This window comes from Zea mays, chromosome 1 (assembly GCF_902167145.1).
Source record: "Zea mays cultivar B73 chromosome 1, Zm-B73-REFERENCE-NAM-5.0, whole genome shotgun sequence".
NCBI lineage: Eukaryota > Viridiplantae > Streptophyta > Magnoliopsida > Poales > Poaceae > Zea > Zea mays.
In genome coordinates, this window is record NC_050096.1 from 35,484,192 (window position 1) to 35,556,280 (window position 72,089).

Sequence of the window (72,089 nt, forward strand, 5' to 3'; positions counted from 1 at the left end):
TGTTATCACGTCACTTTACACTACAAGTTTACCAAGCTTGGCTTCTAGAGCCTCACTCTTATAAAGCTAAATGAAAATCATCCTCAAATATCCATCTTATATGTCTCTACAATCTACGATCACGACAAAACCATGGAATCAAGATTCTTTAGTAATCGCCATATAATTAAACTAACAAAGGTTATTAAAAATACTTAATATATATATAGTTATACTTTATTATTTATTCTATCAATACAAGTTCTAACTCATCCTATGTTAACATGTAATAAAAAGAGAAAATTCCATCCAATACAAGGATAAAAAATACTATAATTTTCTTCTTTTATCTTCCTCCGTTCTCGAATATTTGTCGTCCGCTAATTTATTTTTATACTAAAATGCGATAAATAAAAAGAACGGAGGGAATATCTTTTAACAAAGTGTCGGGTATCGTAATCAGGGGTACCTAGATTACGCCCCTAAAACATGCTTAACCCTAAGACCACCATCAAGACACGTTCCCCGAAGACAAGGGAGTGCAAATTACGCTTTGCTCGAGGCCCCTCTCGGGGGATCACCATAGCTACGCTTCACCCGAGCCTGCCCTCGGACAAGGTATGTTATTGGGAGAATCCTTGTCCCGGCGGAGGTCCCCTCTCCCAAGAACCACTGTCTCCGCCTCGCCCGAGCCCGTCTCGGTAAGGAAGACAACCCTGAGGCAAGACTCATCCGAAGGTCGTGGAAGATAGGAGCATTCAATGCGCATACCTACCCGTATAGCATTGAATGCTCGGGTGACAGGACCACGATCCTTTCAAACTTCACCAACTACGATGACGCATGCGGGCACTGTTCCCGCACGTCGCCTACCAACTCCCGATGGGACGCACATACGACAAGAGTGTAGGCTGGCACTCGGACGCAAACTCTGCCTCGCCCGAAGCCACCCTCAGCCTCGGGGCAAACTCCGCCTCGCCCGAGCCCGACCTCGGCTACTTGCTCCTCGCAAATCCCGCAGAAGACCACTCCTTCAACTGTGGCGCGCACGTCTACGAATCCTGGAGCGGGCTCGGTGACGGCCTCGGGCGGACTTCTGCCTGCCCCGAGCCCAGCTTCGGCCTCGATATCAATAACGAAAAGGCGTCAGACGTCACTGTATATTGTAGAGCTGACGTATTACTCAAAGGCCATTTGCCTTACCGAGTACTGTGTCAACCACTACGGCATGGACAACCTCCTTGTCAGGGGCTCGGGTACGTGATCAAGCCCTTGGTCTTGACATCGGCTCTTAGCAGAAATCGGGCGGACATAAGTCAATAGTAAGTACAAGACACATTCTCCAGGCTATACCGTCTACTGGGGCTCGGCTTCGCCTCCTCACCGTACGTGGCTAGGTCCGATACTCCTAACATCCCTCTTTGAGGCTATAAATAGGACAGTCTACGACTTCAGGAAGGCAAGACGAACGCTTCACGGTTTTCACCCTCACCATGATATTGGCACTTGTCTCAATCAATCCTAGGGACTTGAGATTCTTTCCTCTCCCGATCAGCTTGTACTCCCTACTATAAACACTTAGGTGCAAGAAATATAAGTCTAATCCTCCCTCTATTGGAAGTAGGATATTCTCTCGACCGAATTAGGATAAAACGACTTGTGTCATTTTACATCACCTATCTGGATCAAAGCACACAACATTATTTTACTGGTTGGTAAGACCCTTGTGTCGAGACAGCGACACATAGAATAAACAAAAAAATTGATATATTAATAGAGTAGACAATGGAGCATATTTATAATTTTAATTTTTATAACTTTTGATAGTTTATTGATACGGGGTTGCACTAGAAGTTTGATTAGAGAACATTTTTTATCTTATGGTCGGCTGCATCTCTGTTATCTCGTCACTTTACGCTACAAGTTTACCAAGCTTGGCTTCTAGAGCCTCACTCTATATTTGAGAGGATCAAATTCTATACTGGATCACTAATGTCTTGTTTGGGGGCAAGGGAATTAGAGTAGATTGACAGAACTAAAATCTCTTGTTTTTGAAAATTAAATAGAAAATGATTTTAGCTCTCTCAATCCTCTCGAATACGCCCTAAGTGCAAAAATGTCACGGAGCTAGAAGTTCCTAAATGGCCGCCGAATTAGGAGACGCACATATAAAAATCATGTCAACTTTAATGAAAATCATGCGTCATTGCGTGAACACAGCATCGCGTGTTCAGCTACAAAAGGCCAGAGGGCCCAAGTGTCAGACTCATCCACCCGCCGATCTACTGCATCACTCATCCGCCACATCTGCGAAGCGAACACAGGCGCAAATCCTTAAGCTCACCAAGGAACGAACTCCCCGTCTTCCTCCCACAAAACACCCCACGAGGCCAGGAATTTGGCAAAATAGATAACTCTCTTGCCAAAACACACTGTATCTATCTGTACTCCTAAAAACGGGTCGCTCAAGTCTGCTCGCTAAAAGGGGCCACTGATACATTTGAGACACCTGACAAGTGGGCCCGTGAAAGCTTGTACCCATTATGCCCTTACGGTAACTCCACGCCTTCTGTTTCCCTTTCTCTTCTTCTCTCGACGCGACCGAGCACTTCCTTCTCTGTCTTCGCAGACCGGAGGCAAAGCCCTCCTCACAGGCCAACCCCGTGGTCTACGATGGTGGCGACCAGCGTGGGCGGGGCTCGACGGCCACCGTCTCCAGCACCAGCTCGCCGGAGCTCAGGCCGATGCCGCCTTTGCCACGACAGTTCCAGCAGACGCGGATGAACTTGCCGACGCCGTCGTGCTCAAAATCCGTTCTTGACGCCGGAACAGGAGGTAAGCGAGCATCTGAGGGTCCTCCTCCACCGCCTCCTCCTCCACCACCACCGCCTCCAATGCCGCCGGTGAAAGGCAAGGGCGGCGTCACAGCAGCAACAGCTCCTCCGGCGCCGCCGCCTCTGCCGCGAGCCGGTAACGGCAGCGGCTATAGATGAGCATGCAGCCCGCAGCCCGACAGCCCGGCACGAGGCCCGGTTTTTTGGCCCGGCCCAAGCACGGCACGGCCCGTCTGGTTTCGTGCCCGTGCCGGCCCGGCCCGGTAGACCAGGCCGTGCTTGGGCTGCCGGATGCGCCCGCCGGGCGGCACGGCCCGGCCCGCTAGGAAAAGCAGGCACGGAGCCGGCCCGGTTCCAGGCGAGGGGCATATCCGCCCGCCCCTCCCCACCGCTCGTTCAGTCCCCCAGTCCCACTCCCTAGTTCCCCACGCCACGCGATTTGCTCCGCAGCCTTCGCCCTCCGCTCGTCCGCTCGCCGCTCCCTCCCCATTCTCTGTCAACGCCGAGCCGTCGCCACTGCCGTTGCCGGATCTCCGTCGTCGACCGACGAGATCTCCTCTCTGCCTCTCTCCAGTCTTCGTCACTCGGTGACGCATCGGCTCTCCATTCCCCAATCTGTAACCCTAATCCCCTTTCCGGCTTTCCCTCACCTCTCCGGTGACGCATCGGCTCTGAAAGTCGCCTAGAGGGGGGGTGAATAGGCCGAAACTGAAATTTACAAATATAAACACAACTACAAGCCGGGGTTAGCGTTAGTAATAAAGAAACGAGTCCGCGAGAGAGGGCGCAAAACAAATCCCAAGCGAATAAGCAAGTGAGACACGGAGATTTGTTTTACCGAGGTTCGGTTCTTGCAAACCTACTCCCCGTTGAGGAGGCCACAAAGGCCGGGTCTCTTTCAACCCTTCCCTCTCTCAAACGATCCCGGGATCGAGTGAGCTTTCTTTTCTCAATCACTTGGAACACAAAGTTCCCACAAGGACCACCACAAGTTTGGTGTCTCTTGCCTCAATTACAAGTGAGTTTGATCGCAATGAAGGAATCAAGAAAGCACGATTAAAAAGCCAAGCGACAAGAGCGACAAATAACACACAGATCACTTTCTCTCTCAAGTCACTAATCACTAATGATCTCTTTTCTCAATTGTGAAACTTGGAGAGATGGAGGCTTTGAATATGTCTTGGAATGGATTGCTATCTCTTGTATTGAATGTTGAAGGTTGGAATGCTTGGATGAAGTGAATGGAGGTGGTTGGGGTTGTATTTATAGCCACCAACCACTTCCTAGCCGTTGGGCCATTCTGCTGAGCGCGGACGATCCGCCCTCCTGGTGCGGACGGTCCGCCCCTGTAGATCAACGGCTGAAAATGCAACGGTCAGCAGTAACGGCTATATCAACGGCTATATTGCATTTAATGTGTCGTCAGATGTCAGACTGAGCCAGTCGCGGACGGTCCGGTCGTGCACCCCGGACGGTCCGCGAGGCCCCCTATAATTCATTTTTCCGAACCCGTTACCTTCGGGTTTTTCGGTTTCTTACCGACCGGACGGTCCGCGCCTGAGGCCGGACGGTCCGCGCGAGGGCTCGGACGGTCTTAGCTTTTCCTCCGGACAGTCCGTAGTGGAAACTTGTATTTTTGCATTGGTTCTGTCCGAGAGACATCCTTGTGTCGCGGACGGTCCGCCGCAAGGGCCCGGACGGTCCGCGCTTGGCCTGTTTTTCCAAAAAGCTTCTCCTGTCCGGAATAATCTACGGTATTCCGGACAGTCGATTTAGTATAGTTTATAGATGAACCTTTGGCACCTGTGTAACATATAATCTAGAGCAAACTAGTTAGTCCAATTGTTTGTGTTGGGCGATTCAACCACCAAAATTAATTAGGGACTAGGTGTAAGCCTAATTCCCTTTCAATCTCCCCCTTTTTGGTGATTGATGCCAACACAAACCAAAGCAAATATGGAAGTGCATAATTGAACTAGTTTGCATAATGTACGTGCAAAGGTTGCTTGGAATTGAGCCAATATAAATACTTACAAGATATGCATGGATTGTTTCTTCATTTTTAATATTTTGGACCACGCTTGCACCACATGTTTTGTTTTTGCAGACTATTTTGTAAATTCTTTTCAAAGTTCTTTTTGCAAATAGTCAAAGGTAAATGAATAAGATTTTGCAAAGCATTTTCAAGATTTGAAATTTTCTCCCCCTGTTTTAAATGCTTTTCCTTTGACTAAACAAAACTCCCCTTAAATGAAATCCTCCTCTTAGTGTTCAAGAGGGTTTTGATGTATCATTTTGAAATACTACTTTCTCCCCCTTTTGAACATAATAGGAAAACCAATTGAAAAATATTCAACACTGAGTTTTGAAATTTGAATTAGGTGGTGGTGCGGTCCTTTTGCTTTGGGCTCATTTCTCCCCCTTTTTGGCATGAATCGCCAAAAACGGAATTATTAGAGTCCTCCTGGTGCTTTTCTTCCCCTTTGGTCATAAATAAATGAGTTGAGATTATACCAAAGAAGAAGTCTGGTCCTTTTGCCTTGGGCTATTACTTTCTCCCCCAAGGACAAAATCCTTTTCTTTGGTGCTCATGCTTGAAGTGACGGCGAAGTATGAGTTACGTAGTGGAAGCCTTTGTCTTCGCCGAAGACTACAATTCCCTTTCAATATGCCTATGACTTGGTTTGAAATAGACTTGAAAACACATTAGTCATAACACATGAAAGAGGCATGATCAAAGGTATATAAGTGAGCTATGTGTGCAATCTAGCAAAAGAAATTGCGCGAATCAAGAATATTGAGCTCATGCCTAAGTTTGTTAAAAGATTGTTCATCAAGAGGCTTGGTAAAGATATCGGCTAATTGATCTTTAGTATTAATGTATGAAATCTCGATATCTCCCTTTTGTTGGTGATCCCTAAGAAAATGATACCGAATGGCTATGTGCTTAGTGCGGCTATGCTCGACGGGATTGTCGGCCATCTTGATTGCACTCTCATTATCACATAGCAAAGGGACTTTGGTTAATTTGTAACCGTAGTCCCGCAGGGTTTGCCTCATCCAAAGCAATTGCGCGCAACAATGGCCTGCGGCAATGTACTCGGCTTCGGCGGTAGAAAGAGCGACCGAATTTTGCTTCTTAGAAGCCCAAGACACCAAGGATCTTCCCAAGAACTGGCAAGTCCCCGATGTGCTCTTCCTATTGATTTTGCACCCCGCCCAATCGGCATCCGAATAACCAATCAAATCAAATGTGGATCCCCGAGGGTACCAAAGCCCAAACTTAGGAGTATAAGCCAAATATCTCAAGATTCGTTTTACGGCCGTAAGGTGAGCTTCCTTAGGGTCGGCTTGGAATCTTGCACACATGCAAACGGAAAGCATAATATCCGGTCGAGATGCACATAAATAGAGTAAAGAACCTATCATCGACCGATATACCTTTTGATCCACGGACTTACCTCCCGTGTCGAGGTCGAGATGCCCATTAGTTCCCATGGGTGTCTTGATGGGCTTGGCATCCTTCATTCCAAACTTGCTTAGAATGTCTTGAGTATACTTTGTTTGGCTAATGAAGGTGCCCTCTTGGAGTTGCTTTACTTGAAATCCTAGGAAATACTTCAACTCCCCCATCATAGACATCTCGAATTTCTGTGTCATAATCCTAAAATGTGTTCTCCCTTTAGAAGTTTGTGAAGATTCTTCATCCCAACATGGGCTAGTCGGCGGTGCCAGAGCCAACCCATGTTAGTCTTAGCAATTAAGCAAGTGTCGAGTTCAGCTCTATCAAAATCTACCAAGTATAGCTGACCCTCTAACACTCCCTTAAATGCTATTGAATCATCACTTCTTCTAAAGACAGTGACACCAATATCAGTAAAAAGACAGTTGTAGCCCATTTGACATAACTGGGAAACTGAAAGCAAGTTGTAATCTAAAGAATCAACAAGAAAAACATTGGAAATAGAATGGTCCTGAGATATAGCAATTTTACCCAAACCTTTGACCAAACCTTGATTTCCATCCCCGAATGTGATCGCTCGTTGGGGATCTTGGTTTTTCTCATATGAGGAGAACATCCTCTTCTCCCCTGTCATGTGGTTCGTGCACCCGCTGTCGAGTATCCAACTTGAGCCCCCGGATGCATAAACCTACAAAACAAGTTTAGTTCTTGACTTTAGGTACCCAAATGGTTTTGGGTCCTTTGGCATTAGACACAAGAACTTTGGGTACCCAAACACAAGTCTTTGACCCCTTGTGCTTGCCCCCAACATATTTGGCAACTATTTTGCCGGATTTGTTAGTTAAAACATAAGATGCATCAAAAGTTTTGAATGAAATGTCATGATCATTTGATGCAATAGGAGTTTTCTTTCTAGGCAACTTAGCATGGGTTGGTTGCCTAGAGCTAGATGTCTTACCCTTATACATGAAAGCATGATTAGGGTCAGAGTGAGACTTCCAAGAATGAATTTTCCTAATTTTGCTCTCGGGATAACCGGCAGGGTATAAAATGTAACCCTCGTTATCCTGAGGCATGGGAGCCTTGCCCTTAACAAAGTTGGACAATTTTTTAGGAGGGGCACTAATTTTGACATTGTCTCCCCTTTGGAAGCCAATGCCATCCTTGATGCCAGGGCGTCTCCCATTATAGAGCATACTTCTAGCAAATTTAAATTTTTCATTTTCTAAGTTATGCTCGGCAATTTTAGCATCTAATTTTGCTATGTGATCATTTTGTTGTTTAATCAAGGACATGTGATCATGTATAGCATCAATGTTAACATCTCTACATCTAGTACAAATAGATACATGCTCAACAATAGATGTAGAGGGTTTGCAAGAATTAAGTTCAACAATCTTAGCATGTAGAATATCATTCTTATCTCTAAGATCGGAAATGGTAGCATTGCAAACATCTAGTTCTTTAGCCTTAGCAATTAAATTTTCATTATCTACTCTAAGGCTAGCAAGAGAAATGTTCAACTCTTCAATCCTAGCAAGCAAATCATCATTATTATCTCTAGGATTGGAAATTGAAACATTACAAACATGTGAATCAACCTTAGCATTTAAACTAGCATTTTTATTCCTAAGGTTGTCAATCATCTCACGACAAGTGCTTAGCTCACTAGATAATTTTTCACATTTTTGTACTTCTAGAGCATAAGCATTTTTAACCTTAACATGTTTCTTGTTTTCCTTAATAAGACAATCCTCTTGGGAATCCAAAAGGTCATCCTTTTCATGAATAGCACTAATTAATTCATTTAATTTTTCTTTTTGTTCCATGTTAAGATTGGCAAAAAGGGTACGCAAGTTATCCTCCTCATCACTAGCATTTTCATCACTAGAGGTTTCATATTTAGTGGAGGATTTTGATTTTACCTTCTTCCTTTTGCCGTCCTTTGCCATGAGGCATTTGTGGCCGACGTTGGGGAAGAGAAGTCCCTTGGTGACGGCGATGTTGGCGGCGTCCTCGTCGTCGGAGGAGTCGCTTGAGCTTTCGTCGGAATCCCACTCCCGACAAACATGGGCATCGCCGCCCTTCTTCTTGTAGTACCTCTTCTTCTCCTTTCTTCTCCCCTTCTTGTCGTCCCCTCGGTCACTGTCACTTGATATAGGACATTTAGCAATAAAATGACCGGGCTTACCACATTTGTAGCAAACCTTCTTAGAGCGGGACTTGTAGTCTTTCCCTCTCCTTTGCTTGAGGATTTGGCGGAAGCTTTTGATGACGAGCGCCATTTCCTCATTGTCGAGCTTGGAGGCGTCTATTGGTTGTCGAGTTGGTGTAGCCTCCTCCTTCTTTTCCTCCGTCGCCTTGAATGCGACGGGTTGAGCTTCGGATGTGGATGGATCATCAAGCTCGTTGATCTTCCTTGAGCCTTCGATCATGCACTCAAAACTTACAAAATTCCCGATAACTTCCTCGGGGGTCATTTTAGTATATCTAGGATTACCACGAATTAATTGAACTTGAGTAGGGTTAAGGAAAATAAGAGATCTTAGAATAACCTTAACCATTTCGTGATCGTCCCACTTTACGCTCCCGAGGTTGCGCACTTGGTTCACCAAGGTTTTGAGCCGGTTGTACATGTGTTGTGGCTCCTCCCCTTTGCGAAGCCGGAACCGACCGAGCTCCCCCTCGATCGTTTCCCGCTTGGTGATCTTTGTGAGCTCGTCTCCCTCGTGCGCGGTTTTGAGTACATCCCAAACTTCTTTGGCGCTCTTCAACCCTTGAACTTTGTTGTACTCCTCTCTACTTAAAGAGGCGAGGAGTATTGTTGTTGCTTGAGAGTTGAAGTGCTCGATTTGGGCTACCTCATCCTCATCATAATCCTTATCCCCTACCGACGGTACCTGTGCACCAAACTCAACAACATCCCATATACTTTTGTGGAGTGAGGTTAGATGAAAACGCATTAAATCACTCCACCTTGCATAATCTTCACCATCAAAAGTTGGTGGTTTGCCTAATGGGACGGAAAGTAAAGGTGCATGTTTAGAAATGCGAGGGTAGTGTAGTGGGATCTTACTAAACTTCTTACGCTCTTGGCGTTTAGAAGTTACGGAGGGCGCGTCGGAGCCGGAGGTCGATGTTGATGAAGTATCGGTCTCGTAGTAGACCACTTTCCTCATCCTCTTTTGCTTGTCCTTACTCCGATGCGGCTTGTGGGAAGAGGATTTTTCCTTCTTCTCTTTGTGGTGAGAAGAAGATTTCTTCTCCTTCCCTTTGTTGGAGGAGATCTTCTTCTTCTCCTTCCTCTTGGTGCGGGACTCTTCCGATGAAGTGCTCCCTTGGCTTGTAGTGGGCTTTTCGCCGGTCTCCATCTCCTTCTTGGCGTGATCTCCCGACATCACTTCGAGCGGTTAGGCTCTAATGAAGCACCGGGCTTTGATACCAATTGAAAGTCGCCTAGAGGGGGGGTGAATAGGCCGAAACTGAAATTTACAAATATAAACACAACTACAAGCCGGGGTTAGCGTTAGTAATAAAGAAACGAGTCCGTGAGAGAGGGCGCAAAACAAATCCCAAGCGAATAAGCAAGTGAGACACGGAGATTTGTTTTACCGAGGTTCGGTTCTTGCAAACCTACTCCCCGTTGAGGAGGCCACAAAGGCCGGGTCTCTTTCAACCCTTCCCTCTCTCAAACGATCCCGGGATCGAGTGAGCTTTCTTTTCTCAATCACTTGGAACACAAAGTTCCCACAAGGACCACCACAAGTTTGGTGTCTCTTGCCTCAATTACAAGTGAGTTTGATCGCAATGAAGGAATCAAGAAAGCACGATTAAAAAGCCAAGCGACAAGAGCGACAAATAACACACAGATCACTTTCTCTCTCAAGTCACTAATCACTAATGATCTCTTTTCTCAATTGTGAAACTTGGAGAGATGGAGGATTTGAATATGTCTTGGAATGGATTGCTATCTCTTGTATTGAATGTTGAAGGTTGGAATGCTTGGATGAAGTGAAAGGAGGTGGTTGGGGTTGTATTTATAGCCACCAACCACTTCCTAGCCGTTGGGCCATTCTGCTGAGCGCGGACGGTCCGCCCTCCTGGTGCGGACGGTCCGCCCCTGTAGATCAACGGCTGAAAATGCAATGGTCAGCAGTAACGGCTATATCAACGACTATATTGCATTTAATGCGTCGTCAGATGTCAGACTGAGCCAGTCGCGGACGGTCCGGTCGTGCACCCCGGACGGTCCGCGAGGCCCCCTATAATTCATTTTTCCGAACCCGTTACCTTCGGGTTTTTCGGTTTCTTACCGACCGGACGGTCCGCGCCTGAGGCCGGACGGTCCGCGCGAGGGCTCGGACGGTCTTAGCTTTTCCTCCGGACAGTCCGTAGTGGAAACTTGTATTTTTGCATTGGTTCTGTCCGAGAGACATCCTTGTGTCGCGGACGGTCCGCCGCAAGGGCCCGGACGGTCCGCGCTTGGCCTGTTTTTCCAAAAAGCTTCTCCTGTCCGGAATAATCTACGGTATTCCGGACAGTCGATTTAGTATAGTTTATAGATGAACCTTTGGCACCTGTGTAACATATAATCTAGAGCAAACTAGTTAGTCCAATTGTTTGTGTTGGGCGATTCAACCACCAAAATTAATTAGGGACTAGGTGTAAGCCTAATTCCCTTTCAGGCTCTCCACTGCCGGATCTCCGTCACCGGCGACATCTGCACGCTTGTTCTGTGCGGCTCACCCTCTCCGGCTCTCCCTCCCCAATCCCCTCGCTCGTCGTCGTCGTCGTCGGTCGTCGGCTTGTCGCGCGTCGTCGTCCCCTAGACCCTCGTCTCCGGCTCCGGGCTCCGGCTTGGCAGGTACGTGTACGTCCCTCTCCGGCTCTCCCTCCCCAATCCGACAAACCCTAACCCTAATCCCTTGCTTGGTAGGTCGCCGGCCGACTACGCCGTGGTCGTGCTGGTGCCGCCAGTGCCGTTGAGGTACGGTGCCGAGAGGGGGGCCGGGCATGGATGACGACGACGACAATGGCCGATACCCTAGAACCATCAACGACGAGCTCGTTGAGTTAGGGCAGCTTCCCGATGACGTCGACGACATGGGAGATGCTGCTGCTGCCTTATTCGGTATCGGTAGCAGTCATGGTGCCGACGACCTGGAGGGGACAGCTGCCGGGCCGGTTCCGGTTAGTGATGCTGCTGGCTCTAACGAACTTGATTCATTGACTTCTTCCAGCACTGGTAAGCGTCGATCTGCTGTTTGGGATGACTTCACTGAAGTCACTGAAAACCGTAATGGTAAGAAGGTGCACATTGCTGGTATTTGCAAATTTTGCAAGGCTCGGTTGAGTGCTAGTTCTAATGCTGGCACTGGACATTTGCTTAGGCACCAGAAATCATGTAAAAAGAAGTCTGATCATGCTGCTATGGTTCAAACTAGACTAGCTTTGAACCCTGACGGGTCTTTTAGAAACTGGGAATATGATCCTCAGGTGGCTAGGACTGAGCTTTGTCGTTTGATTGCTAGACTTGATCTTCCTTTAGGGATAGCTGACACAGATGCTTGGGATAATTACATTCAACATGCTCACAACCCTAGATATGTTAGGGTATCTAGGTTTACAACTGCTAGAGACTTGGCTAAGCTATACAATGAAAAGCTAAAGAACTTAAAAGATGATGTTTTTCCTGGTGTGTCTTCTATTTGCTTGACTTCTGATATATGGTCTGGTAATGCCAAGGAAGACTACATTACTGTTGTTGCTCATTTTATTAATGCTGATTGGGAGTTAAAGAAGTGTGTGATAGGCTTTAAATTGATCCAAGTGTCTCATAATGGTGTTAACATTGCTGAACGCATTGCTTGTGTGATTCAATACTTTGGCATGATTGATAAAGTGTTCTCTGTTACCTTAGATAATGCTTCTTCTAATTCAACTGCCATGCTCACATTGTCACCTATGCTTGCTGGTTATTTGGGTGCTGATGTTGATCCAACAGATACTAGTAACAAAACATATAGTGTGCTTCATCAGCGTTGTGCCTGTCACATTATTAACTTGATAGTGAAAAGTGGCTTGAAAAGGCTTAAGGATTATTTAGATGTGTTTAGGACTGCTATTAATTTCTTAAACTCTTCTAACCAGAGAATTGGTTCATTTAGTAATTACTGCAAGGCAAAAGGTTGTAGACCTAGAAAATTTGGTTTAGACATGGATGTTAGATGGAATTCAACTTATCTTATGCTAAAACATCTATTGCCATATAAGTCTGTGTTTTCTGTGTTCATTAATACACACTATGGCTATCCTCTACTGAATGAACAACATTGGTATGTAGCTGAAAAGGTTTTGGAGTTCCTTGAGTTGTTTTATGAATCAACTGTTGTCTTGTCTGGTGTTTATTATCCCACCAGTCCTTTGGTAATCCATCACATACTTGAATTTGCTAGCCATTTGCATGAACATGAACATGATACTAATCTAAGTGATGTTGTTGTTCCAATGAAAGCTAAGTTCATGAAGTACTGGAAGTCTATACCAATGTTATATTCCTTTGCATTTGTTCTAGACCCTAGAGCTAAAATGAGGGGTTTGTATAATGTTCTTGAACTGCTTTCTCAATCTAACAATTATAATTACAGTACTTATTTTGCTGATGTTAAGACTGAGTTGTATAAGCTATATGCCAAGTATGAAACTAAGTTTGGTGCTGCTAGGCCATCTAGAACCACACATCAATCAGGTATGACAGGTAAGAGAAAACAGGCTTGGGGTAAAATTTTTGGAGGAACAGGTGCTTCTAGATCCTCAACTGCATCAGGTTCTTCAGGTAGTAGTGGACCTGGTGTGGGTATTTGTGAGCTAACTGTTTACCTTGACAGTGACAATGTGGCTGCCTATGAGGATGATTTTGATATCTTAAATTGGTGGCATGAGCATAAACTAACCTATCCAATTCTTTCAATTATGGCTAGAGACATTATGTCTGTTCCTGCCTCAACTACTTATTCGGAGTCTACTTTTAGTTTGTCTGGCAGGATTCTTGAGGATCGACGATGGCGCTTGAACTCAGAGACAGTGGAGATGTTGGTGTGCATCAAAGATTGGGAGCTAGGCCAACATCGGGCACAACATGCTATGGTGGACAATGAATTAGAGGAGTCCTTCAAGGACCTCTGGCTGGATGAAGCTGCTGTTCCTGAATCCTGATACTTTGCCTTGATCTGTCGACTGTCATTCACTCCTTCTGTCATGATACTTTGGCTTGATCTGTATTCTGTCCTGATACTTTGGCTTGTAAATTATACTAACTGTGAACATTTGAATTATAAACTGAGCTGGCCGTACTCTTTTTTCCTTTCTAGGGTTTCTCACGAGGTGTGAGTTTTACCTAGAAAGGTTTTTAATGAGGCGGCATTGCACTAACAGCTCAAAATTTCTGTATATTTTGTTGAACTGTGTTGAATTCAGTTGCATCTTTGTTTTCTAGCTCAGAATTATAAACTGTGTTGAATTCTGTTTACCGGGCTTCGGGCTGGCCCGAACCACAATTGGGCCTGGGCTTTTCGGGCTGGCCCGGCACGAAAAACGGCCCGAAGGGCCGTGCCTGGGCCTCTGGCCAGGCACGTAGGACTGTGCAGGCCCGTGGGCCTGGTCGTGCCGTGCCTATTTGGGCCGTGCCATGCATGGGCCCGGGCCGTGCCGGGCCGGGCGGCCCGTTTGCTCATCTATAGCAGCGGCTGGTTGCCCCGGCGGCACTCTGAGCGCCCAACGACCACGGTGATCAGGGCCTCGGCGAACGCAGTTCACCCAGAAGAGTCTCCAGAGCGCGCTCCGTCAGAGAAACAAGCGGGCGCGGACGCGGACGCGGCTGCTCTGCCGAAGCTGAAGCCGTTGCACTGGGACAAGGTGCGCGCGAGCTCTGGGCGACCGACGGTGTGGGATCAGCTGAAGGCGAGCTCCTTCCGGTGAGGCCGTGTCCGTCTTTGCGTATTGCATTGCTTGCACTCGGCTAGAGCCACTTCACTGCCATGATAACTTAACGTGCTTCAACTGTTTGCACATGCGAATAGAGTGAACGAAGAGATGATCGAGACATTGTTCGTCTCAAATTCGACACGGAGGTCGTCGAAGAGTGGAACCAAGGGGCCGAATTCCAGTCTGTGCAGCCAGGAGAACAAGGTCCTCGACCCAAAGAAATCACAGGTCCAAAACTATTTGTGGATTTTTTTTTAATTACGGGACGGCATGTTGCGTATAATAACATACTCCTCGAGACTCAAAATGTTCTTTTGAGAAAGCACTTCCTTCGTGCTATTAATTTATTTTTACTTGCAACGGCCGTTCCTCTTCTTCCCAATTGCTTTTATGCATTAACAAACGGTCTTGTCGGTGGAGCACGTCGAGATGATCAATTCGCTTTATGCGTCTTTTGTGGTCAGTTCAGCAAGTGCGCTCGTTTCATCAGTTCAGCAAGTGCTGCTCGGAAAGTATAAAGTAAGATAAAAACTAGTACTATGTGAAAAGCAGAGATGGGTCAGCGACGAATTCTTTCAGAACCGGACCCTCAAAGCAGAGCAGGTTAAGGGTGGCAGAGATGCGGCATCAGCCTGAGCTCCGGCGAGCTGGTGCTGGAGACGGTGGCCGTCGAGCCCCGCCCACGCTGGTCGCCACCATCGTAGACCACGGGGTTGGCCTGTGCAAGCGAGGAGGGCTTTGTGTATACTGCAGATTCCTCCGATCCGCGAAGACAGAGAAGGAAGTGCTCGGTCGCGTCGAGACAAGAAGAGAAAGGGAAACAGACGGCGTAGAGTTACCGTAAGGGTATAATGGGGACAAATTTTCGCGGGCCCACTTGACAGGTGCTCCAAATGTATCTGTGACCCCTTTTGGCGAGCGACAGACTTGAGCGACCCGTTGATGCAGTGTATTTTGCAGAGCGGCAAACTAGAGTGACCTATTTTGCCAAATTCCTCCGCCCAGGCACGCACACACATCCTCTCCGCTCCGCCCACCAAAGCAAAAGCAAACCAGCCCGAGCCTCTTCCCCGGCGACGTCCCCACGCCCACTGCTCCGCCCAGATCGACGTCCCCTTAGCCGCTACGCTGCCCCACGCCACCTCACCCGCTCCCCCGTACCGTCGCCCTCTCGGAACCCTCGCCATTCCGCGCCGCGAGGTATCCGTTCCACTGTACCTCTAGTGTTAATTCTTTTCGGGGGTGCGGTGTTGTGGCGCACGCGCGCGCAAGAGGGTGTGTGTAAATAGTGTAGGGGCAGAGCATGGGGGCGGGTTCGAAGAGGCGGTCCACCGGGGCTCACAACCCTAGCCTCGAGTCCGACGGGGAGGATGCGCGGCAGGTCAAGGAGGAGCTTGCCGACGACCTCAACGGATACCCTGCGGAGGAGGAGGAAGACGAAGAGGTGGTCGTGGAGGACGATGAAGTGGTCATCCCCTCTGACGACGAGGAGGACGGTGGCAGCGGGGACATCGTCTTCGTCCCCAACACGCTGGAGGAGGCCCTCGTGCCGCGGGTGGGCGTGGTGTTCGACTCTGTGGACGAGGCTTTCGCGCTATACAAGGTCCACGCCTACCACACGGGGTTTCATGCCGTGCGCCGCACTTGCCACAACTGCGAGGGGCTCCGCTACCGCTCCACCTTCACCTGCATGTACAACGGCAAATCTGGGACGGGCGCTGCCCCCTCTGACGTCCCAGGTACCCGCTACCCACTCCGCAGCAAACGGGGGTTGGCTGCCAAGGAGAAGAAGTCTCGCCGTGGCACTGCCGAGAAGACTGGATGTAAGACGATGTTGATCATCCGGGACAAGCGTGTGGATGGAAGGTGGAAGGTGGAATCCGTCGGCTTGGAGCATAACCATCCTTGTACTCCAGATATGGTGAGATTCTTAAAGGCCTACAGGAAGATGCCTGAGTCAGCAAAGAAGAAGGCCAATATTACAGATGAGATGGATGAAATGGTGGAGAAGTCGCTGAGCGAGATTGCTGAGACAAGGAAGTTCCCGACACGACCCAAGAGGAGTGCTAGCGTTGGGGCTGCTGTTGGTAGCCAGAGGTTTAGTAGGTTGGAGAGTTTTGTGCCGCTTTTCGGGGAGGATGACCTCAATTCACTCAAGAAGTTCATTGAAAAGATGCAACACAGGAAACCAAACTTTATCCACAGCTGGGATCTTGATCGGGAAAATCTTGTGAAGAATTTCTTTTGGACTGATTCTAGAGCCCAGGCGCAATACCGCTATTTTGGCGACGTCATTACACTTGACATGATGTATTTACAACACTCATGCGCCAGCCTCCCATTAGCCACACTCCTTGGGGTGAATAACCATGGTCACCTTGTGCTTCTTGGTTGTAGTCTCCTGTCTGGTGACAGCAAGGAGAACTATGTTTGGTTGTTGAAGAGGTGGTTGAGCTGTATGAATGGCAAACCCCCAGAGGCAATCACGACCGGCTATTCAGATGTCATTTCAGAGGCTGTGGCTGAGGTGTTTCCAAATGCAAGGCATCGATTTTGCTTTTGGCACATCTTGAAGAAGCTACTTGAAAATGTGGTTCGCACACATGAGAAAGAGGCAATTTCCTCAAGCTTCAAGGAGGTTGTATATGATAGCGTCACTCTTACTGACTTCGAAAAAGAGTGGGGGGCCATGGTCGACCAGTACAATCTCAAAGACAATGAGTGGTTCTCTGCTTTGTACAGTTGTCGGAAGCAGTGGGCACCTGGGTATATCAATCATTCATTCTGGGCTGGCACCTCTGCTATCAGGAAGGCTGAAAAAACTGATCCATATTTTGATAGTGTTGTGAGTAAAACCACCCTTCCAGTTTTCCTTGAGCAATACGAGGCTACTCTGAAAGAGAAGCTGGAAAGAGAAACATATGCCGATTTGCGGCCATACTATTCTAGACTCACTTTGTTGTCGGGATTGCCCTTTGAGGAGCAACTTGTGGAGCTCTACACAGTAACCATGTTTCAAACGTTCCAAGATGAGATTAAGCAATTGATGCATGTTACTTGTAAAGAGGTAGACAGAAGTGGGAACTCAATTACTTACATTGTCAGTGAGTTAATACAGGGAAAGAAGGTCGACTATACAGTTGTTTACAACAATTCTGACAAGGATGTTTGGTGCATTTGTCGCTCCTTTCCCTCGAGGGGTATTCTTTGTCTGGCTGTTCTGAAGCAAGAGAATGTACTGATACTGCCATCAAATTACATCCTGAACCGCTGGAGGAAGGATTTTAGGTACTTAATTCATCCGCAAACACCAATCGCATGGAATCAGATAGGGATCTGGGCATTTATGATGACTTGTATATTTGTGGCCACGAATATTTTGAAGATGTCATTGACATCGGAGCAAGAGAACCTGAGCTGAAGGAGTTTGTGTTGTCAGCCTTGAAGGAAGCAAAGGACAGACTAATTAGGCCTGATCACAGCAAGCAAGGTGATCAACAGGTTGATGTAAATATGACTGTGACTGGTCAGGTGCCTGCAGATACAAGAGTTGATAAGAACATGGCGTCACACACCTCAGCTCTGATTCAGGGGGATAGAAGGGTTGATGCGGACATAGCGCCAAATGTGCCAGCATTAGTCCATGGTGATGCCATGACATCAAATGCCAATGCCCTGATTCATAGGGACAGAAGAGTTGAGATGAAAATGCCAACGACCCACCTTATTCATGGAGAGGGAAGACTTGACATGAACATGTCATCTCCTCACTTGATGCAGAGGGAAAGAGTGGACATGAACTTGGCATCACCACACTTTATACATGGTGATAGAATTGATATGAACTTGGCATCTCCACATTTGATACATGGGGACAGAAGCGATGATATGAATATGACATCCCCTCACCTGATACAGGGCGATGGCAGAGTGGATATGAATATGGTATCGACTTCTCAGAATGGGATGCACACTTTTGATTTGGTGAATATCACTACCGGAATTCGCGCCTTTGCCGAGTGCCGGTGGCTTTGCCGAGTGCTTTTTATCGGGCACTCGGCAAAGAAGGCTTTGCCGAGTGCCGCACTCGGCAACGTCCTGCGCTCGGTAAAGAGCTAGTTTACCGAGTGTAGGACACTCGGCACAGCCGAGCACTCGGCAAACATGGCTCTCGGCAAAGGGCCGTTAGCGGCCGTCTACAACTGACGGCCGTCAGTCTTTGCCGAGTGTCAAATATCTGGCACTCGGCAAACATAGTTTTTGCCGAGTGTCCTCTGTAGACACTCGGCAAAGCATATTTTTATTTTTTTATTTTGGTCACCAAAATTTTTGTGGTATATTTCTACACTATGTAGACCTACATGTACCATTTTGGGACAATTATAACAGTTTTTTCTATAGCTAGTACATTTAGTTTGTTTATTTGAATTTCTTCGGAAAATTCAGATTTGAACTGCAGGTCACTCGAAACTTGGAAAACCGTGAATGCAAAAATGATATCCATGCTACATAGCACAAGTTACGACCGATTTCAGGAGCGGACCGAAAACTTCGAGCACCATGCTCACTCAACATGACCGTAAACTTGCCATCCAGGTGTTTAAAAATTGTATAAAACAGAAACAAAGTCAGAAAATCATGAACCCTGTCCACGTGTCATGATATCATATGTAGAGGCTGTGATAAAAATTTGAAAAAGTTTCGAGAAAGCTGTAACGCACTATGTGTACAAACCTAAGAGATTCACATTGAAACTCTATGATTTCATGTGTGGTTCTCTTAGGTTTATACACATAGTGTCTCACAACTTTCTCCAAACATTCTAAATTTTTTATCAGACTCTACATATGATATCATGACATGTGGACAAGTTTCATGATTTTCTAAGTTTGTTTGTGTTTTATAAATTTTTTAAACAGCTGTATGGCAAGTTCACGGTCATGTTGAGTGAGCATGGTGCTCGAAGTTTCCGGTCCGCTCCTGAAATCGGTCGTAACTTGTGCTATGTAGCATGGATATTATTTTTGCATGCACGGTTTTCCAAGTTTCAAGTGACCTGCAGTTCAAATCTGAAATTTCCGAAAAAATTCAAATAAACAAATTAAATGTACTAGCTATAGAAAACACTGTTATAATTGTCCCAAAATAGTACATGTAGGTCTATATAGTGTAGGAACATACCACAAAAATTTTGGTTGGCAAAATAAAAAAAAATAAAAATGTACTTTGCCGAGTGTCCAAAGAAGACACTCGGCAAAGACTTCTTTGCCGAGTGCCCCTAGGGTGGCACTCGGCAAAGATGTGTAAGTTAATCTTTGCCGAGTGTCGGATGATAGACACTCGGCAAAGGATCCTTTGCCGAGTGCCACCGATCTGGCGCTCGGCAAAGTTTATTTTAAAAATTTAAAAAACTTTGCCGAGTGCCAGATCACGGGCACTCGGCAAAGAAGGCGAATATACTCGCCCGCGGCTTTCTTCCTCCTCATTTCTCTGCTCTCGCTGTCTCCTCTCTATCGCGCCCACCGCCGCCTCCCTGCGCGCCCGCCGCCGCTCCGCGCCATCGCCGGCTCGCCGCCCGCCATGCCGTCGCCGGCCGCGTCCGCCCACGCCCGCGCCCGCCGCGGCCGCCCTCGCCGCGGCCTCCCTCGCCGGCGCCCGCGCCCTCGCCGGCGCCCGCCCGTCCGCCCGCGCCCTAGTGAGTGTATGTAACATTTTTATTAGTACTTGTGTTGTGCTTGTTGCTTGTGTAACTTTGTAGAAGTAGTTCTCTAGCCATCTAGATCCTCACAACTATTTAGCACTTGCCCTAAGTTTAGGCCTGCTGCTTAGTGAGATTTCCATACCCTTGCCACCTAGTGCTTCCATGTACCATTGCTTGTACACTAGGGCTTGTAGTCCTATAAGATCCTATGAAATGTGGTGAGGTCATTGAGCGTGTACAAAATGAAATGTGTGACCAACAACGTATTGGTCAAATACATGATAATAAAGATAATGGAAAGAGATCCGAAAGAAGACTACCATGAAGACTCACTTGCGCATAGGGAAGGAATGTGGGCTATCAATAGAGCTACTTGGTCGAGAGCTTGTCCCTCGCATGGGCATCCTTGCTAGGGGCTCCAATGAAGATTAGGAAAAACCATGAGCTTCTCGATACCTCGATTAAAATCGTCGTCCTCGATGTGGGTCTACATCATTTCTATCTCATTGATGCTTTTGTAGGTTACATGCTTACATTTGTAATTTAACTTGTTATGCTAGTGTGTATATATATATATATGATTGGAAACTACGCTGCATAACTCTTTTATGGTAGAGGTCTAAAGTTTTCCTTTGTAAAACTTTAGTGCACATTTACACATATTAGAGGCCAAGTAGGTTTAGAAAGTTTTCCTTTTGTTGACAGAGGTCTAAAGTTTAGTGCACATCTAAAGTTTTCCTTTGTAAAACTTTTATGGTAGAGGTCTAAAGTTTTCCTTTGTAAAACTTTAGTGCACATGTGCACATTTACACATAACTCTTTTTGTTGACAGGCATGTATTTTTTGCAGAGGTCTTCCTAGCCGCTGCGGGTCTGCCTGCACCGCGTCGCGTCGCCACTGCACCGACCCGCCACAGCCCCACTAGCCTGACTCCACCGCCACCCTAGGTATAACCTCTATTTCCGCATCATGGTCGTAGATCACGTAACCCAGTTAGGCGTCTCCCGTTCGAAAGAGATACGGTGTAGATATGCAGATCTTTGCATATCTACAAATGTATCAGTTTCGAATTGTCCACATTTTTTGGACAGCCTGCGGTTGCGTAGATGGTGTTAGTTTCCATGCTCTACTCCGGTCCGAGAAAGAGTTTCGGCGTCACCTCCCTGTTGTTCTCCGGACAGTACACTCTCTCTGCCAGGACGTGTATCCGGAGAACAGCGGGGAGGTGCTGCCGAAATTCTATCTCGGATCGGAGTAGAGCATGGAAACTAACTCCATCTACGCAACCGCGGGTGGGATTAGGACCTATCCTCACCTATTAGAAGGTAGGAACGTAGTGTACATGCATTACATGTCTATATTAAACTATACTCGGTTATATATGTTAGAGGATGGAGGACCGTGAGTGGATGTACACGGGCCGCGTTCGACGTAATGATGTCACCCCAGAATGGATTAGGAAGACCGATGCTTTCGTGGAACGGGCATATGGCGAAGCTGCTAAAGGAGCTAGCCTAGTCCCTTGTCCGTGTAGCAAATGTGACAACCGGAAAAGAAAACCAAAGAAGGTCATGGTAGAACATATTTGGAAGAATGGATTTACGCCGGACTATACTCGGTGGATCTTCCATGGTGAAGCGCATCGCACGAGAGAGGAGGTGGTGAGACAACGCGTCGAGGATTACGATGCTGATGCCGGGGTAGGAGACATGTTGAACGACTATCACGAGGCACAGTTCGCCGAAGGACGTACGGAGGACGAGCCAGAGGCGACCGCAAAGACATTCTACGACATGTTTGACGCGGCACAGAAACCCCTTCACGGCAAGACAAAGGTTTCTCAACTGGATGCCATTGGGCGTATAATGGCGTTCAAGTCGCAGTATAGCATGAGTCGAGACGCATTCGATGGTTTGTTGACAGTTATTGGCAGCCTGCTTCCGGAGGATCACGTTCTGCCAAAGAGCATGTACGAGGCACAGAAACTCCATTATACGCGAGCAAGGAGCACGAGCGCGAGCCCAGCCATACGACCTCGGCAGGACACCTCACAGCATCGTATCCAGCAACTCCAGGTTATTCCTTATCTATTCATCGTTCATTGATTTTTATATATCTTCTCTTTGCATTATCGTAACATTAGGGCGAAATATTACAGACTCAGCTAGATGATGAGAGGAGGCAACGTGAGGAGCTAGAGAAGAGGATGGCGGAGATGTTCGCGTACATGCAGAGCCTTGGCGCCGCACAGGGTCATGCTCCACCACCTCCGTTGTTCCCTGCAGCTGACCCTACAGAGTTCACTACTCCTGTGAGTATCAAAATTTTAGTACTGCATGATATATATTCATATGTTCTCACACATACAATCTCTTCTCTGTGCAGGGTCAATCGGCGGCGTCGAACAACCCTCATGCTTCGTCCAGCCCTTCGCCGAACCAGTCCAGATGCCCACCTCGTTGATGATTTGTTTTGTGATGATCCAGACTTACCTTTATGAGTGTTGGTGATGTTAGTTAAACTTTATCTTGTGAGATACTTGGTGATGTTAGTGATGACGCAGACTTATATCTGTTTTGTGATGATCCTTACTTATATTTGTGAGACTTTGTGATATATATGGTGTTGATGATAAATGTGTTCATTCTGTGATGTGATTGATATATAATGTGATGTGAATCATATATATCTTTTGTTTGTTTGGATGGAACAACAAAAGCAAATAAAAAAGGGACATTCTGGTCACTTTGCCGAGTGTAACACTCGGCAAAGGGTCGCTTTGCCGAGTGCTATGACCATGGCACTCGGCAAAGAAGCAAACCTGGGAACCGGTAAAGACATCTTTGCCGAGTGCTGACCATGGCACTCGGCAAAGAAGGAAACCTGGGAACCGGCAAAGACATCTTTGCCGAGTGCTATTGCCAAGGCACTCGGCAAAGGGACTGGCAAAGGGGCCCACTGGAGGGTTCTTTGCCGAGTACCTGTCAAACAGACACTCGGCAAAGAGTCCTCCTTTGCCGAGTGCCTACTAGAGCTCTCGGCACAGGGACTGGCAGTGGGGCCCACTGGGTCAGTCTTTGTCGAGGGCCTCTCGAGCGAACACTCGGCAAAATTGACCTCTTTGCCGAGTGCCGCAGGCGGCACTCGGCAAAGTATCCGTCACCGTTACTTGGCGCCGTGACGGTGACTTTTCTTTGCCGAGCGCCATTAGGCACTCGGCAAAGCCTTTGCCGAGTGCCCGACAAATAGTACTCGGCAAAGAGGCTGTTGCCGATGTACAGTTCGCCGAGCGTTCTTTGCCGAGTGTTACACTCGGCAAAGCATTTGCCGAGTGTAAAATGGCCTTTGCCGTGTGTCTGAGACACACGGCAAAGGAGCTGATTCCGGTAGTGTATCAACCTAGAGAGCGGCTCTTTGCCGATGGCCGCAACAGATTTTATGCAAATGCATGCACACCCAGCAGTTTACCATCCCAAGCAATTTCTTGATATAAGAGATCAGGTGATGGATGCAAATAAGAGACCAAATATGGAAACTAATGCTTATTTTATGGGAGGTGGTATGCATGTGGGGTAGTTTGATTGTCTACTTCTGTAATCCTTTATGTTCAGAATTTGGAGAGCAGGAGAGGTCATCCTTCATTTACAGATCAAACTAAACAGCTAGGCTTTAGTATTCCAGATCAAACTTGACTGTTGGTAGCTCTATTCTAACATGTTACTTTTTTAGCAGCTGTAGCAAGCTGGATGCCCATTATCTTGTGCATGACGAATAACCTGTCTTATCATCTACTCCCTTTGTCCCAAAATAAAATCCGTTTTACCTTTTTAGTGGATTCATACAATAATTAATGTATTTGTTTTATATATATGTCACATCCATCACCATTCATTTGAACATAGACATAAAATCAAGAGCTAAAACGGCTAATATTTTGGGACGGAGGGAAGTAGTTAGCAATTCAGAAGTGAGACGCCTTTAGTTGCTAGATTCTGCTAACCTTTCTGGTTTCTTTTGTTGACTGATATATACTTTTGCTGCATGCCTATCCTGTAATCTGCTCCTTATGATTAGTGCATGGTGTCATTTGCATCTGCCATTTTTACATTTATTGAGCCCATAATCTGTGCATGGGAAATGAAAGATTAATTTTTGATAACTATGATTATGCAAGTTGACATGTGAAGAGAGGTAGAGGGTGGCCAAACTTAATATGGGAGGAGGCTATCAAAAGGGACTTGAAGGAATGAAATATCCCGAAGGAGTTGTGTTTGGATAGAAGTGCTTGAAAAGAAGCTATGCACGCGCCTGAACCGTGATTAGGCCTTTTCCCTTTTAGTTCTCTCAAAAGCTTTTCCCCCCTCCCCTTTCTCTCTCTCCCTCTCCCTCTTTCTTTTTGGTGACTTCTTGTTGGGTTTCAATTCTAGCCTACCCCAACTTGCTTGGAACCAAAAGGCTATGTTGATGTCGATGATTATGCAAGTTGACAGTCTATTGTGCTTCTCTATCTCTGTCTTGGCAATGTGTTCCTTTTGATGCGCTTGGTGTGAGATTAGGAAAGTGAATTTTTGGTTGTAGCTGTGTTACAAGATGTACCTTGCTAATTTTTATTGTTCAGAGATGGCATTTTTTACAGCTGTCCATTGCACACAAAGCCTCTAGATCATGAGTGGACATGTTCTGTTATTGCTTGTTGCTGATTGCTGCTTTCTTTTGAATGAGCTGTGAATCAATATTTGCCCACTTTATATTGACATACCACTTTTGACCCATTTCCAGTTAATATTGACTGCAGTTTTCCATGTTTGTTTAAAACTATTGTCCTGGATTCCTTTGGTGTAAACAAGTTGAATGTATTATGATGTCCTTGATCTCTTGTTGGTTCAATCCCATTGAATTTTTCTTGCCAATTGGTGTTCTTCTATCATTGAGCTTTGTAGCAAGATGAAAATGAATGCTCATCGTTGTGACATGCCCTACAATATCATCGTGGTGAAAGTCTTTCCATTCCAAATTTCCAACTTCCAAGTGGGCTGCCCCTAGAGGTAAGCCACCTGGAGGATGGAAGCTGAAACAACTGCAAGCTGAACCATTATGCTAAAGAGATCATGCAACCTGGAGGTTTTAGTGAGGTATTAATTTTTTTCTGCGGTACAAAGTAGTGCGGACTCCCAACGTTGCTTGCTCTTCAGGATTCCAGATGTCTCTTGGTATGACAAAACTGTCCATTCGTTGAGAAGTGTAATTCAATTTTTTTTGGCAAGGATGTATAGTTAACTTGTCGAAATTCAAATCATTCTATTTTTTCAAGAAGGATTACAAAAAGATCACCTTCTTTGTCATGATGGATGGATTTATATCTTAACAATAACAATACTTCCTAAGCATACCATCTAATAGCTTGGATGTGGCAATTTTCAGAATATTTTTATTCCTTTTGATCAGGATGGGAACATTTATTCCTTTTTGCCTGCTTGCCTACAGAGAAGGTTTCACCTTGTCCTAGGTGATTTGCTTCCTATGAACCAATATTAATCAGACATGTCACGAGCATGCAGCTTCAACTGCAAGGCTTTTTGTGACCCCTGTACATGGATTTCCAAAATAATTCGACGACACTGGCACGCTGCAGCTGCTCACTCCGATGCAAGCCTGCAGAGTTCGCAGTAACACTGTCAGCGACCCACAAGAATTCAGTTGATACATTGAAACATGAGAATGGGTGGCTTGTTACCTCCTGAACAATTGAGAGAGCCTGAGTGCTGCTGCATTCGCCATGGCTGTAGCTTCCACATGTGCCACTCGGTGTCCCAAAGCTTGCAAACTTGACGCTGCTGATGACCTGGCCTTCTTTTGGGCATTCCAGGCGAAGTGCAGGTCCATATCTCTGCATCGGCTGTTGAGAACTCCAACTATCAATTTGGGCTGGATGTGCCTCTGATACTTGTGCGCACACACTTCCTGTCTGCCTCATCACAAAGGATATCTTGCTTGGGTCACCACCAAAATGCTCGAAAAGGACTAGATCATTGCTGCCTGGTTGGAGAAACGAACGGGGAACATGGTACCTGTTTAAAAAGGTACAAATCCAATTAATCAATAGTCATTCAGTTCTTGCAGTTGCTATATTTCTCTGCAACATCAGAATACGCTGCTCAAAGTGCTCAGCGTTACAGTGTGCACTAGTATTGCAATTTTGAAACCGCATGCTTTATGTGCCATAGTTTCAGTACTTCAAATCTAGCAGGGTGTAAATCTTCAGAAATGTAAATCTGCTATTAAGACCTATAAGTTACAGACAGAGCTGAACACATAAAATTGACACAGATGAAATAATAGAACTGGCTCTGCAGGTAGGGAACAAAAGGAACTAATGAAAATATTATAGAACATTGTCTGGGGGGCTATGTGGAAGTCTTACAAAGTCTGTGATGGCTGGCCACACTTCTTGAGGCATTTGCTTGAACTGTAGGCTCCTCTATAGTTGCAAGAGTTGACGCAACCGCTCTGTGGAGCCAGATTTGTTGGCCAGTATCGACCAATGCTCTGTCCATTCACCCATGCTTCACCTTTCCCCATTCCCGTGAAGTCAATCGCGACAGGATCATCACCTGCAGGAGGTGTGAACTTGGTCTGTTTTGGAAATTACAGTTAGCACATCAACCCAATGCAGCAACTCGAGAAATGGGTTAGCCAAACAAATAGACTGTATATATCTTGTTTTTTAAGCCCATACTGGCTGTGTTTAAATGTCTCATATGGATTGGTTCCATGGTACTATGAATGTATGATCATTTGAATTCCATACTGACCTTGTACCAAATCAGTGGATGATTGATTGGATAAGCATTGGCTGAGACCCATTCTGGTGAAGCTTCTGAAGGATCATATAGGTGCAAATCTTCTCCTCTGAGTCCAATCTGATCAAATTATGATTAATAAATATGAATCATGATGCATCTTTGGTCAAATAGAGTTCCAAGTAGAGTTTAGGGCTTTAGGCTACCTGATATGTCCATTCTGCAGAAGACAGATCGAGCGCACCGTTTAGTCCACTCAGTTTTACTGGGCCAGTAATTCCAGCACCTACCAGGTCAAAGAATGCACCATAATTCTGTACGAACAGAGAAGGTGAAGGGAAATTTATGTTATAAAATCTGTTACACCAGGACCAAGTCACATTGCAAAATGGAGTGGTATATTTCATGTTTTCTATAGTGAAGGTTATTTACCGACAGCCCAACTGTTGCACTTAGAAGATCTATTTTGTTCTTCCCAGGTACAAGTTCAATTGGTTTCTGCCATGAGATGAGTGAGCTGCTTGCACTACCTTGTGCACTTCCTGATAAGATTTTAGCACATGTATCTCAGAACACAAATTTGATTTATGCATGAAAGGTCTATGTTAAGAAAATCAGAACCACAGTTCAAATGCCAGATGATGTTGCTATCTTCTCGAGCAGTACCTGCAATTTTACCATTGATGTAGACCTGAAGAACATGTCCAAGTGAGTTGACTGCCAGATTAGACTGGCTGCCATTTAGATAGGGTTCATCACCTTTAACTGTGATGCTGCACCATTATTAGCACAAACGGTGAGCAAATAATTGTTTTATTAGTGCACGTTACCATATGCATAATTGCAATAAGGCATGTACCTTGTTGAGTACCAGAGGAAATCACTGGCATCTGCTGTGGTGTTTATCTGCTCCATCAGTCCAGCCTTTGTAAGTGCATTGTCCTTTGTGATACCTACAGGCTCTATGGCGTAGCTCCAGTCAGATACTGCCAGTTCTGGCGTGACAAATGAGCCATCTGATGCGACGTTGCTCGACTCCAAGTATCTCATTTCTGAACCTGTCGTTTGAGAATTGATCTGCAATTTGTAGCCACGAATATCTGAATCAGATTAGTGGTCAATCTTTCCACAAGTGCAAAGAACTTATGTGTAATTATATGTACCTGAGCTGTATTAAGTACCACATTCTTGCAGTCAGGAAGGATGCTGACAGACCAGGCGGGAAGCCTGTACATCTTCCCATTGAAGGTGACGGTTTTATCAGATTGACCATCTATGTTGGCAAGGAATGCTGCGCAAACTGAACCAACTTTGTATACTGCTGCCTGAAGATAGAAGAATGCAGAGATTGTTTTATACGGACCAGACATTGAAGGTAAATATTTTCTTCAGAACAAAATTTGCTAGATTTCTGCAATGCCGAACGTTTACTCGTATTGTCGTCTCAAAGGCACTTTTTGTTGAAAAATAAAGGGCATACCTCAACATTTGGACCTAGAGAAGTGTATGACGGATCAGTTGCTATGAGCGCTGGTTCGCAGAGCTTTATGGCCTTGTGCACATCCCTTAGGTGGCCCCACTTTGGCTGCCTGACTAGTCCTGAATCATCATCATAGGTGACAAATAAATCAACTGCGATTTTCTGTGGGGTGGAGTGATAAAATGTCTCCTTGATGCTTTGTCCATGCTAACGTGACATACTGGCACTCCATGATCCCCTAACATACAACTTGTTGCGATCATCGTCAAACATCTATTTCGTTCTGTGAAGTTTTTTTTTTTGAAATAAGGTCTTGTTTGGATGTATTAACATCCACATTATTCCATATGTATTGAAGTAGATTAGAGTGAAAATTAGTTTAAGTTTCACTCCAATCCACTTGAACGCGTGTAGATTGAGTTGGATACATCCACTTATACGTGTGGATTAATATGATCTATTTAAACATGCTGATTAAGATGGATTCATCTTAATCTACATCTTAATCCAGAACACGTGTGGATTAAGGTGGATCCATGTACATCTAAATAAGTTCTAAGGCCTACCCCAAACAAATAGCTAGCAAAGTGCCTATACGTTGCTACAATTTCAAATTTATGCTGGAGGATAGAGTATAAAACACATGCATGTGTTTGAAGTCAACAACCATGGTCCAAATCTCCATTTGTATATGATTTTAGATTTTTTACCATTCAAATGTAGGAAGTGGGGAGAGGTGAACGGAGGTGACGCCCGACAATGGTACTTTGTATAGCGGAGAAATAATGCCTACCGTGGGTTGGTGGGAGTAGTTAAGGCATCGTACACAAGGATTTGAACACGATCTTTTTTTTTAGTAGCCACATATAATTGATGAAATGTTGTACCTGAAAGTGTCATAACACTGCTGCAGCAGTGTCGAAGGAACCATACATGCATGTCGAAGGAACCATACATGCATGTCGAAGGAGGTTCACGAGCTCAAAATGAAAGCAGAGCTGCCGAGGCAAACCGGAAGCTACTTACCGTACTCGTCGATGGGGGCATCGTAGTCGTAACTGGTGGCGATGAAGGGCCCCCCCGAGCTGCGGTCGAGGTTGGTCCCTCCATGGTACTGCAACGGCAAGATTCAGAGTTAGAAATGCTGCATCAGTAGTGCAGGCCCGACTGGCAGCATCAATGGGCACGCACGACAGCTGTCATGGCAAAACGGGAGGGCAAATATTTCTTCTGATCAGTTTCAAGTTTCAGTTTGTAAGACGTTTTGGTTGTTTTTATATACTGAACATATACAAATCTAGTTATCTAGACATAGTATATATATTTAAGTGGATAGCTAGCTATGTACATAGAAAAGTTGAAATGTCTTAATAGTTCATAGAATGGATGAAGTATCTATCTATCTTGCATGATGTAGTACAGTAGGGGCAGTGTTCTTATGGCGTCGCCTAGGCGTCCAGGCGCCCGGGCAAAACTGGTCGCCTTACTCGTCATTCCCGCCTAGGCCATTCCCGCCTAGGCGCTAAGGCGCCTGTCTGATCCACTTGCTCGTCTAAGCGCCTTAAGAACACTGAGTAGGGGGGAAAAAAGGTACCATGTAGTAGTTCTGGAAGGTGCCGCCGCGCTGGTAGAACCTGGCGACGGCGAAGGCCAGGTCCTCGACGGGGCGGTAGGGGACGGCGCCGCCAAACGAGAGGAACCAGCCGCTCCAGTTCTCGGTCCACATCTTGGGCTTGGCGGCGGAGTTGGGCGTGAACTGGTCGCAGTAGAAGCCGTTGCAGGTGTTGATCTGCAATGCATTCACCTCTGGCGGTGGTCAGGCGGGTCCATCTCGATCAAAAGCAGAGAGGCATTTGATCGGGGCGAGGTGGGGTCGGGTCACGTCACGTCACGTACGAGGGGGTCCGGCGCGTCGGCCTGCTGGCACATGACCCAGGGCACGCCGGTGTCGAGCGAGACGGCCATCCCGGCCGCCCACCGCATGTACGCCTTTCCGGGCGCCCCGTACGCCGAGTCGATGTTGCCGTATTCGTTCTCGATCTGCCACAGCCACGCCGTGCCCGGGTCAGGACGCACATGGCATGAACAGACACGGTAGCCAATTAAGCACGGGATGGACCTCAGGCCGGACCTGGGACAAGATGATGGGCCCGCCCTGCGACGCGTACAGCCCCGCCCCCTTCATGGTGTCCACCACCTTGGCTGTGAAGCGCTGCATCTCCGCCTTGAAAGGCTCGTTGTCGGTGCGGAACTTGATGCCGGGGATGAAGTGCAGCCACAGCGGGAAGCCTCTGCAGGGTGGTGATGAGGTGAGGGCAGGCCACTACTGAATTGAGTGAGGAGTGATGAGGTGAGGCTGCTGACCCGTAGTTCCACTCGGCGCAGACGTAGGGTCCGATGCGGAGGTGCACGTACAGGCCGGCGTCGGCGACGGTCTTGACGAACGCGGCCAGGTCCTTGCGGCCCTCGAAGTCGTACTGCCATGTCGGTGAACCTCGTTGCCGTCAGGCTTGGTGTAAAAAAAGAGAGGCAATAACAGCACGGCACGAGAAGCAAAGAAACAGGAGCAGGTGATTAAAGAGAATAAAGCATAGGGTGCAGAGGAAGCAAACGCCAACACCGACAGACGATGATGGCATGGCATGGCAGGAGCATAAGATTAGATGGTTAGGAAAAAGTAAATAGACGACGGAGAAGAGAAGGTATCACTGCAGAGAAGAATGAGAGCGCTGCGAGGTGGGTGATGAACTGATGATGTATGTATGTATTTGTACGTGCCTGTCCCCTCACGGGCTCGTGGATGTCCCAGAAGACGTAGGTCTCGATGACGTCCAGACCGCCGTCCTTGGCCTTCTGGATCAGCCCCGGCCACATCTGCCGACGACATGCCAACAGCGCGTCAGTACGTACACTCGCTGGGTGGGAGGGGGCGTGGAGTAATAGAGAAAGAGAGAGGAAGTATGCCCACGTCGGGTGTGCTCCGCGGATAGTGGATGGAGCCGGAGACGAGCACGCGCCGCACGCCGTCGATGACCAGCGCGCGGTGGTCGTACGTCACGTTGGCCGCCCGCGCGCCGCCCGCGATGCAGAGCAGCAGCAGCAGCGCCGCCGCGGCGGCAGGAAGAATCCGCGCGGTGCCCGCCATTGCCGCCCACGGGACAGGGAATGAAAGGAGAGGAGAGGGGAGGGGAGGAGAGGCGAGGAAACGAACAAAGATCACCGCCTCCGCCTCCGGGACTTGGCGCGTTCGGTGTACTAGCTAAAGCCTAAAGGCAAAGCTTCGCACCGCCCGGGTATTAGTAGTAGCTGGAGCCTGGAGGTGGAGTGAGCGATGAGCGCGGGGAGGAGTTGCTCGCTACGTGGTGGGGGCGGCACGCCAGGGGAAGGAAAATTAAGAAAAAGGAAAACTCCCCGCGCGGGAGGGCCTGGACTGGCCGGCCGGCCGGCCGCTGGGGGATCGACCTGGCGGCCACGGGACGACGGGGCTCTGCCGCTCTGGATGCACTGCACTGACTGCTGCCGATCCGGATCCGATCCGATCGCTTTCTGGCGTTGTTTCTTTGCCGCGCGGCGTGTTGTGGCGGTGGGCGTGGGAGATGGGGGTCGTGGATGCTATGCAGCCTATGCTCCTCCTGAGTGCGCCAGCGCGCGGCGCGCCGTGGTTAAAATAAGGCCCTCTGGGGGGCAAGCAAAAAGAGGGCCGCCGCTACTCGCAAGCAACAGCAAATGCTGGCGCTGTGTGGGATGGATGGAGCAGGGCCAAGTCTGCTTGGCTGCTGCGGCGAGAAGGAGAAGAAATGGAGGAGAGGGAGACGGCCAGTACGAAGTTGATGGTGGCGCGCGCGATGGTTGGGTGGTACACACGGCGTGGGTGCCTGCCACATCTTTATTGCTCGCACTCGCACTCGCACTCGCACACACCCGCAGTGACGCTGTCCGCTCCCCGCCGCATGTGTCGTCCGCGCACCGCATTCGTGTGGCCTCTCGCGTTCGCAATCGCAAGAATAAATAAATCGGGTTGAAAATGGGAAGAGAGAACCCGATCGCGGTCCAAGCTCTCGGCTCGGTGCCGCTGCCGCCGGCCGAGTGGTCCACCGACAGACACGGGTCGTGAGCCGTGACCGACCGGCGTTGTCGCTTGTCTACCTTGCTCTGCCCTCTGCGCCGCGGAGCGCTCTACTACTGTGCTAGCACTAGTTTGGTGGGTCCTAAAGTAAAAAAAAAACGAACCGGACGGCGCTGTCTCGCTGATTTGATACCATTAAACTAAATAAATATTTGTCAATTTTACCGTGAATAAAGCTGATAAATGTATATACTATTGGTACGTACGATGAAAATAAAAGTTCTGTTTATGTTGATGATATGCCAAATTTTGTAACTGATCTTAATATGATAAAGCAAAACAGCAAAGTACCTTTTACCCAATGGTTTTGAAATAAAATATTGACAATAAAAAATGATGTTATTCTTAATAGCAAGCAGCCGATAGAAAACGATGGAGTTACACTTGGTGAGAGAAGATAATGGTGGGTTTACACATGTGCAATCTCATTACGCACAAAAAGTTTTTGAGTCGTTTTGAGTTTTGTGACTGTCAACCTGCTCTTGCACCTTATGATCCTACTGTGTTATTAAGTAAAAAAAAGCAAAGAATAGCATGGATCAATTGAGTTATTCACTACAAGGTTTAGCCATTTTCTGTGTCGAATTCAGAAGATGATCACTAACGTACACTCGAGAGAGTAGTGTGTTATTTAAAATGTACAATGAGCTATGACATTCACTGCACCGAGTACCCGAGGATACTAGAGGGATTATGATACAAACTAGTTATCTGATGTTGGTGGCATTGTTTCGTGAAAGTCTTTCAAGCGGACCATTTTACGAGGTCAAACACACAAGCAGAATTCCGTATTAGATACCCGTAGTTCAATTCACCAAGGGTCTATCAGGTAATGTGATGGATTGTGCATCAAGTGAGATGGGCTTGAGGCCCACATGAAGTTTATATTAGTGGTGATTTGTCCTATGTGGTAGGAGACCTCGTGAAGTTGGATGACGAAACAAGATAAAGGGAAATAAATATTATGATTGTGGGCATATAAGATTAACCTGTCGATATTTTCACTAAGCCACTTGATGGAGCAAGATTTTTGCAAACTTGAAAATGTACGAAATATCTCTGACTTCTCCAACATGAGTTGACTCCAAACCATATGATTATTATGCCTCTCCTTCAACCACTCAAGACAACATGGATTGATCATATGCATCCATATCTTACTAGTATGTGATTACTGCATATAGGCATATTCTAGGTCATTCATTGCAAATAAAATGAATTTAAAGTATATACCATATCACGGTTCCTTCTATGCTTGATCGTACCTAGTGATATTATATAAGTTGTTCATGAGTAAGTAACCATAGTGCTTAAACTAAAAATATAAGCTACTAAGTGTCTAAATCAACTTCGACAAGATGACCATTGCAAAATGTGTGAAGAAGCTTGAAGAAGAACAATGCGTACATAGTTTGATTCTGTAACACCCGGTTTTAAAGGACAAAGCCGGGTGCATCTCATACATGCGCCAAGAAGACAACATATATAATAACAGAGTGTATAGAGATAAATGTCATAAATCATCAGAGTATTTATTACATAGCGGAAGACTTATTACAAAATAAAGGAATAAATGTAAAACGAACTAAGGATCGTCGGCGCCAATGTCGACCGAGACACGCCACCTAGATCAGATCGAACTCCTCAGTGTTAGGCGGCTCCTCTTCGACCACCTGTTCTTCTCCTGTGGGGGGGTGTGAGACAGCAAGAGTGAGCTCACATACGTTCATCGCTCAACAAGTTGTGGGGAATAATGTGGCATGAACTCACCAAAGGTGGGAGTTCATGTAGTGTAAGGCTGATCAATGAAATAGAGGTTGAGGCTGAGCATTGCTTTTATAAGTTGGTCAAAATTTTATTAGCAATTACTAAGTGTAAGTAAATACCAAACCTTAATAATAATAAAGAACAGTAATAGTAAAATAATCCCAAATGCGATGCAAATGTCAAATTGAATTTAAGTTCCATATTTAATCATGTGAGGGTCCGAGCCGCTCATGACCGTGAGCACGACTAGTATACTAGTTTTACACTCTGCAGAGGTTGCGCATCTTTACCCACAAGTCGTGTATCCCATGTCGCCTGGGTTTGCAAGGCCCTTAGACACTACCGAGGTGAATGGCTAGGGATCCACTACGAGGCCTTTACAAAGTTCCACTAGCTTCCGAAAACCCGCTACAGTTTATAGGAAGATCCAGTACAGGGTTCCTGGCTGATAGCCATCGCAGCAAAATCAACCAGGGACCTCCCCGCACTGACCTCTCCCCTACTGCCCTTGCCCCTTTCGGGTAAGGTAGTCTTCCACTAGCTTTCCTAATTAGTCAGCCAAGGGCGTCCCATTATACCCTTGTGGTAGCACTGTTTTCCCGGGTGGTCGCTCCATGTTCCCATTAATTTAATGATCTTAACATGAACAGTAATAGTAACAAGATAATAACAGAATAATCATGAGTAGTGTATCTCCATACCCAATCCACATAAAGCAATAGCAAATACTACCCAAAAATATTTCAGGGGTGAACAAGGTATAGAGGTAATCAAAACTGGGGTAACATAAAGGCTCCCATCAAAATTAACCTATGCAGATCATTAAAATTAATAAGAACATGGCTGGGAAAAGTAAGTGATCAAGGGCACAACTTGCCTGTAATGAGCTCCTGCTCAGCTATCTCTACTTGCTGAACCTCAGTTTCCACAGTAGCTTGCTCGTCTATTCACATCAACACAATACATACATAGTATAGCATAAATTAACATCACACCAAACAGATGAATGAAATATACAGTAAAAATCTACACATTAAAATGAAACCATAGAAACTGGAATCACTGAATTTGGAGTTTTAGAATTTAAGTTATGAATTTCCTAAGATTTAAGGTGATTATAATAGGATTAGATGATAAATAAATTTTCTGACAGAGTTCTTGTCAAAACAGAGACACTAAATGATGAAGAATATTATTACAAAATTTTAGAAATTGGAATGGCTCAATTTGGAGCTAAAATGAATTTTCTATGAATTAACTAAGTTTCTAGATTTGTTTTTGTATTAAAAACAAATTTTTATAATAAATTCTCTGTTTTAATTGTCTCTGGACTGGGCCTCGATTTCTAGAAAAGTCAGGGGCTACGGGGTAAAACTCCTAAGACTCAGGAAACAGTGGGGAGGACGGCGGGTTGAATACTTAAAACTATAGGGTCTCTTTAGAAAAATTGCCACGGCGAAGGGTTACGGGCGATTCTCGGCCGATGGATCGCAAACGAACGGCCCCGATTAGATCCACACCCGGCCGAAACGGTACATAATCTACACCGTCAGATCTGAGTTCAACGGTCGCGATTTAATTATGCTAGATCTAACCCCATCCATTAGATCTGAGATCGACGGTACCCGAGCAACGAGACGAAGGGGTACACCTGCTTCTAATCTGAGCCGTTCACTGGGAGATCGACGGCCACCGCGTGTTCCCCCAACCCCCAGCTCGGGACGGCGGCGCCGCCCAAGCCACACGGCGGACCATCGCCGGAGGAAACCCAATCCGACGACCAGGCGCGTTATTCTAGAAATTAAACGGTGCGCCACGCAGCCGAGGGTATGGCGAACAAGGTAGAAGGGTTATTACCGACAATCTCGGCGCGCAGAGGATCCGGCGACGACGAAGGCGGATCCGCGGCGGATGACGAAGTGCGACGAGCAATTCGACGCTCCCGGGACGAAGACGAGCCCAGGCAAACTCCGCACCGGCTTCAAGGGGTCCCGGAGATGGATCCCGCACACCAAATCGAGGATGAGTCGACGGCGAGCGAGTCTTGGCGCGCGGCGGATTTGAGCTCTAACCTGGCGGCGGCGCTCTCGGGTTCTAAGGGGTGGATAGGCGGTCGAGGTGGCACGGACGGGTCCCAGGGACGCTGATATGGGCACGAGTGCGGCCGAGGAGTCCGGGAGGTGGGCGTTAGCTGGTCAATCCCGGAGGATTCGCGGCGGCCGTTGCGGTCGGGTTGGTTGAAGACGACGCCTGACTTCCCGGGCCCACGCGTCAATGAGACACGCGAGAGCGAGCGCGATTGTGAGGCTGTGTCGTGGGGCCAGGGTGTCGGCACCCGATCGCTGGGCTGTGTGCACGCGAGAGGGAAACAAGGGAGTGGGCCGAATTGGGTTCCTGCGGCCCAGCTAGGATTTTTATCTTTTTCTTTTTATTTTTCCTTCCTTTTTCTTCATTTTCAAACTCAATTTGAATTACTTCAAACTTTTGTGGATCTTTATTTATAAACTCTAGTTTTGCACTTAAACATACTAAGGCTGAAGATAATTATTTATACATTTTATTTATATTTTCCTATCTCTTCTCTTCTCCTTATTTTCAAAACCCTAATTTCAAATTTTGGGTTAAATCAAGTTTCAAATAATTAATACCTCATTATTTTATTTAATGCACAACACATAAAACTCCAACAAATGCACTTTTTCTTTATTTTAGAATAATTGTTTTATTTAGTCACTCTCCATTACATAGGTGCTCTTTTTATGATGCAAATAAGACACACAAAATGAGGAGCTCTCTTTATTATTCTTGGTATACAATTTGAGTATTACAAATCCTACCCCCCTTAAAAATAATCTCGTCCTCGAGATTTAAGAAGAACTAGAGAAAAGGTGGGGAAAATCTATACGAAGCTCTTCTTCTCTTTCCCAAGTTGCTTCATCTTCACCGTGGTGGCTCCATTGCACTTTGCACATCTTTATAACCTTATTCCTCGTAACTCGAGTCAAAGTATCCAAAATCTTGATGGGGTACTCAGCATAAGTCAAATCCTCTTGAACACTAAGGTCTTCCATTGGTAACTGTTCTTCAGGCACCCTGAGACATTTCTTCAGCTGAGATACATGGAATACATCATGAACATCCGCGAGATGATCTGGTAACTCCAATTGATATGCAACCTCTCCCACTCGCTTTAAGATTAAGAAGGGTCCAATAAAGCGAGGGGACAACTTTCCTTTGACTCTGAACCTTCTCATGCCCCGGAGTGGTGACACCTTCAAATAGACATAATCTCCCTCCTTAAACTCAAGTATTCTTCTCCGGGTATCAGCATAACTTTTCTGCCTGGATTGTGCAGTTCTCAAATTCTCCCTTATTTGCTGAACTTGTTCTTCTGCTTCTTGTATAATCTCAGGTCCAAACAACTGCCTTTCACCAGTTTGATTCCAATACAAGGGAGTCCTGCACTTTCTGCCATACAAAGCCTCAAACGGTGACATCTTCAAGCTGGCCTGATAGCTATTATTATATGAGAACTCCGCATACGGTAGACTCTTATCCCAACTCCCACCATGTTTAAGAGCACAAGCTCTTAACATATCTTCCAGTACTTGGTTAGTCCTCTCAGTCTGCCCATCAGTCTGGGGATGGTAAGCCGAACTAAAATTCAATCTCGTATCCAATGACTCGTGCAACTGCTTCCAAAATCGAGAGGTAAACTGTGATCCTCGATCTGACACAATCTTCTTTGGCACACCATGCAGGCATACAATCCGTGCCATGTACAACTCCGCCAACTTAGCTCCTGAATAAGTGGTCTTCACTGGAATAAAGTGGGCTACTTTAGTTAGCCTGTCCACAATCACCCATATAGAATCATATCCAGCAGACGTGCGGGGTAATCCAACAATGAAGTCCATGCCAATCTCTTCCCATTTCCACTCATGTATCTTCAGTGGGTGCAATAGTCCGGCTGGCCTCTGGTGTTCAGCCTTAACTCTTTGGCATACATCGCACATAGCCACATGTGCAGCAACATCTCTTTTCAATCCATACCACCAATATTTTTGCTTTAAATCCTGATACATCTTAGTGCTCCCAGGGTGGATAGAGTAAACTGAATCATGTGCTTCCTTCAATATGGTTTCCCGCAGACTATTAATATCGGGAACACAGATCCGATTCTTGAACCATATCGTGCCTTGCTCATCTTCCGTGAACTCTGGGCCTCTACCTTCAGTAATAAGATCCTTGATCTCTTGAATCTTAGCATCACCAATCTGACCTTTACGAATTTCTTGCTCCAAGGTAGGTTCCAATTCAATAGTCACTCCTTCCGTATGTGTAACAATTCCCAGGTTGAGTCTCTCAAAATCCTTTGCTAATTCATCAGGTAGTTGAACAACGAAAGCGGAGTGAACATGCTCCTTCCGACTCAAGGCATCTGCAACCAAATTCGCCTTGCCTGGGTGATAGTGAATCTCCAAGTCATAATCCTTAATGAGCTCCAACCAACGGCGTTGCCTGAGGTTGAGATCCTTCTGAGTGAATATATACTTCAAACTCTTATGATCCGTGTATACTTGGCACTTAGTTCCCATAATGTAGTGTCTCCAAATCTTCAGTGCATGGACAACGGCAGCCAATTCCAAGTCATGGGTGGGGTAGTTCAGTTCATGCTTCCTCAACTGACGAGATGCATAGGCAATTGAAAGGATCACGATGCCCAAGAGGGGGGGTGAATTGGGCTTTTCTAAAAATCAACACTAATTAAAACCTAAGCAAGAGCTAAACAAGAGCCCAACTTCACCCCAACAACTAGCAATAAGAAAATAATACTAGAAATGTAACAAGGCTAAAACAATGCTTCAAATACTTGCTAAACAAATACACAAAGTAAATAGCTTGAATTAAGTGCGGAATGTAAAGCAAAGTTTAGAAGACTCCTCCAATTTTTCCCGAGGTATCGAAGAGTCGGCACTCTCCACTAGTCCTCGTTGGAGCACCCGCGCAAGGGTATCGCTCCCCCTTGGTCCTCGCAAGAACCAAGTGCTCACTACGAGATGATCCTTTGCCACTCCGGCGCGGTGGATCCCTCAAGACCGCTTACAAACTTGAGTCGGGTCACCAACAAGATCTTCACGGTGATCACCGAGCTCCCAACGCCACCAAGCCGTCTAGGTGATGCCGATCACCAAGAGTAACAAGCCATAGACTTTTGCTTGACCAAGAGAAGCCTAATGCAAGTGGTGTGTGCTCTAGGTGGCTCTCACTAGCGCTAATGAGGAACAAGCGCGGATTATGATTCTCTAATCTCCTCACTAGGCTTTTGGTGCTTGCAATACTCTACCAAGGTGCTGGAATAAATGTGGAGTGCAAGACAATGAATATGGTGGGTGGAAGGGGTATAAATAGCCCTCACCCACCAACTAGCCGTTACAGGAAACCAGCTGCGCGATGGCGCACCGGACAGTCCGGTGCGCCACCGGTGCGCCAACGGTCACTTCCAACGGCTAGTTCTGACAGCTAGCCGTTGGACTCATGACGCACCGGACAGTGAACAGTCCACTGTCCGGTGCACACCGGACAGTCCGGTGCGATGTCCGGTGTGCCACTAAAATTCATCTCCGAAGGCAGCGCTCTCGGGATTCTGTGACTGGGACGGCTCTGCTGTGGACCAGCCTGGTCCCACCAGGCAGAGGGTGCACCGGACAGTCCGGTGCACACCGGACAGTCCGGTGCCCCAAAGCCAGAAACCCTAAGTCTTGTTTTTCAGCTGATTTTCAAATCGGTTTTCGCTCTAACTTGTGTGTGAGTTCTAGAGTGACACCTAGCACTGTGTATGAGTGTGATTGTGCACCAACACTACACTAGAACTCTCTTGGTCAAACTACTCATCGACAACCCCTCTTTATAGTACGGCTAAAAGAAGAATAAAAAGCCTAATTAAAATGCGAGTGTCCACATCTCCTTGACACTCGGACTCCGTAGACCTTCACCTTTTGTTTCGTCGTTTTAGCCGTCGCTTCGAGTTCTTATCTCCGGGATTGTTTTCTCCGTTGTAGTACTTCTACCTGTCATGTGACCTAACTTACCATTTGTCTCTGCAAAACACACGTTAGTCACATATAATAATACGTTGTCATTAATCACTAAAACCAACCAGGGGCCTAGATGCTTTCAATCTCCCCCTTTTTGGTGATTGATGACAACCCTACAAGTTTTGTGAGAGTAGTTTGTTTTGAAGATTCTGTCAATAGAAAGAATGGTTAGTTATACTCATTAATTTTTGACAGAAGAAATGTGTACCATAATAATAAGAGTGAGCGCATACACATCATAAGATTCTTGTTCATATAAAAGAGAAAGTAAATTAATGAAACAAGAGCTAGAAGACTGGTGATTTGAAATAAGGTGAAAACGTAATACACACAGTCAACCAAAAGCAACGAGAGTATATGACGAGTTTGTGAGCCAAAAACATAAAGCTAGTACAGAGAGTAGCAGGCACAAATATTACATCAAAAGGACACTGACTCTCTACTAACTCTCTGACTCCCCCTAGCTCTCACAACTCATATCTCTCCCCCTTTGGCGTCAAACACCAAAAGGGACCTAAACATCGGATGCAGGAGGAGGCGACGGGGGCGCATCCGGTCGAGGTCGAGGTAGCAGAGCAAACGCCGACGGAGGGTCAGAGTCAGTCTCGGATCCAGGATCTGCGGTAGAAGCTGGAGCTGGTACTGACTCGGACGCAGGCAGCGCTGCAGGAGCTACCGGAGCAGAAGCAGTCACAGATACTGCCACAACGGTAGTGGTAACAGCAGATGCTGGTGGCACTGGCGGCTGCGGGCAGACAGAGCTGAGAACTGGTGAAGTGAACGCCAAGGTGACCGGCCGGAGCGGAGAGGTAACAGCAGGGGGTGCAGACAAGATCGAAGGCACTACTGGAGCGTGAAGCGAAGAAGGCGGAGCAGACTGAACTGGAGACGCTGAGATACCAGAATGCTGAAGCATGAGGGCCATGAATGCCCTATTCTCTGCCCTATCCTGAATAAGCTGCTGCTGAAGAGCATCCTGCCTGTCCTGCATGCTCTGAAACATCGAGAGCATACGGTCGGATAAACGGGCCTGCTCGGCTGCCAGGAGAGCCTGCTGCTGGGTGAGAGTCTGCTGCTGCTGGGAGAGAGTCTGCTGCTGCTGGGTGAGAGTCTGAAGAATCGAAGCAAGAGCAGGGTCCAAAGCTGGAGGAGCAGGGGCAGCACGGGAACTCCCAGCCTCATGATCATGTGAGCGTGGAGGCATAGGAGGCGGAGGCGGAAGAGGAACCCCAAAATCATCATCATCATCATCATCATCAGCTGCTGCACCCTGGGAGTCAAACTGTCGAAGTGCAGCATCCTCGGCCTGAGTGTCAAACACAGGAGCATAAGCTGGCACTGGAATCTCAGGAGCAGGACGGTAAGATCCAAATACAAGGCGTGAGGCCTCAAGGGTACTCTGAAAACGAGGTGGCTGGATCAGCTGCGCAAAGATGTGGCACAAGTAGTGAGCATAAGGTAGCTGCCGACGAGCACGAATCCCATCCAGAACGGTGTCCTCAATCTCACAGATCAGAAAATCCACAACATCAAACTCAGAGTGGGATACCAGGGCACCAAGGAGCCAAAGCTGAATATGAGTGGTAGCCTCCCTGTATCCCATCCTAGGCAGGAGTGTCCGTCTGACGAGCTCATACAAGTACTTCGCTGCAGTAGTGAAGTCTGCTGGAGAACGTCGCGACCCATCTGAAAAAGGCGGGCGGAACAGAGCCGCGACGTGAGCTGTCCCTGGAGCCACACCGCCGTGAGGGCGACGTGGAGGATCTGAAGTGCCGTAACAGAGACTGTGGAGGCGAGTCGACGAATCAGGGAATCCAAAAAGCTGTCTGATCTGACTGGCAGTGATCGTGACATCCTCGCGCTCAAAGCGGAACCTCATCCACTTATGATCCGGGTCAATCCAAACAGAGGCATAGAAGACGCGGACCCACTCCTCAACATATCTGCCGCTGATAGTCAGAAAGGATAGAAGGCCTGGCAAATATGTGAGATGCGCCTCAGACTCAGCACCGGCTGCTAGCAAGAAGGCTGGAAGATCTAAGAGGCGGTGAACACGTAGCGCAATCTGAGCTGACATCTGTGCCCTGAAGAAAGACTCCTGAATCCGAGTGCTGAAAAGAACTCCTGCTGCTGGGTCTCTCTGAGCTGGCAGCCAAGACTCCACGGGTACGTACCTGAACCGACGTACCCGGGCTGCAGTAGCACGCTGAAGATCAAATAGACGAGGATCCGAAGCCAGAGGACGGACCTCAGTCTCATCACGCTCCCGGAAGCGAGGAGGAGGGACAGGTGGAGCGGAAGTGGGAGCCTGAGCAGGGGTAGCAGTGGAAGCTGGCGTGGTGCTGGTAGTGGGTATGGCGGTGGAGGTGGATGGAGCAATAGGAGTGACTGGAGCAGGCAGAGTGGGTGGCGGAGTGGAAGCGGAGGTGTGAGTGGAGGAGCGAGACCGGGAGGCGAGACGACGAGCACAGAAAGCAATCTGATCTGAAGGAACATCCGGCTGATCTCCAAGTGCTGCCTGTGCAGCGGCTGCTGCAGCTGCTGCTGCTGCACGAGCCTCTCTGTCCGAACGCCGCTTCTTGCGGCCTTCCTGCTGCTCCAAAAAAACAGTCTTCCCCTTCACCTGCCTGAAGGGGCGACGGGGGTCCTCGTCATCACCACCCCCTGATGCCGACGGATTCTTCGTGCGCGGCATCCTGAACTAAAGTCTGGAAAGCGCACACTGGAGGTGACAATCCAGGCAGAACGGAAGACGGCACACGGTCACACAGGGTCACTGAAATGACAGAAGAGGTGAGCACGTATTAGTCACATAGTCATAAGTATATGAAATGTGAATAAATACATACACAAAGAGATATGGCACGAGACGGGACGATTGATAAGTCAAAAGCCGTGAAAACGACGTTTGACGGACAAATAGAGACATAGGATGATTGGAATGCAAATTGAGGCACAAAACGATATGGGATTGAGCCGATACTTCACGAATAGGTTTATATAGGTCAATATGAGTGAAGTGTGTGCTTGGTTTGAATTTAGGCGAAGAAATAGGGTTTTGGGCACTCGGCTCGGAAACGATCGTGCAAAACGAGAATTTTGGTTAAATTTAAGCCTGGGGTCTCGGATTGGCGTGAAATTTGGCAAGTAGGTTACTGGAAGTGTGGTGAAGGTGCCTGAAAAATTTGGGTTCAATTGGAGCAAATTTGGCTGGTTTGGGCATTTCACCGAGCACTTGGTGGGCGTGGATTTAGGGTTTTAGGAATATAGCCATTTGAGGTGGGAATGCCCTCCCGAAGGAGCTAAGAGTTTGCAGGGATACACAACAGAGACAATAGAGCACAAACCACCAATTGGATTCGCAGGATTTCACAGAAATTGGAAAGATTGGCACAAGGGTGGAGGTCACTGCCTAAGCGACAGAGAAACGAGAGAGAGAGAGGGAGGACAGTGGGCTGCTCACCGAGGGGGAGCAGAGGGGGTGCGCAGGTCGCCGGAGATGGAGGCCGCCGGAGATGGAGGCCGCCGGAGTTGGAGGTCGACGGCGAGCGCTGGGAATCGCCAGGGACAGAGAAGACAGAGCGCAGCCAGGGAGAAGAAATGAGACAGAGCCCCTGGCTCGGTCGGGCTGGGGCGATTTTTTTAAAACGCGATATGGGCACACCGGACAGCCTACAGTGCCTGTCCGGTGCACACCGGACAGCGCACAGTAGCTGTCCGGTGAACCACCGGACAGCGCACAGGAAAAGAGAGATTTTGCGCGCGGCTGCCGGTGCACCGGACAGTGCACAGTGCAGTGTCCGGTGCACACCGGACTGTCCGGTGATCCCAGACAGAGGAGAGTTTGAAAAATTTTGAATTTTTCTATCTAACTCCTAACCAAACCAAATCCCAACTTATAATCACACAAAAGAACACTTGTTGGGACAGGTATTGGCACCCTCATATACTTTTCAAAATATTTTGCCATAGGCTAGATAATTTTTTAGAGAAAATAGGCAAATGGTGAAATTTGCATTTGGGCTTGCACTAGGGGTCTTCAAGAGTGATTTGAGTTTTGAATACTCCCCCTAAGTGCAGTACCTCATGCATATTTCAAGAATCAATAATTGCTTGAAAGTAAGAATTTAAGTGCTAAAAGCTTAAAACTAAGACTTGTCAAGTTTGACCCGAGTTAAGCTTTTTCACTCGCTTTATTGGCGGTTATCTCAACTAGGTTAGACAAGCCCTAGATGCAATACAAGGAATTTAAATATGCAATGCAAGTGACAACACCATTTGACATTTCACATAAAATTTCTGAGATCAAGGATATTTAGTTCATTCCTCAACATGCAAAAGCGGGTCTTATCAAGTGGCTTAGTGAAAATATCCGCTAATTGATCTTCCGACCTCACTCCTTCTAAAATAATATCTCCTTTAGCAACATGATCTCTAAGGAAGTGATGACGGATATCAATGTGCTTGGTGCGAGAGTGTTGTACAGGATTATTAGCAATTTTAACAGCACTCTCATTATCACACAACAAAGGTACTTTTTCTAGAACTACACCATAGTCTAGAAGAGTTTGTTTCATATATAAAATCTGTGTGCAACAAGCACCTGCGGCAATGTATTCCGCTTCGGCAGTTGACAAGGCAACACTATTTTGCTTTTTGGATGTCCATGAAACTAGTGATCTACCAAGCAAATGGCATCCCCCAGAAGTACTTTTCCTATCAATTTTGCAACCGGCATAATCCGAATCGGAATAGCCAATTAAATCAAAAGTAGCTCCTTTGGGATACCACAGACCAACGCTTGTGGTGTGCTTGAGATACCTAAGAATTCTCTTAACAGCGCGAAGATGAGCTTTCTTAGGATTAGATTGAAATCTAGCACACATGCAGACACTAAACATGATATCGGGCCTAGATGCGGTAAGGTATAATAAACTACCAATCATAGAACGGTAGAGAGTTTGATTAACCGGGTTACCTCCCTCATCTAAGTCGAGATGTCCATTTGTAGGCATGGGGGTCTTGATTGGTTTGCACTTCTCCATGTTGAATCTTTTCAACAAGTCTTTGGTATACTTCTCTTGAGAGAGAAAGTTACCATCTTTCATTTGCTTGACTTGAAAGCCGAGGAAGTATGTTAGCTCACCAATCATTGACATCTCGAACTCCTTCGACATCAACTCACCAAATTCCTTGCAATGACAGTCATTTGTCGAGCCAAAGATTATATCATCAACATATACTTGACAAATGAAAATATCACCGTTATGTTTCTTGGTGAAGAGAGTTGTGTCGACGGTCCCGATTTTGAAGCCCTTTTCGATGAGGAAGTCGCGAAGACGCTCATACCAAGCCCTTGGAGCTTGCTTTAGCCCATATAGCGCCTTGGACAACCTGTAAGCATGGTTAGGATATCTAGGGTCTTCAAATCCAGGCGGTTGCTCAACATATACAAGTTCATTTATGAAGCCATTTAAAAATGCACTTTTTACATCCATTTGATAAAGTTTTATATCATAACATGATGCATATGCAAGTAGGATACGGATGGCTTCCAGTCGAGCAACCGGTGCAAAGGTCTCTCCAAAATCTAAGCCTTCAACTTGAGAGAATCCTTTTGCAACAAGTCTTGCCTTGTTTCTTACAATCACACCTTGATCATCCTGTTTGTTTCTGAACACCCACTTTGTTCCAATGATTCTTGCATCTTGTGGGGGCTTCTCTAGGGTCCAAACTTCGTTACGGGTGAAGTTGTTAAGTTCTTCATGCATGGCATTCACCCAGTCCGGATCCTGTAGCGCCTCATCTATACAAGTAGGCTCAACACAAGAAACAAAGGAGTGATGTTCAATAAAATTAGCATGTTTATGTGATCGAGTAATAACCCCTTGTGAAGGACTCCCGATGATTTGGTTTTGAGGATGAGCTTGAAGTAGTGATGAGTTTCTCCTGTCAATCACTTGGGAAGAAGATCCTGGAGCATCAACATCTTCGGTTTGTACCCTTGCTTGTTCATGAGAGACAAATGTATCTTCATTTGCATGCCTCTCATCTTTTTCATTATCTTGTGGTACATTTGATGAAGAAGGCCTGTCAATGATTTGCACCTCTTCTTCATCTTCTTTTGGTTTGATAGCTCCAATAGGCATGTTCTTCATTGCTTCCCTAAGTGGCTCATCACCTACATCATCAAGATTTTCAAGTGCTCCTTGGGAGCCATTAGTCTCATCAAATTCCACATCATATGTTTCTTCTACCACGCCAGTGGCATGGTTGAATACTCGATATGCTTTGGACTTTAATGAATAACCCAAAAGAAAACCAATATCACAACGTCTTTGAAACTTCCCTAGATGATGGCGTTTTTTGTAGATGTAGCATTTGCACCCAAACACCCGGAAGAAAGAGACGTCTGGCTTTTTCCCATTTAGCAGTTCATAGGGAGTCTTCGCAAGCAGCCGGTGAGGAAATAGCCTGTTTGATGCATAGCAAGCAGTGTTGACAGCTTCGGCCCAAAACCTCTCCGGTGTGTTATACTCATCAATCATTGTTCTTGCAAGAGTGATCAAGGTCCTATTTTTCCTTTCAACAACTCCATTTTGTTGAGGTGTATATGTGGCAGATACTTCATGCTTGATCCCAATTTCATCACAGTACTCATGAATGTTGGTGTTGTCAAATTCTTTGCCATTGTCACTTCTAATCTTCTTAATCTTGCAATCAAATTCATTTTGAGCTTTCTTGGCAAACTTTTTGAATATAGATGCAACTTCAGATTTGTCATGGAGAAAGAACACCCAAGTGTATCTTGAGAAATCATCAACAATCACTAAACAGTAGAGGTTGCCACCGGCACTGACATAATTTGTAGGTCCAAATAAATCCATATGAAGTAGTTCCAGTGGCCTTGATGTTGACATGAAAGCTTTAGTGGGATGTGTATTAGCAACCTGCTTTCCAGCTTGACATGCACTGCATGGCTTGTCCTTTTCAAATACCACATCCTTTAATCCTCTAACCATATCTTTCTTTAATACCTTCTTGAGTGTGCTCATCCCAACATGTGCAAGCCTCCTATGCCAAAGCCATCCAAGAGAAGCTTTGGTGAAGAGGCAAGTTCTTAAGTCTGCATCTTCTGAAGTGAAATCCACTAAGTAGAGGTTGTTGTATCTAAATCCCTTGAATACCATTGATTCATCATCCATTTTTGTTACAATAACCTCTGATGGAGTGAATAAGCATTGAAGTCCAAGATCACAGAGTTGTCCTACTGATAATAAATTGAAGCTCAAAGGTGCAACTAAGAGAACATTTGATATTGATAAGTCATTTGAGATTGCCACCTTGCCAAGTCCTTGTACTTTTCCTTTTGAGTTGTCTCCAAATGTGATTTTATCTTGACCATCAACATTCTCATCTAATGAGGTGAACATCCGTGGGTTGCCTGTCATATGTTGTGTGCATCCACTGTCAATAACCCAATGGCTCCCACCGGTCTTGTAGTTCACCTACATTCACAGACAATTCAAGCTTGAGTTTTGAGAGCCCTATATTGCATAGGACCAGTGACTCTCTCAATTAAGGACTTTGCCACCCAGATATGTCTAGGTCTACTCTTATTTGGTGGACCTAGGAATGTAACCTTAATTTTTCCATTTGCAACCTTTCTTAGAACATAGTGAGCATTGAAAGCAAATGGTCTTGAGTGCTTAGGCAAGGGAGTTGGTGGTTTAGCTTTGCAGTTGTGGGCAAAATGACCTTCATTTCCACACTCAAAGCATTTGATAGGCTTGTGAGTCTGCATTGGCTTGTGTTGAGTGATAGCTTTCTTTTGCACAAAAGCATTGTATCCAATACCACTCTTGTTATTTTTCATAACAGTGTTCATAAGCAGCTCATTTTGGAGGTATTGACCCTTGTTGAACTTTTGCACACTTGTTGCAAGATGTTCATTTTCACTTTTTAATTTCTTGACCTCATTCTTAAGCCTTTGATTATCCACTGCCAACTCATTGTTGAAATCATTGTTCTCAATAGCAACTTTTCCTCTAGTAGTTGCATCAGTCAAATAATTCTTCAATTTTTGATTGTCTAAAGTCAGGACTTCAACTTTTTCAGTCAATTCAGCATGTAGACTAGTTTGCTCTTCTTGAACCAAATCATCACATGAGGTTGCTACATCAAGCTTAACAACAGGGTTAATAGCCTCATGTGTTTTGCAAGATAAAAGTTCATTTTCAACAAGAAGATTGTCATGATCAAATTTAATTTGAGTATAGTCTTCCTTGATCTTAACTAGTCTATTTTGCAACTCCCTATTAGCTTCATTTAATTTGTCATATTTCTCCTTAGCATCTTTTAGGGAGTTTGTGAGCTCATTTATAGTTGATGACATAGTTTTATTTTCTTCTTTTATTTCATCACTAGCCTTCATAACTATGTCATACTTGGCCTTTAAAGATTCATTTTCATTTTTTAACCTGTCACATTTAGCTTTTGACTTTCTAATGATTTGAGTATATTCTTTAAGTAAGTCAGCTAACTCATCATATGAAGGTGAAGCAAATTCTTCATCACTATCACTATCACTAGCATCATCAATATTAATATCATTTTGTACCTTTCGTTCACCCCTAGCCATAAGGCACAGGTGAGAAGTGGATGATGGCGATGGTGGTGGTGAAGAGAAGTCCCCGGCGATGGCCGCAACTTTTTCATCATCCTCTTCTTCACTTGAAGAAGATCCACTTGATGACTCGACGTCGGTGAGCCAGTCGCCAACAATATAAGCCTTTTCATTCTTCTTTTTGTGGAACCTCTTTTGCTTCCCATCCCTTCTTTTGAAGAATTTCTTTTCTTTCTTTTCATCATCACTGTCATCTTCTTTCTTGCCCTTGAACTTGTTCTTCTTGGGCTTGTTGCATTGATGAGCAAGATGACCAAGCTCACCACAGTTGTAGCAGTCCATCTCAGAAATGGGCTTTCTTTTGTTGGAGAAGAACTTCTTCTTTCTTGAATCAAATTTGATGCCTTCTCTATTTAGCTTCTTCAACATCTTGGTGGTCTTCCTTACCATCAAGGCAATGTTTGCATCAAGGTCATCATCACTTGAGGATTCTTCCTCAACTTGAATTTTTGCTTTTCCTTTTCTTTCATGATTTGCTTTGAGAGCCAAATCCTTTCTTTTGGAAGATGATTCTTCTTTGTTGATGTGCATGTACATCTCATGAGCATTGATCTTTCCCAAAATTTGTGTAGGTGTGGTAACTGAAAGATCCATTTGATGTAGCACAGTGACAATGTGTCCATATTTGTCTATTGGGAGGACACTGAGAATCTTCCTCACAACATCCGGTTGTGAGATTTGAGTAAGCCCCAATCCATTGACTTCCTCTACAAGAATATTAAGTCGTGAGTACATAGCGTTTGCATTTTCATTAGTAAGCATTTCAAAAGAATTTAACTTTCGCATAGCTATGTGATATCTCTCCTCACGTTCACTTCTAGTTCCTTCGTGTAGAGCACAAATGTCCATCCACAAATCATGAGCATTTTTATGATTCCGAACTCTATTGAACACATCTTTGCAAAGGCCTCTAAAAAGGGTGTTTTTGGCCTTCGCATTCCATTTCTCATAATTGAACTCATCACCTACAAGATTTGTGGGATCTCTAGGTTGGGGAAACCCTTGAGTGGCGGCTTTATAGACACCAATGTCTATAGCCTCTAAGTATGCTTCCATACGAATTTTCCAATAAGGAAAATCGTCACCATCAAAAACGGGAGGAGGTCCATCCCCACCGGACATCGTAACTCTAGCGGTTAAGCTAATCTATGAGCAACAAGGCTTTGATACCAATTGAAAGGATCACGATGCCCAAGAGGGGGGGTGAATTGGGCTTTTCTAAAAATCAACACTAATTAAAACCTAAGCAAGAGCTAAACAAGAGCCCAACTTCACCCCAACAACTAGCACTAAGAAAATAATACTAGAAATGTAACAAGGCTAAAACAATGCTTCAAATACTTGCTAAACAAATACACAAAGTAAATAGCTTGAATTAAGTGCGGAATGTAAAGCAAAGTTTAGAAGACTCCTCCAATTTTTCCCGAGGTATCGAAGAGTCGGCACTCTCCACTAGTCCTCGTTGGAGCACCCGCGCAAGGGTATCGCTCCCCCTTGGTCCTCGCAAGAACCAAGTGCTCACTACGAGATGATCCTTTGCCACTCCGGCGCGGTGGATCCCTCAAGACCGCTTACAAACTTGAGTCGGGTCACCAACAAGATCTTCACGGTGATCACCGAGCTCCCAACGCCACCAAGCCGTCTAGGTGATGCCGATCACCAAGAGTAACAAGCCATAGACTTTTGCTTGACCAAGAGAAGCCTAATGCAAGTGGTGTGTGCTCTAGGTGGCTCTCACTAGCGCTAATGAGGAACAAGCGCGGATTATGATTCTCTAATCTCCTCACTAGGCTTTTGGTGCTTGCAATACTCTACCAAGGTGCTGGAATAAATGTGGAGTGCAAGACAATGAATATGGTGGGTGGAAGGGGTATAAATAGCCCTCACCCACCAACTAGCCGTTACAGGAAACCAGCTGCGCGATGGCGCACCGGACAGTCCGGTGCGCCACCGGTGCGCCAACGGTCACTTCCAACGGCTAGTTCTGACAGCTAGTCGTTGCACTCATGACGCACCGGACAGTGAACAGTCCACTGTCCGGTGCACACCGGACAGTCCGGTGCGATGTCCGGTGTGCCACTAAAATTCATCTCCGAAGGCAGCGCTCTCGGGATTCTGTGACTGGGACGGCTCTGCTGTGGACCAGCCTGGTCCCACCAGGCAGAGGGTGCACCGGACAGTCCGGTGCACACCGGACAGTCCGGTGCCCCAAAGCCAGAAACCCTAAGTCTTGTTTTTCAGCTGATTTTCAAATCGGTTTTCGCTCTAACTTGTGTGTGAGTTCTAGAGTGACACCTAGCACTGTGTATGAGTGTGATTGTGCACCAACACTACACTAGAACTCTCTTGGTCAAACTACTCATCGACAACCCCTCTTTATAGTACGGCTAAAAGAAGAATAAAAAGCCTAATTAAAATGCGAGTGTCCACATCTCCTTGACACTCGGACTCCGTAGACCTTCACCTTTTGTTTCGTCGTTTTAGCCGTCGCTTCGAGTTCTTATCTCCGAGATTGTTTTCTCCGTTGTAGTACTTCTACCTGTCATGTGACCTAACTTACCATTTGTCTCTGCAAAACACACGTTAGTCACATATAATAATACGTTGTCATTAATCACTAAAACCAACCAGGGGCCTAGATGCTTTCAGCAATCACATGTCCCTCTTGCATAAGCACACATCCAAGTCCTTGGCCACATGCATCACAATAAATGTCAAACCCCTTCTGCAGATCTGGCATAATCAATACTGGAGGTGACATCAATCTTTCCTTCAATTGATCAAAGCTCTCTTGACATTTCTCATCCCACTTAAATTCTCTTCCTTTCTCCAAAAGTGAGGTCATAGGCTTGGCAATCTTAGAGAATCCCTCAATAAATCTCCGATAATATCCTGCGAGTCCCAAGAAACTCCGAATCTCCGTAACTGTAGTGGGCACTCTCCATTCCATAATCTCCTTCACTTTAGCAGGATCCACTGCTATTCCTCCATTAGAAATAATATGACCAAGGAATGGCACCTTGTCAATCCAAAACTCACACTTGCTAAACTTAGCGTAGAGCTCATTATCTCGTAACTTCTGTAGCACCAACCTTAGATGTTCTTCATGGTCACTTTCATTCTTAGAATAGATAAGAATATCGTCGATGAATACCACGACGAATCTGTCCAAATACTCCATAAACACCTTATTCATCAAATTCATAAAATAGACTGGTGTATTGGTTAGTCCAAATGACATAACTATGAACTCATATAATCCATATTGGGTCGAGAAATCCGTCTTGGGAATGTTCGATGGCCAAATCTTCATTTGATGGTAACTCGATCAGAGATCGATCTTCGAGAATACCCTTGCACCTCTCATCTAATCAAATAAATCCTCAATGCGGGGTAATGGATACTTTTTCTCTACAGTGACATCATTAAGGGACCTATAATCCACGCACATCCTTTATGATCCATCCTTCTTCTGTAAAAATAACACCGGTGCTCCCCAAGGTGAGGAACTCAGACGAATGTACTCTGCCTCTTGTAACTCCGTTAGCTGCTTCTTAAGTTCCTTTAGTTCTTCTACGGACATCCTGTAGGGCCGTTTAGAAATAGGAGCAGTCTCAGGTAAGAGGTCAATAACAAACTCAACTTCTCTATCAGGTGGCATCCCTGGTAACTCCTCTGGAAAGACATCCGGAAAATCTCTAACCAACCGGATGTTGTCACCAACAAACTTCTCATCTACTAAGAATGCCGCTAGTCTGATGGTGGTAGTTACTGCAACTTCAACTTCAAATCTTTGTCCTTTGGAACTGGTGAGTTCTATCGTTCCTTTAGCACAATATATAAATTGTCTTTGCCTTTCTTAACCATGACATACCAAGGATCACGTCTATAGTGCTCTCTTCTAACACTATAGGGGTAGTCCATCTGGGTTAGAAACACAGGGTAAGAAAGGAAGAATTGTAGACAAGGCGAGTAATTACGAGAAATGTTACTGCGGGGGATTTATTAGCTAAGTAGATTAGTGTGTTATCCACTAAAGCTAATACATTACCTTATGGTGGTACATGCTAAGATGCCCGTCTATACTATTTCAATCAATCAAAGAAGCAAATCAGGCATTTGTCATCAGAACAATCAACCAACATTTTTTTAAAAAAATAGAGAAAATAGTTTTAATTTTGTCTTAGGTCTCCTATCTCTTAAAAAGTTCATAAATGTAGGATTCCAAGGTGTGAAATCCATCTTGTCTCAGAGTAGAAAAGGAAAGAATGATCAGAGTAGAACAGTAGAAGGTGAGACAGGATCAAGGTAAGTATAGAAAGAGTCAGAGTAAGGTAAGTATAGGATGAATCAGAATGAGATAAGTAGGTAAGGGTTGTTCATTTCTATCTAGGTTTCGTCCTACAGTCAACATTTCCTTTGATACCACTTCTGTAACACCCGGTTTTAAAGGACAAAGCCGGGTGCATCTCATACATGCGCCAAGAAGACAACATATATAATAACAGAGTGTATAGAGATAAATGTCATAAATCATCAGAGTATTTATTACATAGCGGAAGACTTATTACAAAATAAAGGAATAAATGTAAAACGAACTAAGGATCGTCGGCGCCAATGTCGACCGAGACACGCCACCTAGATCAGATCGAACTCCTCAGTGTTAGGCGGCTCCTCTTCGACCACCTGTTCTTCTCCTGTGGGGGGGTGTGAGACAGCAAGAGTGAGCTCACATACGTTCATCGCTCAACAAGTTGTGGGGAATAATGTGGCATGAACTCACCAAAGGTGGGAGTTCATGTAGTGTAAGGCTGATCAATGAAATAGAGGTTGAGGCTGAGCATTGCTTTTATAAGTTGGTCAAAATTTTATTAGCAATTACTAAGTGTAAGTAAATACCAAACCTTAATAATAATAAAGAACAGTAATAGTAAAATAATCCCAAATGCGATGCAAATGTCAAATTGAATTTAAGTTCCATATTTAATCATGTGAGGGTCCGAGCCGCTCATGACCGTGAGCACGGCTAGTATACTAGTTTTACACTCTGCAGAGGTTGCGCATCTTTACCCACAAGTCGTGTATCCCATGTCGCCTGGGTTTGCAAGGCCCTTAGACACTACCGAGGTGAATGGCTAGGGATCCACTACGAGGCCTTTACAAAGTTCCACTAGCTTCCGAAAACCCGCTACAGTTTATAGGAAGATCCAGTACAGGGTTCCTGGCTGATAGCCATCGCAGCAAAATCAACCAGGGACCTCCCCGCACTGACCTCTCCCCTACTGCCCTTGCCCCTTTCGGGTAAGGTAGTCTTCCACTAGCTTTCCTAATTAGTCAGCCAAGGGCGTCCCATTATACCCTTGTGGTAGCACTGTTTTCCCGGGTGGTCGCTCCATGTTCCCATTAATTTAATGATCTTAACATGAACAGTAATAGTAACAAGATAATAACAGAATAATCATGAGTAGTGTATCTCCATACCCAATCCACATAAAGCAATAGCAAATACTACCCAAAAATATTTCAGGGGTGAACAAGGTATAGAGGTAATCAAAACTGGGGTAACATAAAGGCTCCCATCAAAATTAACCTATGCAGATCATTAAAATTAATAAGAACATGGCTGGGAAAAGTAAGTGATCAAGGGCACAACTTGCCTGTAATGAGCTCCTGCTCAGCTATCTCTACTTGCTGAACCTCAGTTTCCACAGTAGCTTGCTCGTCTATTCACATCAACACAATACATACATAGTATAGCATAAATTAACATCACACCAAACAGATGAATGAAATATACAGTAAAAATCTACACATTAAAATGAAACCATAGAAACTGGAATCACTGAATTTGGAGTTTTAGAATTTAAGTTATGAATTTCCTAAGATTTAAGGTGATTATAATAGGATTAGATGATAAATAAATTTTCTGACAGAGTTCTTGTCAAAACAGAGACACTAAATGATGAAGAATATTATTACAAAATTTTAGAAATTGGAATGGCTCAATTTGGAGCTAAAATGAATTTTCTATGAATTAACTAAGTTTCTAGATTTGTTTTTATATTAAAAACAAATTTTTATAATAAATTCTCTGTTTTAATTGTCTCTGGACTGGGCCTCGATTTCTAGAAAAGTCAGGGGCTACGGGGTAAAACTCCTAAGACTCAGGAAACAGTGGGGAGGACGGCGGGTTGAATACTTAAAACTATAGGGTCTCTTTAGAAAAATTGCCACGGCGAAGGGTTACGGGCGATTCTCGGCCGATGGATCGCAAACGAACGGCCCCGATTAGATCCACACCCGGCCGAAACGGTACATAATCTACACCGTCAGATCTGAGTTCAACGGTCGCGATTTAATTATGCTAGATCTAACCCCATCCATTAGATCTGAGATCGACGGTACCCGAGCAACGAGACGAAGGGGTACACCTGCTTCTAATCTGAGCCGTTCACTGGGAGATCGACGGCCACCGCGTGTTCCCCCAACCCCCAGCTCGGGACGGCGGCGCCGCCCAAGCCACACGGCGGACCATCGCCGGAGGAAACCCAATCCGACGACCAGGCGCGTTATTCTAGAAATTAAACGGTGCGCCACGCAGCCGAGGGTATGGCGAACAAGGTAGAAGGGTTATTACCGACAATCTCGGCGCGCAGAGGATCCGGCGACGACGAAGGCGGATCCGCGGCGGATGACGAAGTGCGACGAGCAATTCGACGCTCCCGGGACGAAGACGAGCCCAGGCAAACTCCGCACCGGCTTCAAGGGGTCCCGGAGATGGATCCCGCACACCAAATCGAGGATGAGTCGACGGCGAGCGAGTCTTGGCGCGCGGCGGATTTGAGCTCTAACCTGGCGGCGGCGCTCTCGGGTTCTAAGGGGTGGATAGGCGGTCGAGGTGGCACGGACGGGTCCCAGGGACGCTGATATGGGCACGAGTGCGGCCGAGGAGTCCGGGAGGTGGGCGTTAGCTGGTCAATCCCGGAGGATTCGCGGCGGCCGTTGCGGTCGGGTTGGTTGAAGACGACGCCTGACTTCCCGGGCCCACGCGTCAATGAGACACGCGAGAGCGAGCGCGATTGTGAGGCTGTGTCGTGGGGCCAGGGTGTCGGCACCCGATCGCTGGGCTGTGTGCACGCGAGAGGGAAACAAGGGAGTGGGCCGAATTGGGTTCCTGCGGCCCAGCTAGGATTTTTATCTTTTTCTTTTTATTTTTCCTTCCTTTTTCTTCATTTTCAAACTCAATTTGAATTACTTCAAACTTTTGTGGATCTTTATTTATAAACTCTAGTTTTGCACTTAAACATACTAAGGCTGAAGATAATTATTTATACATTTTATTTATATTTTCCTATCTCTTCTCTTCTCCTTATTTTCAAAACCCTAATTTCAAATTTTGGGTTAAATCAAGTTTCAAATAATTAATACCTCATTATTTTATTTAATGCACAACACATAAAACTCCAACAAATGCACTTTTTCTTTATTTTAGAATAATTGTTTTATTTAGTCACTCTCCATTACATAGGTGCTCTTTTTATGATGCAAATAAGACACACAAAATGAGGAGCTCTCTTTATTATTCTTGGTATACAACTTGAGTATTACAGATTCAAGCCACTATGACGTAAATTTATGATACATTCTTGCTATCCCGAGATGATCTAGACAACAATTCCCATCTTGAAGTAAGTGTTCACAAATGCTTGTGCATGCTCAAATATCTATTTGCTCTAGTTATAATTGTAAGTTTTGTGCTGCATCGACTATGGTCCATGACTTCAAGCAACACATGATGTCAACTTGTGTGAAGGGAACCACGAGTGTCTTGAGCATTGATCTCTCAGCACTCATCCTTAGATTTGTTAGGATTTATGGGCTTGGCCCAATTAAGAAATTCTAATAAATCACAGGAAAATCTCAAAAGCCCATACAAGTGGATGGCTAGGGAATTGGTGGAACCAATAGCACCATATTGCTAGTTCTAGTGGAGTAGAGCTAGCTTAAATATGGAAGCCACACTCACTCACCAAGTCATAGATGAGAGGAGAGAGTGTGGAGAGCCACACGCGCGCGCGCGCTCGCTCGCCTGGCCTGGTCTGGCCGGGGAAGGGCGAAGGGCGCACGACATGCGCGTGAATGGTCCGCCGAAATCCGGCCCCTCGCCTTGCGGGGGCGCGGCTACCTTTTGCCGTTTGATTTTTTGGTTTCTTGGTTGTTACGCTTATCCTAACCGATCGCTATAAAATCTCAACTGATTGCGAGATTTTCGTGGGCGGATAAGCACGGGGGTCGCAGACTCGGCCCTATAAAAGGAGCCCGGCAGCCAGCCTCCAAAATTTCCCAGTTCGCTTTCGCCTCTCTTCATATCTGAGCCGCCTTTTAGTTCCCTTCGTCCCGACCGCAGAGGTGCATCTGCGATCAGGAGAGTAGGTCTCCAGAACCCTTCGTCTTCTAGATCCTGCACCGGGAGCGGGCGAATAAGGTTTTTGGGAAGCGTCTTCATGCGACTGCTCGTGATCTGCTGACCTCGTCGACCCTGTTGATTTCGCTACTTCGACATCGTCGACCCTGCTGATTCCGGCGCGTGCCATCTATCAGTAAGTCTAATCAGTACGCATCATCTGATTTGGCTTGTTATTTCAGTTCTTCTGATTTGGTCATGATTTATATTCGGAATTTAAACTGGAATTTGTCTAATTATTCAACAATCCAAAAACCTTATAGTAGACAATTTCCTAGTTTTTCTATGGCTGCTTTTGCCGACGCGCTGAAGCCAGAAAAGTTTAATGGTATGCACTTTAAGAGATGGCAAGTCAAGGCCACGCTCTGGCTTACTGCTATGAATGTCTTCCATGTTAGTAAAGGCAGACCTGAGGGTCCACTGACTCCTGAACAGGAGAAAGAGTACGACCATGCCAATACTATGTTCACGGGAGCCGTTCTTAGCGCCCTTGTTGACCGTCTGATTGATGCGAATATGCAGTACACAGACGGGAAAGAGTTGTGGGATGCACTTACTACTAAGTATGGTGCATCAGATGCTGGCAGTGACCTGTATATCATGGAGAGCTTTCATGATTATAAGATGGTTGATAATCGCTCTATTGTAGAGCAAGCTCATGAAATACAGTGTATAGCCAAGGAGCTCGACCACCTTAAGATAGTCCTTCCTGACCGATTTGTGGCTGGGTGCATTATTGCAAAGTTGCCTTCTATATGGAGGAACTTCGCCACAGCTCTGAAACATAAGAGACAGGAGATATCAGTTGAAAATCTGATAGCGTCTCTGGATGTTGAGGAGAAAGCTCGGGCTAAGGACACGGGATCTAAAGGAGGCGAGGGCAACTCCAGCGCCAACATGGTTCAAAGGAACCACAACAAGGGCAAAGGAAAGCCAAAATCTAACAAGCCCAACAAAACTACCAACTTCAAGAAGAAGAAGAACAAGGCTGAATTGACATGTTTCGCATGTGGCGAGGCGGGTCATTTTGCCAAGGATTGTCCTGATCGAGCGGATCGCCGTGGCAAAAAGGGCAATGTCAACACAGTGGTCGCTAGCAATGAGGAAGACAAAGGGTATGGTAATTTACCTTTTATCTTCTCAGTATTTCAATCACCTAGCTGGTGGCTTGATACTGGTGCTAATGTTCATGTGTGTTCTGACATTAACTTGTTCTCTTCTTATCAGGGCACCCGGGATTCTTCCGTGCTAATGGGGAATGGGTCACATGCTTCTGTTCATGGCACTGGCACGGTGGATCTGAAGTTTACTTCGGGAAAGATCGTGCAGCTGAAGAACGTGCATCATGTCCCTTCTATACACAAGAATCTCGTTAGCGGAACCCTTCTATGTAGAGATGGGTTCAAGGTAGTTTTGGAGTCCAATAAATTAGTTGTGTCCAAGTCTAGACAATTTATTGGTAAAGGCTATGATTGCGGAGACTTGTTCCGCTTTTCTTTGTTAGATTTCAATAATAAGTCTGTGAACCATATTTGTGCTAATGTTGATGATCTTGCGAGTATCTGGCATTCTCGTTTGTGTCATATTAATTTTGGCTCTATGTCTCGGCTTGCAACCATGAGTTTAATTCCGAATATCACCATAGTCAAAGGTTCTAAGTGCCATAGTTGTGTGCAGTCGAAGCAACCTCGAAAGCCTCATAAGGCTGCTGAGGAGAGACACCTGGCACCACTAGAACTCATACATTCTGATCTTTGTGAGATGAATGGTGTGTTGACAAAAGGTGGTAAGAGATACTTCATGACATTGACTGATGATGCGTCTAGATTTTGCTATGTATACTTGCTAAAAACTAAAGATGAGGCTTTAGACTACTTTAAAATCTATAAGGCTGAGGTTGAAAACCAACTAGAGAGAAAGATCAAACGTCTTAGATCAGATCATGGTGGCGAGTTCTTTCCCAAAGTCTTTGATGATTTCTGTGCAGAACATGGCATTATTCATGAGAGGACTCCTCCCTATTCACCCGAGTCAAACGGGATTGCTGAAAGGAAAAACCGTACGTTGACTGACCTGGTGAATGCCATGTTAGACACTTGTGGTTTATCTAAGGCATGGTGGGGGGAGGCAGTCCTGACTTCATGTCATGTTCTGAATAGAATTCCTATGGGCAAAGAAGAGAAAACCCCTTATGAGAAGTGGGTTGGGAGAAAACCATCACTTTCATACTTGCGCACTTGGGGGTGCATGGCGAAAGTCAATGTACCAATTAATAAAAAGCGCAAGCTTGGTCCAAGGACAGTGGATTGTGTCTTTCTTGGATATGCTTCGTGTAGCATAGCATATAGATTTTTAGTAGTTAAATCTGAAGTTCCTGATGTGTATGCTGATACTATTATGGAATCACGTGATGCTACTTTCTTTGAACATATATTTCCAATGAAAGACATTCATAGCAATTCTAGATACTCTTCTGAGATAACTCCTGAACATAGTACACCTATTGAGAGTTTTGAACAGCCACATGAAATTGTCCTAGAGGAGGATGACAATGATGCTCCTAAAAGGAGCAAGAGACAAAGGGTTGAAAAATCCTTTGGTAATGATTTCATTGTGTACCTTGTGGACGATACTCCTACTACCATTGCAGAAGCGTTTGCATCTCCAGATGCAGATGATTGGAAAGAAGTAGTTCATAATGAGATGGACTCCATTCTTTCAAATGGTACGTGGGAAGTCACTGATCGACCCTATGGATGCAAACATGTGGGTTGTAAGTGGGTGTTTAAAAAGAAGCTCAAGCCTGATGGTACAATTGAAAAGTACAAGGCTAGGCTTGTGGCTAAAGGCTATACTCAGAAAGAAGGAGAAGACTTCTTTGATACTTACTCACCTGTTGCTAGAATGACCACTATTCGAGTACTACTTTCTTTGGCTACCTCATATGGTCTCCTTGTTCATCAGATGGATGTAAAGACAACTTTTCTTAATGGAGAGCTGGACGAGGAAATCTATATGGAACAACCTGATGGATTTGTAGTAAAGGGTCAAGAAAGCAAGGTGTGCAAGTTATTGAAATCTTTGTATGGTCTGAAGCAAGCACCAAAGCAGTGGCATGAGAAGTTTGACACGACTCTAACGTCTGCAGGCTTTGCCATTAATGAGGCAGACAGGTGTGTATATTATCGCTGTGGTGGGGGCGAAGGAGTTATATTGTGCTTATATGTTGATGATATATTGATATTTGGCACAAACATTGATGTGATCAATGAAGTCAAGTCTTTTCTATCAAAGAGTTTTGATATGAAAGATCTGGGAGAAGCTGATGTGATTCTAAACATCAAGCTGATTAAGGCAGATGGTGGGATTACTCTCTCGCAATCTCACTATGTTGAAAAGGTTTTGAAGCGATTTGGCTTCTCTGAGTGCAAACCTTCTCCAGCACCTTATGATCCCAGTGTGACACTGCGAAAGAACAAGAGAATTGGTTTAGACCAATTGAGATACTCTCAGATTGTCGGTTCACTCATGTATCTTGCTGGTGCAACAAGGCCCGAGATCTCGTTTGCTGTGAGCAAATTGAGTAGGTTCATGTCAAACCCCGGGACTGATCATTGGCATGCACTTGAGCGGGTTATGCGCTACCTACAAGGTACAATGAGTTATGGAATTCACTATTCTGGTCAGCATGCAGTACTTGAAGGATATAGTGATTCGAACTGGATATCTGATGCAGACGAGCTTTATGCCACCAGTGGTTATGTCTTTACTATTGGTGGAGGTGCGGTATCATGGAGGTCATGCAAGCAGACCATTTTGACGAGGTCAACCATGGAAGCCGAGCTAGCTGCACTTGACACAGCAACCGTTGAGGCAGAATGGTTGCGTGAACTCTTGATGGACTTGCCGGTGGTTGAGAAACCAATACCAGCTATCCTTATGAACTGTGACAATCAGACAGTGATTGCTAAAGTGACGAGTTCTAAGGATAATGGAAAGTCATCAAGACATGTCAAAAGACGATTGAAGTCTGTCAGAAAGTTGAGAAACTCCGGAGTTATAAGTGTGACTTATATTTCAACAGATAAAAATCTGGCAGATCCTTTTACCAAGGGACTACCACGTAATGTGATAGAAATCGCATCGAGAGAGATGGGTATGAGACCCGAATAAAGTTGCCATGGTGGGAACCCAGTCTATGTGATCGGAGATCCCGTGAATTAGGTCCTGGGAAGAACAAGCCATTGGTGAACTGAGGAGAGTAACCTTTGACCCTCTCTAAGTAAAGATGCAATACTCTCAAATGTTGTAAGGCAGTTTGGCTTTATGCCTTAATGTGTTCTGTTGGCTTGTATTAGCGAAGATGTTGTCCTGCAGAACATTCTTTGAAAGAACACACCTATATGAGTTAGACTGTCTAACGTCGCAGTCTATGAGATTTGGGTGATCTCTAGTAAACTCATGAAGAGACCTTGGAGTACGACGTATATGCTCCACCCGAGAAGGGGACTACTGGTAGCCAAGTACTGGTCATGACTTCAAGTGAAACCCATTCACGCAAAACTTGCAATTCAAGGCATAGTCCATTGTCCAAGTTGTGGGTTGGTGTAGCTTAGAGTTCTAGGCGGAAGTTCAACTTAACAGTCTCTGCTGAAAAACTAGTATATTAAACAGTAGTGAACAGTGGCGAAAACTGCAGATGGGCATTTGATATCTGGTGGGGGATTGTTAGAATTTATGGGCTTGGCCCAATTAAGAAATTCTAATAAATCCCAGGAAAATCTCAAAAGCCCATACAAGTGGATGGCTAGGGAATTGGTGGAACCAATAGCACCATATTGCTAGTTCTAGTTGAGTAGAGCTAGCTTAAATATGGAAGCCACACTCACTCACCAAGTCATGGATGAGAGGAGAGAGTGTGGAGAGCCACATGCGCGCTCGCTCGCCTCGCCTCGCCTGGCCTGGCCTGGCCTGGCGGGGCGGGGCGGGGCGAAGGGCGCGGGCGCACGACATGCGCGTGAATGGTCCGCCGAAATCCGGCCCCTCGCCTTGCGGGGGCACGGCTACCTTTTGCCGTTTGATTTTTTGGTTTCTTGGCTGTTACGCTTATCCTAACCGATCGCTATAAAATCTCAACTGATTGCGAGATTTTCGTGGGCGGATAAGCACGGGGTCGCGGACTCGGCCCTATAAAAGGAGCCCGGCAGCCAGCCTCCAAAATATCTCAGTTCGCTTTCGCCTCTCTTCATATCTGAGCCGCCTTTTAGTTCCCTTCGTCCCGACCGCAGAGGTGCATCTGCGATCAGGAGAGCAGGTCTCCGGAACCCTTCGTCTTCTAGATCCCGCACCGGGAGCGGGCGAATAAGGTTTTTGGGAAGCGTCTTCACGCGACTGCTCGTGATATGCTGACCTCGTCGACCCTGCTGATTTCGCTACTTCAACATCGTCGACCCTGCTGATTCCGGCGCGTGCCATCTATCAGTAAGTTTAATCAGTACGCATCATCTGATTTGACTTGTTATTTCAGTTCTTCTGATTTGGTCATGATTTATATTCGGAATTTAAACTGGAATTTGTCTAATTATTCAACAAGATTTCTATAAATTTACTTTATTTTTTACTATAATAAGTATATTATTATCGTATATTAAGAGTAGTAATTCACAAATATGTATATGTACATGCCGTTTACTTACTATACGTTTTCTAGATTAAATTGAATATAAAACTGACTAAATTCCTGATAGTGTCACATATCATACGCTGCACCGTTGCTAGTGTGGCGAACTGTGGTACGACTCCGGCCTCGTCTTGTCTGCCTCATCCTAGCTTCCGTTCCGTCTGGGGTCTGAACTTGGCCGAAGTAAACGACCTCGGAGTAAAAAGGACGGCGAGTTGTTATTAGGGCGGTGGAAAATGGTGGCCGCGACGTACGAGAGCAGGACACACCGCAAAGCACTCGTGCCGCGTCAGGTCAGGTCAGGTCAGAGGAGGAAAAAAAAAAGAAAGTGGCATGTGAATTGTGGCACGCCCACATGGCCGGAGTCTGCAGAAAGTGGAAGGACACGAAAGAATTGTAGCAGAAGAAGGTGAAAATGACCACAGGACCGGAGTGCGACTTCGTGCCTTCATTCTCTGTGCCCAGGCAATTACTTGCCGTATAATATTATATGTGTATGTTGACGTGGATTTGGCTATCCAGGCCACTGCGCTTTTGGGATGCTTCTTTTGTATCGAAGGCTCTCTCTTCTTTTACACACGTAAATAAAACGGGGTAACAGCTCTCTTAACGCTGACATTTCGAACGAAATTTGTGAAAATCGGTAATTCCGGCGGTGGCCAAAATATTTCTAAAACCGAAATTAAAAACCCCCGGTCACAAACACATAAATATACCAGCTTTGAAAAAAAAAAGAGTAGACGGTTTCTGATTTAGTTAAACAGAAAAAATAGACATCTAACTTTGGGCTGGAGAGGACTCAAATCAAGATAGTTAGATGGACAGCTCGTACTTATTATCTTTCCCGTCGGCACTTGTGTCTCTTTTCATGGCAATCCTGTGATGCAACTGCTACTCTCACCAAGGTAGTACTTGAATTTCAAGAGGCCGCATATTATCATAAACCAAACACGCCAGCACACACCTGGTTCGCTGATTGAGAATACAGGTGTCAGTGTGCTACGATAATTGATTGCACTAGGAGAAATTGAACGCTCTGACTTTCTGATCTCTTATCTGACTATACATACACTCGCTCGATCTCACTACTCACTAGTCAAAAGCATGCCTCGTAGTGATCACGGATCAGTGGCTACTGGCTAATGCCTATGTATCTATCCCGTCCATCACGTTGACCTGTCCGAAACTAGCTGCGATGGTGACTAAAGACATGTCTGCACGTCTCTCGATTGTTAAATTTAATATAGGCACATTTTATATTTTATTTAAATAAATTAAATAATTTTAGACACATGTTAAAGGCTTCGGACGCCTTAAGGGCCTTCAGCGTTCGGGTCATTAGGCTGTCTTCAGCAGGTTATCTATCGTATCTCATATATTATCTTCTATTTTAAACTTTATTATATGAATATATTGCAAAACAGTGTTTTGCACACCCAAAAACAGAATCTACTACAGTGGCGAATATTGTCGGGGTCAGCAAAGTCAGCTTTGCTACATGATATAAATTTTCTTAAACTTTAACAATGTTTTGTCAAAGGAATTATAAATCTTATCGGGGTCGGTTGACCCCAACAAACACCCCTAAATACAAAGATCTATGTACATAAATATAAATATAAATATATATAACTGAAAATCATATTTTAAGTGTTTAACACTACACACCCAAAACCTTTATAATATTATTATCATATCATCGTCCTAGCTTCTAACTTTTAATATTAAATTAAATAACCAAATATGTATTAACTTAAAGATTTACACCCTTATTATAATAAGATAGCAATAAGAGCATATGGCACATTCACACATGTCCATATCTAAGATCATAACTACGAGAAAATAAGACTATGAGAGATGAGGCGACACCAATGACTGACAAACTTGTGTTGTAGCTTGGCTCGTGTCGGGTACCGGAATTAGGGGTACCCCCAATACTCCTAAGCATGGCTGAAAAACATCTTCAAAACAGACCGTAAAGGCTGGTAAGCACAGCGCAAAGTTAAAGCCTCATCTGCCAAGGGACATGATCTCGTCTCGCCCGAGCCCGGCCTCGGGCAACAACAGTGGTCCCGGACAGATTCACGCCTCGCCCGAGGGCCCCCTCAGGCAGCGGGTGCACCCCCGGCTCGTCCGAGGCTAAGCTCGGGTAGACTTTGTCGTATAGCAACCTCGGCCAAATCGCCTTACCCCCGACCGTATCGCATGCACATTTAATGCAAGGATCGCCTGACACCTTATCTTGACACGCGCGCCTCAGTTGGCAAGGTCAAAGTGACCGCAGTCACTTCGCCCCTTTACTGATCGTTCTGACAGGAAAACGACACTATTCACCCCGTTCCGACTACTGTGCCAACCACGAGGGTAAGACTAACAACAGTGAGTCACGGCTTCTCCCGAGTTCAGCCTCGGGCGCAACAAGGTCTCCGCCTCGCCCGACCCCAAGCCTCGGCCTCGGCCTCGGGAGAAGGTCTCCGCCTCGCCCGACCCCAAGCCTCGGCCTCGGCCTCGGGAGAAGGTCTCCGCCTCACCCGACCCCGGCCTCAGCCTCGGCCTCGGGAGAAGGTCTCCGCCTCGCCCGACCCCGGCCTCAGCCTCGGCCTCGGGAGAAGTCACCGCCTCGCCCGACCTCGGCCTTGGACCGACTACGCTACAGGGGATACATCATTACCCTACCTCTAGCTAGCCGCCTCAGGCTACAAAGGAACAAGACCGGAGTCACATCTAGATTACTCCGGCGACAGGTAATGATGGTTCCCCGCATGCATCCATGACGTCAATAGTCCTCGAGCTCTCTACGAAGGCAAAGAAACGTCAGCAGGACCCAGGACCGCACCGCCAGCTACGCTTCTACAAGGCTCAAGCACTTCTTTGCAGGCCACGTTAGCACATAGCAACACCCCCATATGTACAGCTAGACCATCCCCTTGTATCTATAAAAGGGGATGCCCAGGGCCTTCACAGAAAAAGGGGAGCACGGGCGATAAGGACGACGGAGACGGACTCGCTAAAACATCGAACTCCACTCCGCAACACTAGGCTTCTCAGGAGACCTAGGACCCGCTCCCTCTCTCGCGAAGCTTGTAACCCCTACTGCAAGCACCCCTGTGCAAGATAATATAAGCCTCATCCCTCCTCTTGCGTTCCACCTTGCATCAACCCATCTGGACAGGGGCACGCGGCACAAAATTCACTAGTCGGTTCGGTTGAGGGTCCCCCGGGTCCGAAACGCCGACAGTTGGCGCGCCAGGTAGGGGTCGCTGCGTGTTGACAATACTTTCCCGTTGAAGTTCCAGATGGACAATCTCCAGCAGCCTCTTCAGCCCGGGACGATGCTCCGCTTTGGGAGCCTCGAGTTCATGTCCCCCGACGGCAGCTACGACATGGTACTCCTCCTCCCGCAGCACGACAACAACGACGGTCGTTGGCTCGCCCGGCGGAGGCGAACTCGGTGACGACATCTCCCCATGGCGGAAGAACACTAGGGTCAACCCCGCCACCCTCCTCGCCGGAGGAGGAGGAGGAGACGGAGCGACTGTGGCTAGGTAGGAGGCAGCACCTCGTCGGCTGTCGGACCAGAGCAAGTCAACGACGCCGACACCCCTGCGGGGGACATGTCGGGTGTTATCCTCGCACCTGGGACAACGACGGGTGTCGCTTCCCAGCAAGGTGCCAACCCCGCGCGGACTGATGACGTCGGGACCCTTACGAGGGACCTGTCGGGCATTAGTCTCGCGCCTGAGATAACGACACATTCCATCTTCGATGCAACTTCACCGCCGCCCACCAACCAGGAGGTACCGTCAGTTTTCCATCCTGTTCCCTTTAGATTCAACTTCGACCCACCAAGCGACCCCACTTCGGTAAGCGCTTTTGTAAGGGCATATCCTGACCTTCCGGGGTACCATATGTGGTCAACTTGGGACCGACTGACGGCCGTCTCAACCTCCGGACCCGTGGGTTCCGAGGAAGAAGACGACCCTGACTTCGGTTGGGATTTCTCCGGACTCCGTGATCCCGGTGCCATGCGAGACTTCATGTCCGCATGTGGCCACTGCCTCTCCGGCTACTCTGATGATGGCCACAACCTTGACGACAAGGGTTACGACCCAACTCGCGAGTGCTCCCACATCGATCAGGAGGATCACGACGGAGACAACCACCTCGGCATGCTAGGAAATGACGGTGCCCTTCCACCTGTGTCTCACGTCGAGATCCCGCGGGAGCTAGCTGTGGCCCAGGTCCCTACGGGGGGTCAGGGCACACAGCTCGAGCAACTCCGCGAGATGCAGGCCAAGCTCGACGAAGAAACGGGGCGACTTGTGTAGCTCCGACAAAACCTCGAGCAAGAGTGGGCAGGCCGAGCGCTCGCCGGAGGAGCGCGTCATCGGGCCTGGGACGTCCAGCGCCGTATTATTGATGATGCCAAGGCAATGCTGCCCCGGCCTTCAACGGGGCCGGCCAGAACCTAGCTGCAGCGGCGATGTTACTTCGAACGATGTCGGAGCCATCTACCACCGAGGGGTGACGTATCCAGGGCGAACTCAAGAACCTCCTGGAAAATGCCGCAACCCGACGAGCCGAGAGCTCTGCCTCCCGAAGGTGAGGATGCCCCTCGAAGCATCACACAGTGTCCTCCCGACACATGCACGAGGCCTCGGTCCACCCCGAGCTCACAGGAGACGAGACACCTGCAGCCTGGGATCGCCTCGACGACGAGCAACACCGCCGCGACCGTCGAGCCCGCCTCGAGAAAAAGGTGCGCCGAGGCTACCACCCCAGACGCGGGGGACGCTACGACAGTGAGGAGGATCGAAGCCCCTCACCCGAACCACCAGGTCCGCGGGTCTTCAGCCGGGGCATACGACGGGCGCCGTTCCCGACCCGTTTCCGGGCCCCGACTACCATTACCAAGTACTCAGGGGAGACGAGGCCGGAGTTGTGGCTCGCAGATTACCGGCTGGCGTGCCAGTTGGGAGGGACGGACAACGACAACCTCATCATCCGCAACCTCCCCCTTTTCCTCTCCGACGCTGCCTGGGCCTGGCTGGAGCATCTGCCCCCTGCGCAGATCTTCGCCTGGGACGACCTAGTCAAGGCCTTCGCTGGAAATTTCCAAGGTACGTACATGCGCCCTGGGAACTCATGGGATCTCCGGAGCTGCCGCCAGCAGCCAGGGGAATCCCTACGAGAGTACATCCGGCGGTTTTCAAAGCAGTGCACCGAGTTGCCTAACATCACCGACTCGGACGTCATCGAGGCATTCCTCGCTGGCACCACTTGCTGGGACCTGGTAAGCAAACTGGGGCGCAAGACACCCACCAAGGCGAGCGAATTGATGGACATAGCCACCAAGTTCGCCTCTAGTCAGGAGGCGGTCGAAGCCATCTTCCGGAAGAACAAGCTGCCTCAGGGAAGGCAGAAGGAAGACGACCCCGAGGCGCCCGACCAGCACGGCACAAAGAAGAAGACCAAGAAGAGGGCGCAAGCAAAACGCAACGCCGTTGACGCGGATCTCGTCGCTGCTGCCGAGCACAGGAATCCTCGGAAGCCTCCCGGAGGGGCCAACGTGTTCAACAAGATGCTCAAGGAGTCGTGCCCCTATCACAGGGGTCCCGTCAAGCACACCCTTGAAGAGTGCGACATGCTCCGGCGTTACTTCAATAAGGCTGGACCCTCGGCGGAGGGTGGCAAGGACCAAGGCAACAACAAGAAAGGTGGTGACAGGGAAGAAGAGTTCCCGGAGATCCACAACTGCTTCATGATCTACGGTGGGCAAGTGGCGAATGCCTCGGCTCGACACCGCAAGCAAGAGCGCCAGGAGGTCTGCTCGGTGAAGGTAGCGACGCCAGTCTACCTAGACTGGTCTGATAAGCCCATCACCTTCGACCAAGATGACCACCCCGACTACGTACCGAGCCCAGGAAGGTACCCGCTTGTCGTTGACCCTGTCATCGGCAACACAAGGCTCTCCAAGGTCCTCATGGACGGAGGCAGCAACCTCAACATCATCTACGCCGAGACCCTAGAGCTCTTGGGGGTTGATCGGTCCACGATCCGGGCCGGTGCGGCACCCTTTCACGGGATTGTCCCCGGCAAGCGTGTCCTGCCCCTTGGACAACTTGACTTGCCCGTCTGCTTCGGAACTCCCTCCAACTTCCGAAAGAAAACCCTCACTTTCGAGGTAGTCAGGTTCCGAGGGACCTATCACGCGGTGTTGGGAAGACCGTGCTACGCCAAGTTCATGGCCGTCCCCAACTACACGTACCTCAAGCTCAAGATGTCAGGCCCCAAGGGGACCATCACTGTCGGATCCACATACCGCCACACTTACGAGTGCGACGTGGAATGCGTGGGGTACGCCGAAGCCATCGCCGAATCCGAAGCCCTCGTCGCCGACCTGGATTGCCTCTCCAAAGAGGCGCCCGACGTGAAGCGGCACGTCGGCAACTTCGAACCAGCCGAGGCGGTTAAGTCCATCTCTCTCGACCCCAGCAACAATGCCAGCAAGAAAGTCAGGATCGGCTCCGAGCTCGACCCCAAATAGGAAGCAGTGCCCGTCGACTTCCTCCGCACAAACGCTAAAGTTTTTGCGTGGAGTCCCTCGGACATGCCAGGCATACCGAGGTATGTCGCCGAGCACTCATTGGACATCCGAGCCGGAGCCCGACCCGTGAAACAGCACCTGTGCCGTTTTGATGAAGAAAAGCGTCGAGCCATAGGCGAGGAGGTCCACAAGCTAATGGCTGCAGGGTTCATCAAAGAGGTATTCCATCCAGAATGGTTAGCTAACCCTGTACTTGTGAAGAAAAAAGGTGGGAGGTGGAGGATATGTGTAGACTACACTGGGTTAAACAAAGCATGTCCCATGGTTCCCTACCCTCTGCCTCGCATCGATCAAATTGTGGACTCCACCGCTGGGTGCGAAACCCTGTCTTTCCTCGATGCCTATTCAGGCTATCACCAAATTAAGATGAAAGAATCAGACCAGCTCGCGACTTCTTTTATCACACCTTTTGGCATGTATTGTTATACTACTATGCCATTTGGTTTGAGGAATGCAGGCGCAACATACCAAAGGTGCATGAACCATGTGTTCGGAGAGCACATCGGCAGAATTGACGAGGCTTACGCCGATGACATCGTTGTCAAAACAAGGAAAGCCTCCGACCTCCTCTCTGACCTTGAGGTGACATTCAGGTGCCTAAAAGCGAAGAGTGTAAAACTCAATCCTGAGAAGTGTGTCTTCGGAGTCCCCCGAGGCATGCTCCTAGGGTTCATCGTCTCCAAACGAGGCATCGAGGCCAACCCAGAAAAAATCGCGGCCATCACCAACATGGGACCCATCAAAGATTTAAAGGGAGTACAAAGGGTCATGGGATGCCTTGCGACTCTGAGCCGCTTCATCTCGCGCCTCGGCGAGAAAGAATTGCCCTTGTACCGCCTCTTAAGGAAGGTTGAGCGCTTCACTTGGACTCCCGAGGCCGAAGAAGCCCTCGAAAACTTAAAGGCTGAAAGGAAATTAGGCTTAGACCTATTTCCTAATTGATTTTGGTGGTTGTATTGTCCAACACAAATAATTGGACTAACTAGTTTGCTCTAGTCCATAAGTTCTACAGGTGGCAAAGGTTCACAATAAGTCAATAAAAAGACCAAGAATGGGTTCAAACAAAGAGAGCAAGGGACAACCGAAGGCTGCCCTGGTCTGGCGCACCGGACTGTCCGGTGCACCACCGGACAGTGTCCGGTGCACCCGGGAACTCCAAGCTGAACTCTTCACCTTCGGGAAATCTCAGAGGCGCTTCGCTATAATTCATCGGACTGTCCGGTGCACCACCGGACAGTGTCCGGTGCCCCAGGGGAGAGCGACTCTGAACTCGCCAGCTTTGGGAATCCGCTCCGCTAAAATTCACCGGACTGTCCGGTGTTACACCGGACTGTCCGGTGAGCCAGCGGAGCAACGACTACTTCGCGCGCAACGGTCGACTGCAACGCATTAAATGCGCGCCTGCGCGCGCAGAGGGACAGAGCACGCGCAGGTGGCACACCGGACAGCCTACAGGGCTTGTCCGGTGCACCACCAGACAGCCAGGCGGGCCCACAAGACAGAGCTCCAACGGTAGGAACCCAACGGCCAGGTGACGTGGCTGGCGCACCGGACTGTCCAGTGCGCCATGCGACAGACAGTCTCCCAACGGCCACTTTTGGTGGTTGGGGTTATAAATACCCCCAACCACCCCACATTTAAGTCATCCAAGTTTTCCACCTTCCAACTACTTACAAGAGCTCTAGCATTCAATTCTAGACACACCAAAGTGATCAAATCCTCTCCCAATTCCACACAAAGCTTTAGTGACTAGTGAGAGAGATTTGTTGTGTTCTTTTGAGCTCTTGCGCTTGGATTGCTTCTTTTCTTTCTCATTCTTCTTGTGATCCAACTCAATTGTAACCAAGGCAAGAGACACCAATTGTGTGGTGGTCCTTGCGGGGAAGTTTGTTCCCGTTTGATTGAGAAGAAGAAGCTCACTCGGTCCGAGGGACCGTTTGAGAGGGGGAAAGGGTTGAAAGAGACCCGGTCTTTGTGACCACCTCAACGGGGAGTAGGTTTGCGAGAACCGAACCTCGGTAAAACAAATCCTTGTGTCTCACGTCTCATTCCCTTGCGATTTGTTTCTATGCCCTCTCTCGGACTCGATTATATTTCTAACGCTAACCCGGCTTGTAGTTGTGCTTAAGTTGTTAAATTTCAGATTTGCCCTATTCACCCCCTCTAGGCGACTTTCAATTGGTATCAGAGCCCGGTGCTTCATTAGAGCCTAACCGCTCGAAGTGATGTCGGGAGATCACGCCAAGAAGGAAAGGAAATTGGAACCGGCGAGAAGCCCATTACAAGCCACGGGGAGGCTTCATCGGAAGAGTCCCGCAACAAAGGGAAAGGGAAGGTGAAGAAATCTTCTTCCCACAAGTCGCATCGGAGAGGCGACAAGCACAAGAAGATGAGGAAAGTGGTCTACTACAAGACCGA

The 72,089-nt window shown here is 46.8% G+C and overlaps 2 protein-coding genes and 1 long non-coding RNA gene across 3 annotated transcripts; 2 read left to right on the forward strand and 1 right to left on the reverse strand.

Annotated features, from left to right (window-relative positions):
- Positions 1-15,465: 15,465 nt before the first annotated feature.
- On the forward strand, positions 15,466-18,239 carry LOC109940901 (protein FAR1-RELATED SEQUENCE 8-like). The gene has a single exon (XM_035963248.1). It carries the CDS (start codon positions 15,563-15,565, stop codon positions 17,678-17,680), a length of 2,118 nt encoding a protein of 705 aa, XP_035819141.1. The 5' UTR covers positions 15,466-15,562; the 3' UTR covers positions 17,681-18,239.
- Positions 18,240-25,383: 7,144 nt separating this feature from the next.
- Positions 25,384-31,491, reverse strand: LOC100279948 (beta-galactosidase). The gene is made up of 17 exons (NM_001152898.1): positions 31,209-31,491; positions 31,019-31,114; positions 30,605-30,717; positions 30,372-30,531; positions 30,137-30,280; positions 29,835-30,029; positions 29,267-29,354; positions 28,241-28,359; positions 27,924-28,085; positions 27,620-27,837; positions 27,427-27,533; positions 27,193-27,302; positions 26,967-27,074; positions 26,773-26,880; positions 26,382-26,593; positions 25,695-26,028; positions 25,384-25,612 (listed from the first exon to the last, which is right to left on the reverse strand). The coding sequence occupies exons 1-17, from the start codon at positions 31,383-31,385 to the stop codon at positions 25,505-25,507; spliced, it is 2,559 nt and encodes an 852-aa protein (NP_001146370.1). The 5' UTR covers positions 31,386-31,491; the 3' UTR covers positions 25,384-25,504.
- Positions 27,905-29,623, forward strand: LOC118473513 (uncharacterized). The gene is made up of 2 exons (XR_004853089.1): positions 27,905-28,135; positions 29,154-29,623. It is a non-coding gene; the product is annotated as an uncharacterized lncRNA (long non-coding RNA).
- Positions 31,492-72,089: the final 40,598 nt, after the last annotated feature.

Bases quoted from the DNA above. Each gene is read 5' to 3' on its own strand.
- LOC109940901 (XM_035963248.1), top strand. From the start codon at position 15,563: ATGGGGGCGGGTTCGAAGAGGCGGTCCACCGGGGCTCACAACCCTAGC.
- LOC100279948 (NM_001152898.1), bottom strand. From the start codon at position 31,385: ATGGCGGGCACCGCGCGGATTCTTCCTGCCGCCGCGGCGGCGCTGCTG. The intron at 28,360-29,266 runs GTAAGTAGCTTC...ATGATGATTCAG, and splicing joins TGCCCCCATCGACGAGTACG to GACTAGTCAGGCAGCCAAAG. The intron at 28,086-28,240 runs GTATGCCCTTTA...TTCTATCTTCAG, and splicing joins CTCTAGGTCCAAATGTTGAG to GCAGCAGTATACAAAGTTGG.